The sequence below is a fragment of the Chenopodium album genome, chromosome 12 (assembly GCF_948465745.1).
Source record: "Chenopodium album chromosome 12, dcCheAlbu1.1, whole genome shotgun sequence".
Taxonomy (NCBI): Eukaryota; Viridiplantae; Streptophyta; class Magnoliopsida; order Caryophyllales; family Amaranthaceae; genus Chenopodium; species Chenopodium album.
Genome location: NC_137845.1, coordinates 43,641,243 through 43,713,331, shown reverse-complemented (window position 1 = coordinate 43,713,331; position 72,089 = coordinate 43,641,243). Strand labels below are relative to the sequence as shown.

The 72,089-nt window shown below is 37.3% G+C and overlaps 2 protein-coding genes across 2 annotated transcripts; both read left to right on the top strand.

Moving 5' to 3' along the window:
* Positions 1 to 35,848: 35,848 nt before the first annotated feature.
* LOC145572432 (uncharacterized) lies at positions 35,849 to 43,010 on the top strand. Its single transcript, XM_081631402.1, has 7 exons — positions 35,849 to 36,019; positions 36,109 to 36,278; positions 41,371 to 41,447; positions 41,546 to 41,611; positions 41,695 to 41,769; positions 41,874 to 41,948; positions 42,436 to 43,010. Exons 1-7 carry the CDS (start codon positions 35,868 to 35,870, stop codon positions 42,838 to 42,840), a joined length of 1,020 nt encoding a protein of 339 aa, XP_081487528.1. The 5' UTR covers positions 35,849 to 35,867; the 3' UTR covers positions 42,841 to 43,010.
* Positions 43,011 to 46,413: 3,403 nt separating this feature from the next.
* Positions 46,414 to 52,675, top strand: LOC145570543 (ras-related protein RABC2a-like). The gene is made up of 6 exons (XM_081629666.1): positions 46,414 to 46,845; positions 47,752 to 47,820; positions 48,443 to 48,508; positions 49,246 to 49,367; positions 49,960 to 50,088; positions 52,251 to 52,675. The coding sequence occupies exons 1-6, from the start codon at positions 46,701 to 46,703 to the stop codon at positions 52,362 to 52,364; spliced, it is 645 nt and encodes a 214-aa protein (XP_081485792.1). The 5' UTR covers positions 46,414 to 46,700; the 3' UTR covers positions 52,365 to 52,675.
* Positions 52,676 to 72,089: the final 19,414 nt, after the last annotated feature.

Sequence of the window (72,089 nt, the reverse complement as noted above, 5' to 3'; positions counted from 1 at the left end):
AGAGACGTGTGCTCGACGGTGCAAGATACGCGTTTCTTAAACTCTTTTATCTGTTTAGCTAATGATTAGTTTGCAGGTATCGGCGTTTTAAGAATGATTTGGAATTGCAGAACATTTTGAATCATTCTCCGTCCCTATCGATACTTTGACTCTCGTTTTTCGAAACATAAGTTTCTTCAAACTCAGTCAAAGTGGGGGCTTCTGTAGACACCCATTTGTGTCTCCCCAAAACCAAACCCAGTGATGAATGCCTTGTGCGTCGTGTCATAATCGAATTAGGTGAAAGTGATTCGAAAGTCAAATGTTGCGGTTTAGTTTTAATTAATTTCTTTTCTCTCTGTTTTCGAAAATGACCTTATTTGTTTGAAAATGTCCATTTCAGTTTATTTTGGTCCATGATAAGGGTCCAATAATAGTGTAGTTGGATGGGGCTTGAAAAGACCTTTCCGACGATATATTATAAGCCCAATTCCGATGAATATTGAGGAAGTTATGGCCAAAATACTGAACTGGGCCCGGAGTTCTATTTTAGTACGGCCCAATGATCTAGAGGAGGGCCCAATGTTAATTATCATTCCTAAAGTTATTAGGATTAATTATAGTTTTCTAGAAGTTTCTAGAAAGTTCTTGTTGATTCTAATGTTGATAGGATTAATAATTAATTATCTTTAAAGGTTTTTATTTGGAATAAAATATTGTTTTATTATCTTAAATACGTATTTTATCTTCTGTACGGATTCCGTAGATCAAGTTGATTAAAGATCGGATTCCGTGTAAAGATAAAAACGCGCTTATACAGGCTGTCGCCAGACGACAAGTCTGTCGCCGCGCGACAGACCCTGTCGCCTCGCGACAGACCCTGTCGCCTCGCGACAGACATTGTCGCGTCGCGACATAGTCCATTCCTGGCGACAGCGTGGAGTTTTATTCCTTATCAAATTCCGTGTTTTTCCGGATTATTTTCATTATAAATAGCGTCCGGATTCCTGGTTTTCAGAATCATCAATTATCAATCATCAACAATTAATTCTCTCTTTTCTCTCTTGAGCACTTTATGCTTTCTTTCTCTTTTTTCTAGTTTTTACAATATTCCGCATTCACAAGACTTAGAGTCTCTTAGCCAAGTTCGAAGTTGCCTTCGCCCTAGACGTGCAAGGTTTGATATTTTCTGAGGGTTTGGTCCAAAACTAGTCTAAACTTTACTTAACTTTATTTCAATTTAATTCTTTAATTCTTTAATTATTGTTTATTATTTTCATTGAAGTTTACTAACTTGTGTATTTTGTTATTAGAAAGAGGTACGAGGCTTCAAAGTATGTAATCTTATTACTCTCTTTCAACGTAGAAAGCATGCTTATTTCCTAGTATCATGTTAGGATGTTATTTAATGCTTTCTAGTATCATGTTTAGGGTGCCTCTTATCCTTTCTAATATCATGTTAGTACCATGTTAGGTTAAAGCTTTGATCTTTATTGCTTAGTGACATGCTAGGAGTTGTTATCAATCTTGTTAGTATCATGCCTAGGATCTTGCTATTTTATTCAAGCTTTATTATGCCTTATCATGTTATTATGATCGTTATTATTATTATTGCTTATTATTTATGTTGCTTGATATATTTTATCGTTATTGCTTGATCACGCCTTTTATGCAGGTTTAAAGGGAATTTGTACTTGAAATCACGCTTAATAAGATAATTTATAATTTGGTTTAGGCTAATGTGATTTTAATTCAAGTGATCGCCAATAATAGTTTTGTTTGTGCATTAATTTCAACCAACATAGATAAACAGGTTAGGTTTAATATAATGTTTGTATGTTATTCGAAAAGTGCACATGAATACGAGCAGAACAAAGTAGAGGCCTATTTTATAGGGCGGGTCCTTTCTTTTGTAGATTGGATTCGTACCCTCATCCCCGGACCCTGTTTGGTTCAAGACCTTATGGAGTAGTTGATGGTCCTTTTGGATTGTCTTTTGGGTTTACAAGTTCCTAAAACTTGTTGGCGACTCTTTTTGCTCTTTGTCTTTCCCTTTGGAACGCCACCGTACTTTAGTGTATGATCACAGTGGGGTTCAAGTTTGGGGTTATCGTAATGCTTGAAATATTCCCTACAGTATATTTCTTAGTTTTTATTTCACATACTATCTAACTAATGCATCTCACATGTTCCTTCTAGCTTGATATTGTTGATCCCATCCATTAACAATAGCCTCGTGGTGCTCAGTCCACCAACCAGCGATTGGCGGGAGAGGTGAATCAGGTGCAAGGTCAAGACGGATGAAATGTGATCCACCAACTGTAGCAATCACGAACTCCCGACTCGGTGACAGGACCCCGTTTCGTGCCCTCAGCAGTAACACTGTGATGCATGGGTAGTAGCAAGTTGGTACTAGGCCTACCCCGAGACAAATCACCCTTGCGTTGAACCACGTAGCAATAGGAAATAAATCTTGAATAGTTACCATCCAATGCCGCTCCCCAACAGCCCCACCATCCTATCGAATACGCTCTATGTTCATCCATAGTTGTCCAAGCCCGTAAATCCGTTTGTACAAATCAGGATGACCGGCGATCTCATTCGCTATTGTTTCCCCAAGCGTCAAACCATAGTGCCTGATCACCAAAGAAGAAGTCGGTGACACAACGAAAGCCACAGTTCCCATCACCAAGGACATCCTTCCAAGACGTAATGTACGGCAACATCGGGCCCGGAAGCTGGTTCAAATACTTGCACTGACTAATGTCACACGGATCTGCTGCACATAATTACAAAGATTAATTATTAGTAAAGCTACAAGATGAAATACATATAATTTTTAAAATCACTAGACTTTTAATATTACCTGTTTCTTGGTCACCACCACGTTGACTGTATTGACAGTTTACATGCTCGAAATAACTTCGATCACGCCTGGTGTCATTGTTCCTCCGTCGACCACGAACGTTGAGGTTCACATGTGGTTCTTCAAGTTGTGTATGATCCGGGTGCAGCTCCTCTTCAATGATGCGTGATAAATTTCGACGTACAGCAGGATCACTTTCCATGACTTCATCAACCAGGGAACGAAAATGTGCAGCCTCCTCAGTCGAATCGTTAACCAATTCTGGAATGTTAACACCATCATCAATAACCAAAGTCTTCCAGAAAGAATGAATTTGGCTGCTATACAAGCCTGTCTGTGTAACTAGCGAATCATGTATCTGGCAGGCACACGGTGCACTATGAGTTACACGGATAGCACATCCACAGCGTTCATAAACCTGGTAACTCAAATCCTGCATCCTTTTGGTCTTCGCATGAAGTACTTTCAAGCAATGTTGAGACACTTTGCCATTTATACGTGACAGTGGCAATTGTTTGTACATCTCCCCAATTTTAGACCTTGATGCCTCCAAACTATTACGAATTTCAATAATTCGATTAGCGATATGACAATGGACTCGGGCCCATACGGTATCCAAAGAACTTGCCATTGATTCCAATCAGTAAAAACATTTTGCTATTATTTATTATAATTACAGTTACGAAATAAATACAACAACTAATATAGTAAAACAACTAACCTGTGGATGATTCAAACCACGTTTTCACTGCTGAATGTTGGCTCTCAACTCTACAGTTGGTGGTGTTACCAAAGTGAAGAATTTGGTTCGTCCAATACGTCACAAATTTGGTTTTATGACACAGCCATGTTCCCTCAACGTACTCAATCACTGCCGGAAAACTTGCCCACCTTGCTTTCATGGTAGCCAGAGCATGATCATACTCCGCCTCAGTTGATGTATCCATAATACGTTTCCATTTGCCATTTTTAAAATTGGCACCAATCTTCTTGTTTTTGAACATCTTCGTCACCCTAACCTCCACATCTTTGTTAATGTGCCATCGACAGAGTAAATGCTACGTCCCTAGAAACACTTCTCTCAAAGCCGCACATAGCCCAAGTTCACGGTCTGACAAAAATACCGATGGCTCTTTATCAAACCCAATCAATTCCCTTAATCTCTGCAACACCCACCGACAGCTAGCCGTGCACTCGTTGCGCATGAAAACATAACCAACTAGAAAATTCTGGTTTGTCGGTGTCACGCCTACTATCTCAAAGAACGGCATGCTATATCGATTGGTCTTGTAAGTAGAATCCATCCCTATGACGTGTGGGTATGTGCGGAGTATGTTGACCGTGATCGGGTGCACCATAAATGCATGTTGCAAGACGTCGAGATCATCGAACATGACCCAGTAGTTGTACTTACTCTCTCTCGCCAAATGAAGAAATTGCTGAACAACTCCTCTTCCTTCGGACATCTCCATCCTGAAGTCATTCTGGCAGTTGTAAATGTGCCTGATGTTTGGATGATCATTAGGAAATTGCTCTCCAATAGTTGCCATGATGTTACGGGGCGCAACCTTGGACTTTGTCATGTCACGCACAACCTGTTTTGCACCCGGGCTCTATCCGCTCACTTTACAATGACCCTCTTCATACACAATCATTGGGTGGTTATGTGTCCAGGTGTGATCATTTTTCGCACGGATCTTCCAACTATCAGTGATGACTTCATAATATATCTTGATGTAGAAAGGACAACCATTAGCTTTGGTTTTTGTGTCCTTCCGTATCACGTTCTCCAAATCTCTCGGCTTGCTCCTCCGTGACCGATCACATCTCAAATATCGATACGGCTGACCATCTCTGGTTTTTTATAAGACGATTTCACCAAAATAAATCTCAAATTTATGGAAACAACATCCGCCCATGTAATTGCATCCTCAAACGTTGGAAATAACGTATCCGTGACGAAATTCCCACTATAATTCACACCGTCACCGCCATCTTCAAATTCCATATCCTATACAAATTAAACAAAACAACGGTTTATGTCATTATGTTCTTTTTTATAATATTAATAATAATATTTATAAAACAATATTACAACTAATAATATTATTAACATTAATAAATAATACTAATAACAACAATCATAATAGCAACAACAATAATCATAAACACCACCAACAACAATAACAATATTAATAATATAAATAACAAAACAATTAATACCCTAACATAATTACTAATTAATATAATAATAATAATAATAATAATAATAATAAGGTTTCAAAAAATAAAATTACTACAAATAATAATAATATTATTATTACTAATAACAACAACAATTATAAAGCAATAATAACATTATTACTAATTACTCAAATTATCAAAAACTAAATGACAACAACAATTTAAAAAAAAAATTAATTAACTTAAACAATATTACAACTAATAATATTTATAAAATAATATTACAACTAATAATATTATTAACATTAATAACTAATACTAATAACAACAATCATAATAGCAACAACAATAACAATATTAATAATATAAATAACAAAACAGTAATACCCTAACATAATTACTAATTAATATAATAATAATAATAATAATAATAATAATAATAATAATAATAATAATAATAATAAAATTACTACTACTAATAATAATAATAAAAATATTACTACTAATAACAACAAAAATTACAAAACAATAATAACATTATTACTAATTACTCAAATTATCAAAAACTAAATCACAACAACAATTAAAAAAAAAAATTAATTAACTTAAACAAGAAAAAAAAAAACTGAATAATGGGACATCCACCCAAAATTTCCGGATGTCCCATGGTGGATCCGCCTAAAATTTTCGGATCCACCATGGAACATCCGGAAATTTTGGGCGGATCTATACTTCCGCCTAAAATTTCCGGATGTTCCATGGTGGATCCGGAAATTTCAGGCGGATCCACCATGGGACATCCGGAAATTTTGGGCGGATGTCTCATTTTCAGAAAATAAAAAAAAATTACAGAATGTTTCGACGTATTCTCCGGCGTACGAATGTTCCAGTCGTCCATCATCCAAGACCCGTCGGAAAAAACTTGATGATTAATTTTTTTTAAAAAAAAACGATTTAAGGTGGTCGTGGGGACCGATTTGGTTTGAAGGTCGTGAGGACCGATGTGGTGGGCTCGGGATTCACGGTGTACTACTTTGAGGGGACCGTTAATATGTAAAATGTGCATGAAGGGAACAAAATCCTTTTTAAATATTACAACTTGCATAAAGGGCATATTTGTCCATTGAAGTCAAAATGAGAGCGTTACTATGTAAAATGGGAGCGACGAATAACAATTCACTTTATTAATTATCATGCTCAATTATATTGACTCTTTTATTAATTATCATGCTCAATTATATTGGCTAGCCAGTGGGGATTTTCTCATTTCACATTAACCCCCAACTTCAAACTAATGCAAAAAAATTCAATCTTTTTCTCATACCAAGCTCTATACGTTGAAATCAATTTGTCACTTTTCAGGTTTCATTCTATCTGTTATTTTAAGATTCTATGAATTTCACTTTTAATTTGTTGAATTAGGTAGTGTAAATTACAATTGGTTGTTGAAATTTTTTCTTGAGTTTTGTTGTTTTGAAACTGAATATAGTGGGATTTTTTTGTTGTTGTTTAGATGTGTCTTTATCTATATGGGGTTTTCTTAATTGGTCTTAATTTGGTCTTTTTGGGTCATTCTTGATTGATGGAAAAAAATTAAGGTTTGTATCGAATTTTGGTTTTCACCTGAATTGGTAGGAGATTTGACATGCTATATTGTTGAAATTAATTGAGATTTTTGACTGAATTTTGGGTACCAATAGGGAGTTAGAGTAGGTTTTATATTTTTCCTTAATTAGTGTTTATTTTAGAAGTGATGGCTGATCGAGTGAAAGATTTGATGAATTTGGACTTAATTTAGGGCCTGGGTCTCCCTCGTCACCCGTGGGCGGGCCTACCATTAGGCGAATCGGAAACGTTATTGGGTAGGAATCACCTTCTTATGTTAGGAAGGCTCATAGGCAGTGAAGTAGGCATCGATGGCGTTGAATCAATAATTCAGGGTGACTCATAGGCTCGGAAATCCTGAATCCGCCACTGCCTTGTACAATTTGTTCTTCTTTTCCCACATCTATGTTTTTTATGTTTTGTTTTTATTTTCATTTTCATTAATTGTTCATTCGATTGACATGAGTTTTCATGCTTTTAATCAAAGAATTTTTGTGTTTTTCGTTTATTTTAGAAATGATGTTGGAGATCTAAAGTTTTGTGTTCCTTTGTTTCGTTTTGTTATAGGAAGATGATTTTTTGATTCGTTTTTTTTAGATATTAAGATTAAATTCATTGTATTTTGATGAAAATGCCTTATACTTCGTATGAGTTATATATGAACAGTTTGTTGGCTCTCACTTAAAAAACAAAAGGGTTATTGTTTCATTGTTTGCTTAATTTTTAGTTGTATAATCAAACATATGATTGAATATACTGTTAAAGATTTTTATTTATTTTTATCAGTACATTTTTTTAGGATGCCCACCCGATTCACCGAAACTTACCTCCGACTACATCCGGATCCGAATCGGGTAGCACCTGGCTTATGGTGGATAAGTCTCCCAACAAGAGTTTCTGTATACGGTGAGGCTCAAACCCAAGACCTCAGTACATTGATCTTATACATTTGTAATTTTTTTGTTTGTTTCTTATTTTTTTTTAAATGTTGGTAAGTTGAAGGGCCCTACCGAACTAGAACCTCTAACAGGTCCTCTCGGCCTGGGTTAGTGGGCTAGGCACTTTGGGAGTGGGGGGGGGGGGTGGGGAAGGGTAAGGGAATCCCCACCCCAAAGTGCCTCTAGTGGGGATTGAACCCTCAACCTCAAGGTTGGAGGGTACAACCCTTTCCACTAGACCAAGCTTAACTTGGTTTTTTGTTTGTTTCTTTGAACGGGGTAAATAGAAATAGAGGAGAAAAAATTCATAAAGATCTTCATTGAATCCATGCATTTTTAGAGAAAATCATGTTCTTTATTTTATTTTTATTTATTCTTGCATTTGAATTGTATGTGCTATGTGCTTGAGTTGTAAATTAATTGAATACAGAGGAGAAATAAATTTGTTTTGGTATATGACTTCCACTCCTTTACAATGTCAATTCCATTTTTTTACAGTTGCTGTGAATTGATGTTATGTAAAGCTTTCAATGGCAACAACTAGTTTTTGGATATTTATTTTAATCTGTAAAGTTGGGAGATAAGTTTGCAGGATTTATTTTTTTTCATGGCAAATTGACAATTTATGAAGGGATTTAGTTTTTTGTTAAAAAATTAATGAAGAGACTGAGTTTTTTTGTCAAATAATTAATGAAGGGACTGGGTTTTATTCCGGTGAGTTAAACATAGGTTAAGTTACCGAATTGTTAACTACATGTCCCAAAAGGTGAAAAAAAAAACTAGGAAGTCTCAAAAAGTGAAAAAATCAAAAAGATGAACCCTAACTTTATACTTAACTCATTTTAGGAAAAAAGTTTGGACTACCTGGTAGTTCTTGAAGGTGATGTAAGTAGCTTGGTCATAGTACGTAATTAGAAGAAATTAGTTTGGAGCTGCACCTATTTTTATATTAATGGATGAAATTTCTAGGATAAGTTGTGATTTTAATGTTTTTAAATGTAGCCAAGATGGGAGATCGATATGAATTCAGAATACTTGTGTATGATGATTTCCTTCAAAGTCTTCAGACTTTGGTGCGGATCTTGATTTAATTTTATAACATTCGTAATTTAAAGTTTGAAATATTTGTTAAGTCGCTTATTAAAATATATTATAAATGAATTTATTTTGAAGCAACTAATATCATGATTGTTTTATTTTTTATTTTGAATAAAGTTATATGTACGTAGTAATTTAATTTGTATTGTGGCGAATCCATGAATTTAATATAATGATGGAGTGAAATTTTTTCCCTAGAGGCGGATGCACGATGCTCCATGCATCCAGTTTTTTTTTTTTAGAAAAGGCGGAATGAACATATATTATTTAGTAAAGAACATATAGTTGTTATGTAAAGAACATCACTAGTAGAAAAAAGAAGATTGCCACCGGTTCAAAACCCCTCAATGCCATCGGTTTTGAACTGTCGAGCATTTGAGGGGTGGCAATTCTTCATCGAAAAGCCACCGGTTCAAAACCGGTGGCAAAAACACATATTGCCATCGGTTAACCGGTGGGAATAAAATAATATGCCACCGGTTAACCGGTGGCAAAACTCTTCCCGTTCATTTTTTTTTTTGGTACTAAATGTAATTAGCACCGGTTAACCGGTGGCAAATCATGTTTTTTTTTTTTTTTTTTTTTTTGCTGCAATAATAATAATAATAATAATAATAATAATAATAATAATAATATAAAAACCCTTTAAATCCTGTAATTTTTCTGAATATTGATATTAATTCTGCAATATTATATAATTATTACTAATAATTATAATTTACTATAATTAATAATAATTATAATAATATCTAAATTGAAATAAGAACAATGATACATATATATATCGATATTAATAATCCCAAATGCATTACAATAAATAAAAAGTGTCATATAAATATATACAAACAATACTAATTATTTAATAATATAGTTAAAAAGTTAACAAAATATAAATTCAAATAGAAGTGACATTTACAAATTAAAGGTGATGAAAGACGCCAACATGTCTCGAACTTCATTAAGTTCCTTGCTTGTCAACGGACCTTCCTTTTGTACCTTGCAAAACTTGGAATACATAAAAATTATGTTAGAATTAATTACTTAGGTTAAACATTATGTATGAACTATTTGTTTCTCATAACATGTCATTATTACTTAGTCTTAGGTGTCTAAGGCTTGAAATCACATCTAAAGTGCATTTTATTAAGTTTTAAGACGCATTTTATTAAAAAATGGCCCAAATATGGCCTATATGACTTCTACTTTGCCCATTTCCTACATTTCTTATCAAATGAACTATTTATTTGTCATAACATGTAAATATTACCTACTTTTAGGTGTCTAAGGATTGAAATCACATCAAAAGTGCATTTTATTAAGTTTTAAGACGCATTTTACTCAAAATTCTCCGGGAAAATGCTCCAAATCTGCAATTTCCTACAAAACACTATCAAAACTACAAAACACTAGAAAACACATATTAGTAATAAAAGTGGATTAAATGAGCCAAAAATACTCCTAATTATAACCAAAGTACGGGGGTAAATCACTATATAAAATAGACATATCACTACTCCATTTACTCAATTCTTAGCCATAATTTGTTTTTTCAATTTCCTTTTACGTACTGTATTCTAATTTTGATTTTATAATTTAAGTTTTAAATTGTTTAATATTTCTCTTGTGTTGGTATATCTTCTACTTTCTTTATAATTATTCTTAGATTGTTTGCTATCATTTTAGAATAATAACATGTAACAATGGTTTTTGATTATTTGGGTTTTGTGTGTGAAATTTGTTGGTTTTTTCCCCCTTTAGTCAAATGTGTGTTACAATTTGATTTGAATTTATTTCTCCCTTTTTTTCATTTTTATTAGTTTCGACTTTTTTTTGTTGTTGTTGAAAGATGGTTTCCTCTCCTAGTTTTTTTTTCTTCTTGTACTATTTGAAAAATTTTACACAAATTTTTTTTATTTCATTGTGCGATCGTCGATCGAATATGGAATGGTGATTTGATTGTGTTTTTATGTATTTTTTTAGAAAAATGTTTTTTATTTAATTTGATTGTTTGTTGATTGCTTAATATTGTGAGAATTTATTTGATTTTTCCCCTTTTCTAACAGGATTTTTAATTGAATTTTAAATTTGGTTTCTATGCAAATTATGATTTTTGCGAGTAGTTGTTAAAAATAGCTAATAATATATTTTGATTGATTTTTCCTAATTAAATATGAAAATGATGAATTTTGGGAATTTTATTTTCATGTTTAATTATGTTAAATGGCTTATATGACTCCTACTTTGCCCATTTTCTACATTTCTTATCAAATGACCTATTTTTTTTCTCATAACATGTCATTATTACCTAGTCTTAGGTGTGTAAGGCTTTAAATCACATCAAAAGAGCATTTTATTAAGTTTTAGGACGCTTTTATCCATAATGGCCCAACTAAGGCCTATATGACTTCTAAGTTGCCCATTTTCTACATTTTTAACCAAATGAACTATTTGTTTCTCATAACATGTCATTATTACCTATTATTAGGTTTCTAAGGCTTGAAATCACATCATAAAATATTTTAAAAAAATTTAAGGGCGTACCTCATCAAGCTGTAGACTGTCCGTACAATGAGTCATTATGTCAAGCATGAATCTCATCACATACAGGCCACAATGAACTCCATTATCTTGTTGTGCGCACTACCATAGGAAAAAATCACATGAGTCAAACATGCATAGCGAATTAGCAATAATTTACGTAATGTTTATTAAGATAATCACAATATCGTGTGGCATTACCATCGGTGATTTCCATGTAGGACCATGAGGAGCACGACAATGTAGCTTCTTCATAACACTATAGGAAAGTAAATTCAGATTTGATTAGTCGTCTGACTGCTAAATGAGTTGGGTAATGATAATCATAATAGCTATATTTACTTTTGCAGTATAGCCTTCACGAGCAACTTCTTTGTTGATCGAGCTAAATCAAGGTGAAAGATTGTGTTATTGGCAAAACAAATCACTATGAGGGTCCAATGCAACCTACATAAATTCACAATACACAAACAAATCAATAATTAGGAGTCAACATATATTAAGGGGAAACGATTGAATTTGACATGGTTACACGTACTCATCATAACATGGGGCGAATATAAACTTGTCTCCCACACGCACCGATTCCTTGATACTCTGTTCAACATAATACATCACGTCAAGGTGGTTGCCTAAGATTTTAGTAGTGGATATCTGCTCGGGGCATAACCACCCAACTTTACAAGGAGAATCAGTTCACTTAAGTGCTCCAGTATTGCTCTACGTGCATGAACATTGAAAAATTAATGGAAATATGAAGGATAATCTCCACTAATCTGAATAACATAATTTAAGTGGCATTGAAGTACCTCATGAATGTTTGAATGAGGGACATGTTAAGCATTGAACCACGTAGAAATTCCTTCACATCTTCTTTGTTAATCCATGCTATTGTAACCTCATCATAGTGGAACATTGCCTTAGGAAGTGCAACTTCAATGGGATCGACCAAATGACTAACACGATTGTGTAGAAACGTTAAATCCTTAGAGAGCGATTGAAGTACAATGGCTTCAACAAGTGGAGTAGGTTGCATGGGTGAACCTCTCGAAGAGTTCTTCTTCTACGCTTGTTCACTCTTGGACCATTGTTCACTCATCTTCTTTGTAGGTTGATCAATGCTTTTAGGCTTCTCCACCTGCCTTCTCTTTGAAGTTTGGCTTTGATTCGAAGTATGTCAAACAATCACGAGTGAGTAATATAAAAAAAAAATCAGGGCAGCAGCTGCCTAGGCCGCAGCAGCCCTGGCCGCAGCCGAGGCCAGCTGCTGCCGAGGCAGCCGCAGCCTTGGCAGCGGAGATGGGGCCGGGGAGTCGTGAGTGAGTGTTGTTTTGCGTTTTTTTTAAGAGAACAAGTTAGTGAGTGCAGATTGGTTATTTAACACAATAAAAAAAAAAATAAATTACCTCGTTGACCAACCTTACCCAAGCACGCGGCCATTCCACAAAGCTACCTTGTGCTTGCCAAAGTTTAGTTATCCTAACCTCCTCTACGGGCACCGGTAGTGGAATGTCTTCGAACCTCGCAATCACAGAATTGATCCCAACAGAGTAATGTTGTGGCCTAAGCAATCGGAAATGGACCGTATCACCGGTCGTCGCTTGTGCACTACCATACGCTACCAAATGCAATTCTCCACTATTTGATAGCCCCGGGCCTAGAAGTGCACACCGGGTGTCTTCCTACACCAATAACGAAATTCACTTGTAAAAACAGAACTTATCAAAAGAGGTCTTTTCCTACACAATTGATAATATAACAAAATTCAATACGCTAGAACCAAACAAATCACCTGTAAATCGGGAAATTCATGCGGTGTTGGATTTTCAAGCTCCCTCGAGTTTGCATGTGTAGGAGTAGCAACCTGCAATAGTTAATCAATAATGCCACCTTAGATCTCACGTAACTCAATATTTCAAAACTAATAGATTTGAAACTACCTCATGTATCACATCTTCTCCATGTATCTCATCTTCTCCTTGTCCTTGTGGGTGACTAAATGAGTCGACCGGTGTAGTCGAGGGGAACGACAAGCTCGGTAAGTTCATCTGCTTCGCCCAAGCATTGAATTCACCTACTATCTCGTTGTGTACTTGTTCCTTAATTGATGCCACCTTGGCATCCAAGTCATCCGGTGAGTTAACACTTGCTCGAGATCTTCCCGATTTTGTGTATTTCGGACCTATCACCTTTTGCCATCCTAGAAATGTCCCTCCTGAACCTACTTCCCGTCCTGGATGGTAAGGCTTTCCCAAAGCCAAGGTGAAAGGGTCTTTCTCTACATTTGGGACCAGCTTGCCTTCAACAAGTTCTGCAGTGTACTCAAGCTATAGCAAAAAGAAAAAGGTAACATGAATACAGTTAATGTTTTTGTATAGTGATAATTATGCAAAAGCTTCATAAAGTTCACAAGCTCATAGTTAGCTTACAAGTTTATTTGCCATTTTTTTGGTTTCCAGACCCTTGATCACCCATTTTTCGGTTTCCTTATCAAACGCATGGAGAGAACAAATGAAATCGCCAGCACGACTCACCAACGTAGTGATCGTGGAGTCAGAGGGTTCTTTGGATGACTCTAGAAGCGAAGTGGGGTATACTACCTCCTTGACCCAAGTTCCCCTCCATTCACCAAATGTCTTGGCCCCCATATGATGGGTGTAATCCTTCTGCAATGCATTTTTTTTATTTTGCTCTCGAAGTTCTTACATAAATAGAAATGTTAGTATCATTACTTCAAAAAGAGTCAATATATTATACAATTGTCAATAAATTTACCCAAACTTACAATTGCTTCTGGCTGACTTTTTGGAACAACGAAAGCTTTCCACTGATCCTCCGTCACGCTTGGCCATTTTTGCCACGGGAGTTGGTCTTCCTCAACAGCTTCGTCATTTCCACCTTCATTATCCTTTCCCTTGCAAGCTTTCTTCTTCTTTGGTTTCTTCTTCTTATGGATCAATCTATTAGCTAATAAGGTCTTGAAGCCTCTGAATCTTTCCACTACTAAAGATTCAAACACCCTTCTCTTGGCGTCATCAGTAGGAATATTAAACAGCTTTTGTGAGCACAAATAAAAGCGATTATTAGTTTCTCCTTACAAATTACACAAACCCTAAGAGGAAGGTATTTATAATTAGATAAATGTGCCAATAAAACATTTACCCTTGTATCATCCCAAAATGTTTGAATCAAGCCTGGAGGTACTTGGAGCCATTTAAGTGTAATGCGGATTTTGCGCGCACACATGCCAACTTGGTTTCCATATTGTCGACGCCATTTGCCCCTAGGTTGGCCTCTGTTGTCATACTCCAAAACCATGGGATCGGTAGGTTTCTTAAAACTTGTCGTCGGACCCCTACCCTTTCTCTTAGTTGGTGCCTTTACCCCCCCTCCACCACCACCCGTGTTCATTTGATCCTGTCCTTGGCTTTGAGTTTGAAGAGTAGGGTTCTCTCCAACAATCTCACAAATTGAATTTTCAATAGGAGGCGCACGTTCAGCAGAAATTTCAAATTCTTCAAGCCTACACTCAAACTCATCTTGAGCCTGATCTTCTAGCTCACTCAAATCATTCTCCTTGTTGACATCATAAAGCTCGTCCTTGTCCTCATCCTCATCATCATCCACCTCCAAATCCTCTACACAATTAAGGTCATAATCGTCCTCCATGAGATATAAACACCTGCCATTACAAACATAACACGTTATTATTTGTATTAGAAATAAATTAGTTAGGTAACTTAAAAATCAAATATAAATTTATGAATTATAATACAAGTTAACATAGAAAATGGGCAAGTAAGTTAACATACAGGTCATTTTTATTCCATTTTCACCAAATTGACTCCATAAATTACTAACTTATGATTTTCTAATACTGTTAACACTTAAAATATTATATGTTATCATATTTAACATGTTTTGAGATTTACTTCATTCATTTAAAAGAAATTGTGATTAATCGGCAACTAAGTTAACACTTTCATTTATTTTCACCAAAATTAATCATAAAATCACCTAACTTGTGATTAAATAATACTTTTAATGCTTACAGTCTCAAATTCACAATAATAGTACCTCATTCTAATATTCCTTCGTTGTGGTCTGATCGCATATAATTTGCTTGGTCATCTATGTCATTTTCTACAACAGGTCTAGGAACAGTGAAAGGTGCTAAATCGTCAAACGCATCATATTCATCCTCACCCTCAACATCTCCAATGCCTAGGATTCTTCTTTTGCCGGCTAGCATAATAGACCATTTTGAATCGACTGGGTCAGTTAAATAGAACACTTGCTTAGCTTGAGATGCTAGGATGAATGGTTCTGCACTATCATTCAAGTGGCCAAGATCTATAAGAGTAAAGTCATCATATTTAACGTTACGCCTGATATTATCAACCCACTTACATTTGAAAAGATCAACCGTGAAGTTACAATAATCAAGCTCCCATATTTCTTGAATTCGACCGTAGTATGACCACTTTGCATCGACAGGTTATTTATCCTTAGCACTTGCAAACTCCCTTGACGATGCCACAAGCGTTACACCACTGTTTTGGGAGGAAGATTTCAAATCCCGACCCTCTGTCCAAAAAGTGTACCCATTGATGTCATATCTCTCAAATGAGCGAACATCATCCTTAGGACCATAAGCAAGCCACCTTACTGTATCGGTGACACTATCATCCAATCAACCCATCACTCGATCATGAAACCAACTGACAAACCTCTTATTATGCAACTGTATCAGTGCCCTTTCACCTTTCAATGGAAATTCATCACGCAAACTAGCCATGTGCTCGTCTAAATATGGGTGAACATCTGCAACATGGTGCAACACATAAAGGTTTGCTTGTAAGAACTGATTTCGGTCGGGTGACATTCGTTTCAACCCAATTGTGCCATGACCATCAAGTCTCCCTTCATGTCGAGAAGTAGGAAGACCAATAGGTTCAGCAATGGCTATATAGTCGGCCACAAAATTACCAATCTCCTTACTCACGGTCCCTTGAATCGTACTTCCTTCCGGGTGAACCGGATTCCTTACTTTATCTTGCAAGCTGTCCATGTGTCTTTCAAAAGGATAGCAGCACCTCATGAACACTGGACCGCACAACTTAATCTCATGCACCAAATGAAGAATCAGATGCACCATTATGTCAAAAAATGAGGGCGGGAAATACATCTCAAATTTGCACAAAGTCACAACCACATCCATTTGTAATGCATCAAGTGTACAACGATCAAGCACTTTGCTGCATATTATATTGAAAAACGAACAAAGACTTGTAATAGCTTCACTCACGTGCTTCGGTAAAATACCATGTATTGCAATCGGTAGGAATACTTGCATCATAATGTGACAATCATGGGATTTCATACTTGTCAGCTTCAATTCTTCATTTAAGGATACAAATCTTTTCATGTTAGATGCGTACCCTGATGGAACCTTAATGTCGTACATACATGCACAAAACATCCATTTTTCTACCCTTGACAATGTGTAGCAAGCCGGTGGTAAATAAGTCTTTTCATCCTTGCCTTTACCCTCAACTTTCTTCTTTGATGCATGCGTGGCCTTTCTCTTTCCCTTGCTTTTCCCCTTTTCTGTTTTTGAAACATTTACATTTTCCTTTTCCAGTTCCTTTCCCTTTCTAACTTTTCCCTTTCTAACCTTATCCTGAGGCCACAATTCTGGACGAACTCCCATCTCTTGCAAATCTAACCGTGCACCCTTCCATCCTTTGTTTTGCCTTGAATATTCATCAGCGTACCCACAAGTGAATCACACACATTCTTCTTTATATGCATCACATCAAGACAATGCCTAACATCATGTTATTTCCAGTATGGAAGCTTCCAAAAGATTGATTCTTTTTTAAAGAGAGCAGCTGAGACCGCAACTTTTTCTGATTTTCCAAACACCGTTTGTATACCCTTAACCCGAGCATAAACCTCCTCAAAGGTCAATGGCCTAAGCGCAGTCTCCTCTTCCACTGTCCCATCGAAAGCCTTTTTCTGCCTACGGTACGGGTGATCATGCCTAAGAAACCTTCGAGTCCGCACGTAGACATCTTTGCGAGAATTCTTAAGGTATATGCTTGATGTGTCATTAATACATATGGGGCATGCTTTTTTTCCTTTTACCTTGTACCCACACAAGTTGCCATATGCAGGGAAGTCGTTCATGGTCCACATAAGGGCTGCACGCAATGTGAACATCTCGTTCTTATGAGCATAGAAAACGGAAACCCTTTCGTCCCACATCTTTCTCAAATTGTTAATAAGTGGCGCAAGGTAAACATCTATGTCGTTTCCAGGTTGCCTAGGCCCCGTTATTAGCAGTGAAAGCATTACATACTTACGTTTTATGCACAACCAAGGAGGCAAACTGTAGATCACTAAAAGTACCTGCCATGTGCTGTGTTGGGTACTAAGAGTGCCAAATGGATTCATCCCATCCATGCACAACCCAAGCCTTAAATTTCTGACTTCATCACCAAATTTCCCAAACTTCAAATCAATGTTCTTCCATTGCGGGGAGACAGTTGGATGCTTTAGCATTCTGTTTTTCTTTCTTCCCTCTGCATGCCACCTCAAGTATTTAACGTCTTTTGGTGTTGAGAATAGACGCTTAAACCTTGGAATAATAGGAAGATACCACAACACCTTAGCAGGAGGTCCCTCCATACCAGGATTGCAACTCATGCCCTTATAGCGCAACCACTTGCATCGTGGACACTCCTTCAATTCTTCATACTCATTTCGATAAAGAATACAATCATTAGGACATGCATGTATCTTCTTATACTCCAAACCAAATGGACACATGAGCTTCTTAGCATAATAGTAAGACTTAGGAATTTCATTCCCATCAGGAAACATTTCACTTAATGAGGTCAACAAAGAAGTAAAACTAATGTCCATCCACCCATGCTTCGACTTAATGTTAAAAAGTGTTAGCACGGCTGATAGTTTGGAGTACCTTCAACACTATGGCAATATCTCATCCACGTCTTCATCCTCGACCTCATCTACCTGATCATCCTCAGCTCCATCCTCACCATTATCAATAATATATTCATCATTCTCGTATTCCTCGTCCACATAAATCTTGTTGCTTTTATCATGCACATCATTCCCATCAAGATCCCCACTGTACTCTCCATCTTCACCGTGCCAAATCCACAACATGGTATTTAAGCCTAAACCCACAACAAAATACATGATCTCTAATGATTGCAACACTGTTGACCACCTTCACATTATTACAATCAACACAAGGACAATAAATGTAACACTCCAGAAATTCTTTTCCTTTAAAATACTTGTTTTGCTCTGTTTAAAACTTTAAATAGGAATATCTAAGATATTACCGCCACTGTGAAAACGGCTAAGGCAACTATCAAAAACACACAGCGGAAGACTAATTTCAAAATCATTCAAAACAAGTCAACTTGAAAAGTCAATCAACGAAAGTAAAGTCAAACCAAAGTCAAATGAAGTAAAATAAGATCAACCTACAACTTAGAACCATTACAGGCCCTTATTAAAACCAAAACTGAACTCAAAACTCTTTTCGTTAGTCACGCATAATAATCAAGTCATAAATAAAGCAATAAACACATCATATACTTATAGAAACTAGCATGATTCGCTCTTCACTCATGCCCATTCATGAAAATGCTTCATCACCTGAAAAGCTTATCTCTACCTATTTCCACTACTCTCCATTAAAAATGGGTCATCATAGGGCCAAGATAAAGACAAGGCCAACAAACACACAATCAGCAAAGCTGAGTACATAAGCGTAACTAACACACTAGCATACAATTCCCTATCAATACACAACTTACCTCGTTGCACCTGTTTTTCAAACTTACAACAATCAATAAAAGTTCTCACTAGACACTAAATAATTTATTTAGCGTTGATTACGCATCGAATGGGTTTCCCACTAACCTCCCCCAATAAATTGAGGTACTGACACGAGAGCTAACCGTGCCAGCATCAAAACCACTCGTAAGTGGAGGAATTCCTGCGCATAATAATAATAAAAGGAATGTACAACATCCTATACTCCAGTAGAAGTGATGGTTAAATATTAAACCCCATAACTCCCCCCATAAGTTCATACTCAAGGTATATACGTTCCTAGAGTTTTGGTGCATAATCGCTTTCATTTTACGTTATTTACAGATTTTTAAACTCGGTGATGACTCTCAAACCATAATCATTCAATCAACAATAATTAATCAAACAATTCAATATACCAATTTAATTCTTGAATAACTAGTGACCACATAATATTTAATGTTAAACCCTTTTTAATTCTACCTCGGTGCCAATGACACCTTAAACGCATAAAGCGCCACAAATCCTATCCCTCGGTGTTAAAAACACCTTAGGTGCACCAAGCCACCAACATACAATTTATTCCTCGTGTACAAAGACACATAAATAGCTCATTTCTCATGCTTATAGCATCAATAAAAATTATATGAACCATAATAAAATTCCTTTTTAATATTCCAAACCAAATTAAACATTTAGTTTAATTAAACATGCTCTCTCACATGCCACAAATAAATATGAGGTTCATAAATAATACTCCAAACTATTATTTTCCAATCAATAATCCATCACAAATAAATCATGCCTCATAATCCATTCACCAATAACATCCAAATCATAAATTCAATTCCAAACCTAGCATGATACTACTTATAATCAATCAAACACATTTAGCATGCTACTACATCAATATAATTATGTTAAGTACGCGAACGTACCTTGTATACGATCTTAATATCGCCACAATTAATAAAAATCGCTCACTTCAAAGTCTCCTATAATTTAAAATCATAAAGAGTATTAAAATCCACTCTACACAAATTTCCAATAATATATACTATTATAAAAACCCTCATAATTTATTTAAAATAAGCTAAAATTATATTTAAAACATCATACTTTAATCCCAATTAATGGGTAATTAAAATTCTTTAAAGAAACTTGATTTTTCATACACAACCAAAAATTCCAGCACTATATTTTAATGAAAACTTGCTGTAATTTAGCCTTAAAACACTTTAATCAAAGGTTTACACCTTTATATATCATAATCCTTCAATAATTTACAAATCAAGAACCTAGGGTTTCAAAAATTGGGGCTTTAATTAAAAACATAATCTGAAAATTAATTAACATAATACTCATAATCAAACATCAAAAATTAAATCACAAAACCCATAATTAATATTTAGATCTAGGATTAAATAGGTTTTTTTAAAAAAATAAAGTTAAATTTTTTTTTTCGGGAAAAGGTGGCTGGCCGGCCACCACTGTCGGCTGCCGCCAGCCGCCGACTGGTGCTGCTGGTGGCTTGCGTTGGCGGCCCACCAGTGTTGGTGGTGGCCGGCGGTAAGGGGGAGCCGAAAAAGGGGAAGGGGAAAAGGAGAAAGAAAAAAGAAAAGAAAAATAAAGAGAAAAGGGAGAGAAGTTTACCTTGAGTTTTTTCCTCTCTAGGCAAAGTTGATTTGCCTCATATGTGGGATATTTATACCCCTTCTCTAGAAACCCTTCTCCCAAACTTTCCTTTTTTAATTTTCCTAATCCCTTCCCTAATAAAACTTTACTTAAAATAAAACTTTCCTAAATTAAACCCTAACTTAATTAAAATAATTAATTAAATAAACTTTCCTTTTATAAAATATTTCCAAACTTATTAAAATAAATAATTAAAATACTTTAAAAAAAACATTTCAATTCAATTAAATACTTCTCAAAATAATTATTTTAAATAAAATACGTATAAAAATATGAGGTATTATAATAAAGGCCTTCGTCACCCAATTTGCGTTGATAAGATAAAGCTCTCTCGCAAAACTCTTGAACCCCATTCCAAAATTCCAATGTATCACGTCTACTATACATCCAACCACGATCCTTCCCCATTTATTAAATTGTCTCTAAACATATATAGCAACATATTATGAACAATGTATAATTGCTACATATTTTATGTAAATCAACTTCAAGTACACACCGTGAATTTACCATTCATATAGTGAAAAAATACATGTTTCCAAAGTGTCCTTATCATTCCAACCTAACCCATCCTTGAATGTCTACTCTCACTAGTGAATGTATGTCAACTTTCCAATTTTAAGCAAAATCCAGCAGTATTTCCCCCTAGTTCTCCAAGTACAAGATGTAGATAATTAGTTACCCACATATGTACCCAGAGAACATGGTGAGGAAATGGTAAGCCAAGATGTTCCTTAAAATCGAAAAGAAGTCATGCATTCACCACCTAAGTGAGAGTAAACATTCAAGAACAGTCCCAACCGGGGACTATTCAAGACTTTCTCCTAATGAGAAAGCCTTGAACGGGTATCTAGCCATTTTCTACATTTCTTATTAAATGACCTATTTCTTTCTCATAACATGTCATTATTACCTAGTCTTAGGTGTGTAAGGCTTGAAATCACATCAAAAAAGCATTTTACTAAGTTTTAGGATGCATTTTATCCAAAATGGCCCAAATATGGCCTATATGACTTCTACTTTGTCCATTTCCTACATTTCTTAATAAATGAACTATTTTTTTCTCATAACATGCCAATATTACCTAGTCTTAGGTGTCTAAGGTTTGAAATGACATCAAAAGAGCATTTTACTAAGTTTTAGGATGCATTTTATCCAAAATGGCCCAAATATGACCTATATGAATTCTACTTTGCCCATTTCCTATATTTCTTATCAAATGAACTATTTCTTTCTCATAACATGTCAATATTACCTAATCTTAGGTGTCTAGGGCTTAAAATGACATCAAAAGAGCATTTTACTAAGTTTTAAGACACATTTTATCAAAAATGTCCCAAATATGGCCTATATGACTTCTACTTTGCCCATTTCCTATATTTCTTATCAAATGACCTATTTCTTTCTCATAACATGTCAATGTTACCTAGTTGTAGGTGTCTAAGTCTTGAAATCACATCAAAAGCGCATTTTATTAAGTTTTAAGACGCATTTTATCCAAAATGCCCCAAATATGGCCTATATGACTTCTACTTTACCCATGTTCTACATTTCATATCAAATGATTTATTTCTTTCTCATACCAATATAGCAAGTACAATGGATGTACACTTTTGAGCTTTCCACTTGAGCTAAATATGTAGTCTTCAAGCTAAACTCGTGCTTCACATATGAATCTATAAAAAAAAACAATTACACACAAAAGTTAGTAATTAATTAGTAGCTACATACATTGCTAAGCTAAAACACATCATTCATCAAACTAACAATTGCCAAACTATTTATTAATTAATTTGTTCAAAATTACTCATTAAAACATACCAAAATTCAACTAATTAAGTAACAAGGTTACTAATCTCTAATTAATTCAAAATTACACATTAAAACAACCTAAAATTACCCATTAAAACATACCAAAATTCAACTAATTAAGTAACAAGTTTACTAATCTCTAATTAATTCAAAATTACACATTAAAACAACCTAAAATTACCCATTAAAACATACCAAAATTCAACTAAGTAACAAGGTTACTAGCTAATCTCTAATTTATTCAAAATTCAACTAAGTAACAAGGTTACTAGCTAATCTCTAATTTATTCAAAATTTCCCATTAAAACATAACAAAATTCAACTAAGTAACAATGTTGCTAGCTAATCTCTAATTTATTCAAAATTTCCCATTAAAACATACCAAAATTCAACTAAGTAACAATGTTACTAGCTAATCTCTAATTTATTCAAAATTTCCCAATAAAACAACCTAAAATTCAAAAAAATTAGGGTAAAATTATATTCAAACCTTAACTTTAATTTGCCTAACAATTGTTCAAAATGCAAAAGAAAATAAAATAAGTAGATATTTGAAAATAATTGTACAAAAATTGCCAAAAAAATTAATACTAACCTTAGGTGGAGGTGGAAGGGGAGGAGAGATGGAGGGCAGAGGACGGTGGTCGGTGGTGGAGGAACCTCGGGCGGCGGCGGCTTGGCTGGAGGGCTACTCGTGCTCGCTGCTGTTGAGAGGATGGCCGGCGTTCGTTGTAGTAATGGTGGAGGGTGGCCGGCGTTGCAGTGGGGTCAAGTGGTGGAGGGTTTAGCAGGGAGAATTGGCGGAATGAAGCTCGAAAAATTCAAATGGGAACGAATGAAAATGAAAATGACGAAGGAAAGGGAAAGAAAAGAGAAGGGAAAAAAAAAGGCGGTTGCCACCGGTTTGAACCGGTGGCCTTATATTAAATTGCCACCGGTTTACATGGAACCGGTGGCAATTTGCTTATCCCTAATCCCGCCCATTTTTTAAAAACCGGTGGACATTACTCGGTGCCCTTTTCATATTTTCTACTAGTGCATATATCTATTTTATAAAGAACATCACATGTAGTTTTTTTGTAATGAACATCTAGTTGTTTTATAAAGAACATATAGTTGTTTTATAAAGAACATATAGTTATTTTGTAAAAAAGAAACATCCAACTTTATGTTCTTTATATATATCTAAAGAATATCCGTAATATTAATAAAGAACATGATAATATAATGTAATGAATATTATTTGTATTCAACCAGCATAATCTAAAGACAAAATTTAAAGAACACTTCAAAATAAACAATTAATATTATGTCACAAATAAAAGTACATTATACTGACAATCAAAGAACATGAACATAAAGAACATTATTATTAAATAACACGCATGTTCTTTTCACTCTAGGTATATGTTCATTATATTTTAATAGTATGTTCTTTTCACTCTAGGTATATGTTCATTGTATTTTAATAGTATGTTCTTTTCACTCTTGGTATACGTTCTTTTTATTGTAACTATATAGATATGTTCATTATGTTTCTATAATATGTTCATCCGCTTTATAGAATATGAAAAGAACATTTTACTGTATTTTAATGTACATTGTATTATTTAGATCTACAACTTCTTCTGAATTTGTTAATTTGCTTGCTTTTTTTTTTCAAAAGTAATAATTGGTTGGTCTTCTTCGAGAACTTCTTATAGTTTCTCATTGTAACACCAAAACCACATAAATCACAAATTTACACCAAAAACTTGCAAAAACTAACAATCGAACTAAAATTGTACAACTATGCATGTCAAAATTATACTTACCTTTTGTTTTCGTCAGCCATCTTAAACAATTTTGCACCAAGAAGTTCGAAATTTACGATTTTTTTCTTAAGGTTTGATGAACTTGAAGTGGTTTTCAGTTTTTTCTTTTTTGGGAGAGAAATCTTCTAAAAAGAGAAAACTTCTAGAGAGAGAGTATAGTTTGAAATGATTTGAAATTACTTTATGGTAAAAAAATAATTACTATTTATCTTTTTTCTTTTTTACAAAAAAAAACAAAAAAAAAAAAAAAAAAAAAACCCTCAAAATAACTCATATACATTAGAATTGAACAATATGTTCTTTTCTACAGCCATGTACATTATGATACAACATGATGTACATTCCGCAGCGGATACACCATGCGGATCGTGCATCTGCCTGTAGGAACCACAAATTGATGATGGAGGTACGAAATTAGGCTAGTTAAAAAAAATAACTATAAAAATTGTTCTTAAATTGCAAGTATGACATGCATCCTGCTTAAATTAATCCAAATAAATTGAATAAACCAATATTAAATTTTTCACTTTTATAAAACATATAGTTTGTCAAATTTAGTATACTTAATCACACTCACTTAAGTCACTTTAATACATTGTCATAATATGATATTATATATATGCAAGAATATATGAATTAAGACCTACTACGGATGAGAGTATTGAATATAAAGTTTTTGGGTTAAAGTGGAGAAAATTAAAAATTTACGGATTAGATTACTAAATTTAGGACTAATGATTTGAAAGCTCTTATTTTTATTATTAGGGTCTGTTTTGATTTACTGAACTAAGCTGAACTGAACATAACTTAACTTAACTTATTGAAGCTGAACTGAACTGAATATTTTATGAGAGAAGGAAATTAAGAACTAAGGGCCTGTTTGATATACCCAATTTATATAGTGTTTTACCCCCGTCCCACGGTCATAATTAGTGTGTTTTTGGCTCTTTAGAGCCACTTTTATTACTAATTTGTGTTTTCTAGTGTTTGCGTAGTTTTAGTTGTATTTTACAGGAAATTGCACTTTAGGAGCATTTTCCCGGGTTTTTATGGATCAACTACGGAAGCTAGAAGGACACGGCCACTCTTGAAGCCCAGGATCGGTGAGAGCCGATGATTAAGGGCTCGGTATGAGATACCGGGGCTATTGGATCGATTAATCAAGACCCGATGAGGAAACTTAGATTGGGCCGAGGAATTTAGCCCAATCGAAATCCAAGCCTCGAAGAAGAAGACTGGGCCCGATCGGGCAAGCATACGCCCGATCGGGCGGCTGCGAGCATAAAGACCCTCAAGGAAGAGGTGCGCCCGATCGGGTGAGCATAAGCTTGATCGGGCGCGGCACACCAGCAGCGGGCAAGGCAAAAAAAGGCGGGCCCGATCGGGCGCGTGTTTTTTCTCAGAGCTGATTAGATTAGTTTTAATTTTTGTTTTGAGGAATGTTTAAGTATGAATTATGTACGTAATTTTGGATTACCTTTTTTTTAGATTTTCTCTCTCTACTTAGGATATTTCTCTCTCTTAAATTCTCTCTCAACTTTTGTTCTTAATTACTTTCATTAATCCAGATTTCTTTTGGTAACAATTTCTTCTCTTTTAATTTCAGCTATTTTATTTACTTCTTTGATTATGCTTTGCTTTATTTATTTGATTAGTTTGGTTATGATGATGCTTGAGTGGTTTTATTTCTAGGGTTTATGGGGATCTAATAAATGATATGAAGGGGTAATTTTGTGATTGTTAGTTATCAATGCTTGGTTAATTTCCTATTGATTGATTTAATGCTATACAATTAGGTTTGGCCAGATTTAATTGTATGAGTTTAGCAATATTGATTCGAGATTCGACAGATGAGAATTGATGTTTAGGCTTAGTTTCAATAGGCGGACTAATTTATAAATGGTTAAGTCGAGATTCGACAGATGAGATTTAATACCGGTAAATTAACTCTGTGATTATAATACGTAGCGAAAGCCCTTTATAATCTGATTGATCAATGCTTGATGATTGCTTATTATGATTTGCCCTGGAACCTATGCCCTAGGTATTTTAATATTTGATTTTTCCCCTACTTTATTTCTTTCGACCTTATCCTTCGTAGAATAGAATTTATTCCCAAAAATATTGGTTACTTAGATAATTTAGATTATAATAATTAATTAGGAGTAGAAAGACTTGTTTCCCTGTGGAGTTCGACCCTACTTCCCTATCTACTTTAGTTAGAGGACTTAGGTATTTACTTTTGATTAGGGGATACGACTTTACCCTGTCAAAATTTGGCGCCGTTGCCGGGGAGACGGTTTTGTTTTTATTTCTTATTGTTTTTATAGTCTAGATTATTTTCTTTCGTCCCAAAGAACGTAAGTTCTTTGGGACCGTTCTCATATTTGTCGTCTAGTTCTTTGTTTATGCCCAGGTGTTCCAGATGAGGTTACATTTATTTCAATCCTGAGATCGAGCGCTCTCTTCATAGACAAAAGAATTTATACAGGCAAATACTGGCAAGTTCTGGTGGTAATATTCCTAGCGGCCCTCCATCTGATTCAAGTGATTCAAAAGTACCTTCAGATTCAGAATCAGATATGACGGCACCTAAGAAGCTCAGTGATTATTCGCAGCTGACACTTACAGATTTTCCACATCTTACTCCCACTCCGGCTCTTGATGGGGTGCAATTCGAGATTAAACCCCAATTTATCACGATGATAAAAAGGAAGCAATTCAGTGGAGCTAAGGGTGAAGACCCAAATCTTCATATTGTAGACTACTGTCAATATTGCAATACCATCAGGCAAGCTGGAGTTACACATGACCAAATCAGGGAGATTCTTTTTCCTTTTTCTTTATGTGGAAAAGCCAAATTATGGTATAATGGATTAAATAGAACTGCACTTGGTATAACTAACTGGGAGACTCTTGTTTTAAATTTCTATAATAAATATTATCCTGCAGAGAGGACAGCTTTGCTAAGAAGCGCAATTCAAAACTTTGCCCAAGAGCCAGATGAGACTTTGTATGAGGCTTGGGAAAGATTCAAGGATCTGCAGAGGGAGTGTCCCCACCATAATTTAGCACAATGGCAGTTAATCCAAGCCTTTTATAATGGGATTGGAAATTTATCTAGAACAATATTGGATTCTGCAGCTTGTGGGAGGTTTATGAACCTTAATGTTGATGATGCAGGTCAAGTTATCGAAGATATGGCAATCCACAATTCCCAATATGGGAATCCTAGAGGGTTTGCTAACAAAGGGAAACATAGTGTCGACTCTGTGTCCTTTTTACAAGCTCAATTAACCTCTATTTGTCAAAAATTAGATAATCTTAGTACTGCAAATATAGCTAATATTTTTGCAATTAATAATAATTCTAATGAGGCTTTCTGTGAAAATTGTGGAATTGTAGGTCATAGGGAGCAAGATTGCAGGAGTTCCGTGGAGCAAGTCAATGCCTTTCAAGCTTATAGGCAGAATGACCCATACTCCAACACCTACAATCCCGAGTTCCGGAATCATCCATATCTTTCCTACCGGAGCACCAATGTTCAAAATCCGCCACCTCCACAACAATCACAGGCGCCACAACAACCACAGCAAAAATACTACCATCCCAATGTTGGCCAGAAGAACCAACCACAACAACCCTCCTCATCTTCCGACCCCGCTTTGGTAGAAATTAGAGCGATGCTGGCTAGTATGCAAAAGCACATGGAGAGTAGAGATGCCCAAACTGACTCGATCATAGCACATAATAAAATTGTAGATAATTAAATTGCGCAGATTTCTTCTACTCTACAAGCCCGTCAACAGGGAGCCCTGCCAGCACAGCCAACCAGGCCTACAGATCAAGCCTTCGCAATTACTCTAAGGAGTGGTTTACACTATGATGGGCCCCCTATGCCCAGAAATGATGAACCTGTTTTAATGAACAATGCTAATCTTGATTCCATTAAACCTAACAATGTTGCTAATAGCCCTACAGGGCTAAAGAGTAGTACTAATATTTCTGATAATACATTGCAGGGTACAACTCCAGGGAAAGTAGCAGCTCCAGATAAGAGCAGTAATACTCCAAAGCTGGTTATCAAACTTCCATTCCCCAATCGTTACTTAAAAACAAATTTGGATAAGCAGTTTGGTAAGTTTCCGAAGATGGTTAAAGATTTGCAGGTAACAGTCCCCTTCATAGAACTATTTACACAAATTCCTGCATATGCAAAATTCATGAAGGAAATATTGACTAGAAAGAGATATATTAGTGAGGTAAAGACAGTCGCTTTTACTGCAGAATGTAGTGCCGTAGTACAAAATAAATCTCCACCTAAATTGAAAGATCCGGGTAGTTTTTCTATCCCTTGTCATATTGGCAATCTAATGATTGATAATGCATTATGTGATTTGGGTGCTAGCGTTAGTGTCATGCCATTGTCGGTGTGTTTCAAGCTAAATATGGGTAAATTAAAAGCTACTAATATTACTCTACAAATGGCCGACCGTTCTTTTAAATACCCCTTAGGTGTTTTAGAGGATGTTCCTGTTAGAGTAGGTAAATTTTATATACCTGTTGATTTTGTTGTTCTTGATATGGCTGAGGATATGCAAACCCCAATTATTTTGGGCAGACCATTCCTTAACACTGCAGGAGCAATTATAGATGTGAAATGTGGCAAGTTGACACTATTAGTAGGGGATGTTAAAATTACTTTCAATTTGAATAATACCCCTAAAAGCCCCATGACAGAGAAGAAGTGTTTTAGTGTTAATGTGGTTCATAATTGTTCTAATAAGCCCCAAGCTCTTGTAAAAGATCCCTTGGAGGCGGTATCTTGTGTTGCATCTTCTACAGATGAAATAGACAAATGGCAAAAGGAAGTTGATGTAATAGAAAGAGCCCTCTACACTGTCGGCCTTGGCTTTGAAGATGAGAAGGTAGAAATAAACAAGCAAGTTGTGGAAACTGAGCCTATAGTAAGTGTTCCACCAGATCGAGTTGCAATTGATCAATCCAGTGATAATTTGAAGCAACCATCGGTCAAGAAGAGGTCTCTTGTGAGTAGTAGTAAAGAACCCCCAGTTCACGACAAGGAGGATCCACCAGATAAGGTGAATTGGCGACCCACAGGGCATGTCAGGAAGCCGCGTCGTGGTCTAAATACCGCTCGACCGGGTGAGAAACCACCCGATCAAGCGGTAGGCCAAGGGTCCTAACTTTTAGTCTTGTGGTAAGAGGGTCGTGCGGGACCTAGATAAACCAGCGCTTTGCGGGAGGCAACCCGTATTTCTTGCTTTCTAGACTAATTTTTTATTTTTACTTTTTCTTTGAGAGGTGAGGAGAGTGAATTTTACCTTTCATGAGTGTTTTTGTACAGGTTTTAGATCACAAAGTACGGAGGTTTCAAGAGAAAAAAAAAGAGAAAAATTAGGCGAAGAAAGAGAAGCTCCAGGCCTGGGTATGGGCCCGATCGGGCGCGCAATATTGATTTTATCGGAGCTTAATTTCGCCCGATCGGGCAAGGAGTCCTGATCAGGCGAGGCTCGCCCGATCGGGCGCGCCTGTTTAATCCGGGGTTTTAAACCCCTTTCTCTTTTCTTTTTCTTCCTTACTTCTTTCTCTCTCTAAAACCTCCATTTTCAAACCTTCAACTACACCTTCAACCCAAGATCTCCTCAAATTCACCCATCCAAACCTCAAATTTCTTACATATTCTTAATCCTCACACCTTCCTCTACATTTTCCACCTATTTTCTCCCACTTTCTCTCGTACTTCCTTCAAACCCTTAGAGAGAGAAAGCTCCAAATACCTAATTTTCCACATACAATGGCTTCAAAGCGTTCAAGGACACAAAGGGGTGAAAGTTCGAGGGTACCACAACCAACGGTCAACCCGGACCTTCAAATACCGGGATGGGAGGAGGTTGTCATCACCTCGGAGGAGCAACGGGCTAGGATACTAAACCTCATTGATCGACAAGTAATCTCAACCCGTTTTGTTCATCATCCCACACTAGCTAGATTAGGTCTAGATAAATATGTGGAAAAATTGTTCAAAGGTATAAGCATGAGTGGTTTCTTTCAAATGTGCCATGATACGTATGACTATTTAACAATAGAATTTATTTCAAGTTTTAATGTTATTAAAATGAATGCATTAATCACTCATGTACAATTCCGATTATTAAACAACGATGTGAGCCTACCTCTTAAAGAATTTGGAAAGTTGTTTGATTTAAAATCGGATAAACCAATTGAACCCTCTCAAGACCACACTGCCGTGGTCTACAAGAGGCTAACCGGGGAGGATTTGGTTAACCTCCAACATGCCAAAGGGACGTGGATTCAACATCCCGTCCCAAAATTTTGGCAAAGATTTGCCGCCCTCACTATTTTTGGGAGGCATGAACCGGCAAATGTGAGGAGAGATGAATTGGAACTATTGGCATCCTATGTAATTCCTAACGCTGAAAAATTGAACATACCCCATAGGATAGCCAATCACTTCCAAAGGGCGGCCAATGCGGCCGAAGCAAGTAGGTCTAAGGCACCTATTTATTTTGGGGGGTTAGTGACCCACATTGCCAAACAACACCTAGGTTGGAACCCGGATGGGCATAGGAAAGTTGTAGGCTCAAACCTCATGGACCTAGCCTATTTAGGGAGTCTAAATTGGGTGCAACCCGTGGGGGTGACACTTGGTGGATAGTCCACCGACAATCGGGTAGGAGGGACCAAGCCTTCACCTTACTCAACCCCGCCTTGACCAAATTTGAGAAGGGGAAGCCTTCTTATACTTTTGAGATTAACGGTCAAGGTGAGGTTCAACCACCTCACCCTTCACCAAAACCCCACCAATCTCCCCAAGACCATTCCCCCCATCACCATTCACCACACTACCCACCACTTCCACCCTTCACCTATGGCGTACCCACTTCCTCGGTCGACTATAACGTCGACCCCAATGCCCTTTATGACTTTTCGGCTTTTAGAAGCCAATTGGACCGTATCGAGATGGGGCAAGGGAAAGTTGAGGGTATGATGCAAAACCTAGATTCAAGGTTAAGCACCTTGGATGGTCGGGTAGAACACATAGAGAGGAACCTCGGGAGGGGTCTATACCCCATGTACGATGATTATGCACGCCGAGGGGCTATTCCCCCCGAGGCATTAGTCCCCGATTGGTTCCAATACCCCCAAGGAGGGTATTCTCACCCCGGTGTGTATGGTACTTATGTGGACTACTCTTCAGTCCATGGATATGGGGGTGACGCTCCTTTTGGGGTATGGGGGGGAATGTGAACCCTAACTACTTTGCAGGTGGTTCGGGTTATGGTTGTGCCGGCTCAAGCTATGGAGGAGGATATGAGAGGATGGACGACGATGTGGAGTAGCTTCTCCTAGCTACCCTCCCAAGTCAATGAGGGCATTTCTTGATTTGGCTTGGGGGGAGATTTCTTGTATATATGGTAACTTTTTTTCTCTCTTCTCTATTTATTGCTTTCCTAGTGTAGTTTTTATTGCTTTCCCTTATGAAAAAAATACAAAAAAATTTGAAAAATAAAAAAAAATCCAAAAATACGTTCCAATGAATTGTAATTCATGCTTCCATGTGTCCCATACTTAGAAAATATTGTTTTGATTCTTGGTATATGATAATGAGCTTTGTGAATTTGTTGATCATAATTTGAAGTTTAATTGTTTGGATTCCTAAACATGTGTTAATTTTGCCAACTATTTGTGAATATAGTGCTTGACTAGTTGATTTGGTTAGGAATGTGTGATAGTTCCTGGTATGTCAATGAATTTGAGTATTGGTTTGCAACTATTAGTAATGTCTATATAGCTCAATATTATGCACATTGAGGAAGACGAAGGCATTTGTTCTCTTAGGAAGCCTTCAGACGATATTAGATACATTTGTTCCCTTCTTGTTACCCATGTTGTTGCTTGTGCCCTTTTATTGTTTATTTAGCCACATTACAAGCTTATATGAGCCCCATTGGTTACTAGTCCCAAGCTTGGCTTGGGGGAGCTATTAGTTGGAGAGGTGAGGGGGTAGTGGTGTGCACATTATTTGCACAATGTGGGAATAAAAGAAGAGTGATTGTTCTTTGATTTTATGATTGGAAAATATTGATATGTTGTGTTACAAAGTTGAAATTTCCAATATGAGTTAAAAAAAAAAAAAAGAGCAAAAGAAAATTTTTTTAATGTTCAAATGTTCTATTTGAAGGTTGTTCAAGAAGAAAAAAAAAAGAAAAAAATTCAAGTTTGAAAAGAAAGGAAAAAAAAAAAAAAAGAATGAGTCCAAAGTTTGTATTTCACTTAAGTTCTACATTATCATATTTTTATGAGTGAAATTGTAAGTGTTGGGATTGTTTATATTGTTTGGAGTTGTATTTGGTGGATTCTTGTTGGAGTTAGTTATGTTGTTGGAGATGTATGATCATCATTTATTTTGATCATGGTTTTATTAGGATTTGGCTCCCTTAATGCATAGCTTTTCTCTCACATATTCCCAAATTTATCTTACCCTTTACCCTAGCCTTTACAAGCTTTAAAGACCTTCCGACTTTTGTGCATAGAGTTGTGTGAATGTGAAAGTGTTGTTTATCAATGCAAGTTATGATTTGACATATTTCGAGTCGACTAGTAGGTTGAGCGTTCATTGTTTAAACACACGAGAGTGTGAGATGGGTGGGCATTGTTCACAAATAAATGGGTTGGTTGGAGAGCGATCGAGTACATCTTTTACTCGCCACATAAATGAGAGTTGGGTGCGTGAGCACTAGTCTTGAATTCTATATGCTCATGTGGTTTGCTTTACTCGACAATTGTTGGGGATGAATGATAATTAGATGTATGAGATTGATTGACATTGAAGCATGTTCATTAGATTTATCTTGAATCGTTTGTGCTTGATTTTGTTTATTGGGATGAGGCATGTTTTATATGTTCATTGATGAGCTCTTTGCTTAGGGACAAGCAAAGGTTTGGCTTGGGGGAGTTTGATATACCCAATTTATATAGTGTTTTACCCCCGTCCCATGGTCATAATTAGTGGTGTTTTTGGCTCTTTAGAGCCACTTTTATTACTAATTTGTGTTTTCTAGTGTTTGCGTAGTTTTAGTTGTATTTTACAGGAAATTGCACTTTAGGAGCATTTTCCCGGGTTTTTATGGATCAACTACGGAAGCTAGAAGGACACGGCCACTCTTGAAGCCCAGGATCGGTGAGAGCCGATGATTAAGGGCTCGGTATGAGATACCGGGGCTATTGGATCGATTAATCAAGACCCGATGAGGAAACTTAGCTTGGGCCGAGGAATTTAGCCCAATCGAAATCCAAGCCTCGAAGAAGAAGACTGGGCCCGATCGGGCGGCTACGAGCATAAAGACCCTCAAGGAAGAGGTGCGCCCGATCGAGTGAGCGTAAGCTCGATCGGGCGCGGCACACCAGCAGCGGGCAAGGCATAAAAAGGCGGGCCCGATCGGGCGCGTGTTTTTTCTCAGAGCTGATTAGATTAGTTTTAATTTTTGTTTTGAGGAATGTTTAAGTATGAATTATGTACGTAATTTTGGATTACCTTTTTTTTAGATTTTCTCTCTCTACTTAGGATATTTCTCTCTCTTAAATTCTCTCTCAACTTTTGTTCTTAATTACTTTCATTAATCCAGATTTCTTTTGGTAACAATTTCTTCTCTTTTAATTTCAGCTATTTTATTTACTTCTTTGATTATGCTTTGCTTTATTTATTTGATTAGTTTGGTTATGATGATGCTTGAGTAGTTTTATTTCTAGGGTTTATGGGGATCTAATAAATGATATGAAGGGGTAATTTTGTGATTGTTAATTATCAATGCTTGGTTAATTTCCTATTGATTGATTTAATGCTATGCAATTAGGTTTGGTCAGATTTAATTGTATGAGTTTAGCAATATTAATTCGAGATTCGACAGATGAGAATTGATGTTTAGGCTTAGTTTCAATAGGCGGACTAATTTATAAATGGTTAAGTCGAGATTCGACAGATGAGATTTAATACCGGTAAATTAACTCTGTGATTATAAAACGTAGCGAAAGCCCTTTATAATCTGATTGATCAATGCTTGATGATTGCTTATTATGATTTGCCCTGGAACCTATGCCCTAGGTATTTTAATATTTGATTTTTCCCCTACTTTATTTCTTTCGACCTTATCCTTCGTAGTATAGAATTTATTCCCAAAAATATTGGTTACTTAGATAATTTAGATTATAATAATTAATTAGGAGTAGAAAGACTTGTTTCCCTGTGGAGTTCGACCCTACTTCCCTATCTACTTTAGTTAGAGGACTTAGGTATTTACTTTTGATTAGGGGATACGACTTTACCCTGTCACTGTTCCCTTCAGCTTAATTTCAGTTCAATTCAGTCCAGCTCTAATCAGTTCAGTTCAACTCCTAATTTTTTCTTTCACAAAATATTTATTTCAGCTCTATTCAGTTAAGTTCCAATCAGTTCAGTTCAGCTCCTATCAGTTCAGTTAAGCTCATTTCAGTAAATGTGAAGTGAGCCTAAACTGAACTGAACTTATTGTACCTGAATTGAACTGAATATAAACTGAATATACCCTTAACTGATACTTTTATTTGATAGTAGTGCTTTATGTTAAGTGCATTTTAACACTAATGGGTGGGAGAATAATCAAAACTTTTTTTCTTTAGAAAAAAAAAAAAAAGCATACAGTGAGAAATTATCACCGTAAGTAGGGGTGTGCAAAAAAACCGTAACCGTTTACCGTAACCGTTAACCGGTGTAACCGGCTCATTTAAACGGTTAATTTACCGAACCGTTTAAATTAAACGGTTACGGTTAACCGTACCGCTAAATATAGCGGTTAACGGTTACGGTTACAAGTTTTAGTAAACGGTTAACCATCGGTTAACCGTTAAAATAATAAATATATTTTTTTTAAAAAAAATTATAGGGAAAATATATAATGGTAACCCAGTCTTAGAGTTGTGATCTTCAAGCTTGCTGTCAGTCTACTGCCATGGTCTTATTTTGAAGAGGATCACTTAATATTTGAGTTACTACTTATTATGCTTTTAAAAAAAACTTAGTACTAATTAAAACTTTGTAATGTATTTGGTTTGTGGATTTGTAATCTTAATTAGAACATGAATTTTATTGTTTATTACTTTATTTTTAAGTTTATATTAGAGTTGGACGTTTGGAACTATTGAAAGTAATGCAGGGTTTAAAATTTATTAAACGGTTAATGGTTAACCTGTAACCGTACCGTTAAGGAACGATTAACCGCTATAACCGCTAGCGGTTAACCGTTCCTTAACGGTACGGTTACGATTCGAAATTTTAAGTAACCGACATAATGGTTAACTGTACCGTTAGGTGCACAGCTAACCGTAAGACCGACTAAAAAAGAGAATATAAGTTTGGACAATTAGGACTACTCGTAGAAGAAGTGAAGGAAGAGAAGAAAGATGGACAGAGAGTGGGGATCGAAGCCAGGAAGCGGTGGCGCCGCCACTTCTCAGAATGAAGCCATCGACCGTCGCGAACGTCTCCGTCGTCTCGCCCTCGAGACCATCGATCTCGCCAAAGACCCTTATTTCATGCGCAATCATCTCGGCAGGTTTCTTCTCTTATCCCTTCTTCTTCAATACCTACTTCAAAAGCTTCAAATTTCCTACTTTAATGGCGGATTCTTTGATTTTTCAACAGTTACGAGTGTAAGCTGTGTCTGACATTGCACAACAATGAGGGTAACTACTTGGCTCATACCCAAGGAAAGCGGCATCAGACTAATTTGGCTAAGAGAGCTGCGCGTGAGGCTAAGGAGGCTCCTGCTCAACCTCAGCCTAATAAACGCAAAGTTAATCTTCGTAAAACTGGTTCGTTTCTTTCTTTCTTTCTCTCTTTTCTTTTTTCTAATTTCTGTCATTTTTCCTAATTGTGGTTGTTTTTTGTGGACCTGTTTGTGTGATTAAATTAAGCAGATTGTTGGATTTGTTTTTTTGTAATGGTTTAGTTGTTGTTTAAGATGATTAATGGAAGATTGATGATATTTGGTGAATTGGGCAATTGTTAATTTTATTTAATTTTTCGGGTTGTGAAGCGAGGTTTGAAGTTTAGCTTGGAGAGTTGAATGTAATTACTTTGTAAGGGAATTTCTTTGAGGAATTTTGTTGGAGAGAAAGGATTTATATGTTGGAGGATGTTTTCGGTTTAGAGAAGTTTTTTAGGGTTTTCGAGCTCTATTTTGTTGATACTGATTTATAAGTGAAAACTTTGCTTGAACCTCGGAAGGGAAAGGGTTTATGTTTGGGAGGTGAGGGGAGAGTTTTGGAGGGTTTTGCTTCTGTTTGATTCTCAAAGTGATTGGGTTCACTCTTTGGTTGATGCATTTTCACAAATTTCAGGCAGCATAGGGGATTGGAATTTCTTGAGTTTAATTATGGTAACAGCATTACTAGCGACGGAGTGTTATTTATGTGTGTTACTCTAACTTGCCAATGTTGGTGTCATAGACATGTCTTACAATTGGACAAGGAGAAGGGTATGGATTCCATACCCAACACTAACCTTAGTCACCTTACAATTGGACATTTTGAGTTCATGATATACTGTAAGGCCCAATACGAGATTGATGGCAAATAAGTAGCATAGAAGAGTGTAATCAGTTTATATGAAATCGATCTGCTATTTAGGGAATGATGGAGGTCCAGGGTTATTCTGGAATATTTTTTTTTATGTATCTAAAAAGATTTAGTAAAAAAAAAAAATAAGTCAGTGGTCATATTAAGTTAATTACTGGGTTTTGGGTCCCAAACTGATAATATTATCAGCTCCATGTTTCAATATTTTTTAAGAAATTGAATTGCTTTTAATATCCTTTTATATATTATCCCACTGCAGTAGTACTTGCTTTCTTGCTGAGAAGAACATCTGTCCTGTGTCCCAAACAATATCTAGAGGAAGTTTAATCTACTTGACTGCTCACTTGGACATTCATATTAATGTCTTATGCAACAGATTTATTTTTATGATGTATGGGCGGTCCTTTTCAACCCTGACTGTTCATTTTATTTTCAGTAATTAGTACCCTAACTTATGTGTGTAGTCTCTCAACACTTTATCACCTATAATCCTTTACCCTCACTTGAAATTCTAGAAAAAGTAATCCCTGGCTATTCTCTTCATGGTGGTGGTCTAATGAGTGAAACACATGGAAATGCACGGGGGAATAAAACTACCCTATGAGAATATTAATTGGGGAAATTAATTTGGCCAAAGGAGCAAAGATTCATAAAAGGTATACCTTTTTTGAAAAGTTTATTAAGGAAACGGAGAACAATAAGTCAACAATATGAGAGTAGTTTTCTTAGCTTCTAGTTTTGTTGTGGTTGGATAATCCTCCTCCTTATCTATTGCCTCTGATGTAGTTCTTAATATTTATTATTTGTACACAAATTTAAGCAGTTGGAGACAAATTTAAGCAGAGAGAGAGAGAGAGAGAGAGAGAGAGAGAGAGGGGGGGGGGGGAGGGAGGGAGGGTTAATTAAATTTTAAAGGTCAAAGACTTGATATGTGAGAAAAGAGGAAGGTGCCGTAGGGGCAGAAAGTACCAAGTGGAGAAAAGTAGACCAATTAGACTAAAAATTTAGTAGCGGATCGGATTTGGATCGAACCAAGACTGGCTGTGTAAGTGTGTAGGGTCTGGGTTCGAACCGACTATTTTTCATGGACTTAGATAGGAATTCCTTTTATTGGATTCAAATTGAGCCTGTTTCTTCGAATTTAATTGCTGTCCCTAGGGGTAAGGGTAGTACAAGGGGTTTGACAGAAATGGGATAAAGTGAAAGTGCAAAGAACTTTGAAATGGAAAGTGTTAAGAGCTTTCAGAAACGGAAGTATAATATATGTTGGATCTTGGTAACGGAACATATGTCGTCTAAAGCGATGTCTGTGACATTGTGTGTGTAATGGACTGGGTTTGATTAAACTAAATTCACTCAAATTAATAGAAGAAAGGCGGTTTGTTCATATAATTGATCGAAGGATTACAAGGGATAGTGGTAGTAGCTTGAGGCTACAAATCTCCAAGCAACTTGAGGTTGCAACTCTCTAATGTTTGCCTTACAAATTTCTGGATAATCTTCTCTAAGTTCTTCCTATAATTCTTATACTATTGGTCAAGTTGACCTTAGGGAGAATACATGTGATACTTTACTAAATAAGAAAAACCATAACTAAGTATTACTAAAGTTGATTGCCCTTCTTCCCTTCATTCTTCTTAATTGTATTTGTCTATATGTAAAGAAATGCTTCTTACCTATGCTTGCTGCTGCCGCCTTTTCCCACGCCTCGAATAAACCAACAATGGTTGACTTGGATCCATCACAGTGTGTGTGTATGCGTGTGTTTTCTCCTTTCTGTAATTAGATTACTGTTTGATATTGTTATTGCATCAACTATATGTTTCCTGCTTTATATGTGTTAACAATAGAGTAGTATCATGAGCTAGAGTTAACTTTATGTCTATGTTCTGTTACTTGTAGCAACTTCTGATACTTTTGCTAAAATTTTGTTGAGACGTTATCAATTTCTGATACTTTTTACTTACGGTTTGTCTATGTTCTGTTACTTGAAGCAATTTCTGATACTTGCTAAAAATGGGTCATGGGCGGAGAATCTCGTTTTCAATAATTAAAGCATAATGTTGGCATCTTTTTTCTAGTCTGCAATTACATTATGATACACTCTTATTATATCAATAACCAATTATGGGGAAGAACATGTAGCCTATGTAGGATCAATAAACTGGTGGCCTATGGAAATTTTGAGTGGAAAGTAGTCTAGTATTCTTGTAAATGTTACAACTTACGAGTCTTTTGTGATTTTACTCTGGATTCCAGAGCATTGTTAGTGACATTAATTTATTTTTCAATTTTATCAACAATGGGTGAATCAAATATTGTCTTACGATCGTATCCAATTTTTGGGTATAGATAGATAATTTTATCGGCATCAAGTAGCATTTAGCCGCATGAAAGAGGATTTATAAATCAGGATACGAGGTTATTCATCAAAGTCAGCCAACTGGCTTTCCTTGATATCCTTCGTTCTAGGATGGACTTGGACCTTACTTCTATAGTCTTAGCTATATTTTGTTGCAAAATGATCGTCACTGTTAGAAAAAATTTGCAGATATAAATGGAAAGTAGTGATAGAGATTGATTGGGTAAAATGAGCGTATCCTGTTATATCTTGTAACGACATAACACTCACAAGTGTCTGATTTAAAAAGCATGCTTTTATAATAAACTCTTGACACTGATGAAATCAGTGACTCTTTTTACCCTTATTTCTTTGGAGTTAACTGAAGAAGAATTTTAGAACTGAGAGATGGGGATATAAGAGATAGGGTATCAAAAGGTTGGGGATAGAGAGATATTGAGATTTACTTATATTGTATGTTATGTTGTTTGGTTTTAGTGTTTTATAGTCTATGGCTATTTGTTGATGTCTGTATCGTCTTATGTGAGGCTTCATGATGCCTGGGAAATGGTGATTCAGCATATTACATGAGCTAATTATTGGCACAGGTCTAAGACAGTTACATTATGTAAACTTATTACTTTGATTTGCATAATTGTTTATGTTGTTATCTTGAGGTCTGTCATAATTCATGTGGCTGTTTGAGTTGGTATAATGGCTATTCAAGTTCTTGTGAATCTACATGGTTTTTCAAGGAGAGTGGAGCCTTTCCCCTGTAGCTTTATGCTGTTAGCTGTACTGTGATGTGTGATCTTCAAATTATAGTGTCCAACTAGCTATATTATTGAAAACTTTTAACCACAACTGTGAAGCTCAGTTCTTCCTCCGTTGGTCCATCATGTTCTCTATTTGGTGATAACGCGCCCTTTCAAATTTAAAATTATGGTTTTTCTGGAAAGATGCTTATGTAGAAAGGATTTTGCTAATTTTTTCATCTCTATTTTGAGTAGCTATATCTGAGGTTGAATGATGCTTGTAACATTGTCTATTTGTTTCACTTTTATGGGCATTATTATGTTTAGAGTCAGATATGCATGTGCTTGGCATTCATGCTTATATATTTGTATGTGGTTCCTTTTGAAAAGATGCTTGTATTTTGTTGTCCTTACATATTAATTGTTTGCACTATTATTTTTTAAACAGTATATTATTTGAAATCCAAAGCAGAAAAGCATCACATATGTTTTTATACTTAATGTTGAAATCTGTTGCCTTAATTTGCCATGTGTCTTTGCTTATTGGAAAGACCATATTACACTTCTGCCCTTGGAAAATGTTAGCATCCTATTCTCGAAACTAAGGATTCATTTGATACAAACAAAATACCTTTTGTAGTAGTATTTGTGTGGTTGGGCCCTTCTCTCCCTTTATCCATCACCCTGTTCAAGTCATGTACTTCGTATGTTGAAAGTCTTATTATGCTGTGACAACTTTTCAGGCATCCAAAATAGTACACGCGACTATTATATCTGGATGGAGGGAATATAGCTATTTTACATTTTAATTTAAACTGCTATTTAGTGCAAAGGGACTACGGAAGTTTAATACTGATTTAAGCTTTAGCATATTGGAGTTATTTCCATGCCTACTAAAAACTTGGGCAACTAATTTGAGGCGTTTGTTTCTTCAGCTGTATTGGTTGAAGTGACTATGTTGAATATACATAAGCTTGTTGGTACTCATATTTATCCTAAAGCTTGTGGGTTGTTAGGATTGTTGATTTCGGTCTTTCTTTTCTTGTAGGTGAAACCTAATGCGGCCTCCTGCGTAACTTTTTTTGCTAGTGTTTTATGTGGAACTGGTAGTGCTTAGTAGCATTCCCTTCGGTTGATTAATGGTTTTGTACCATATGTGATTGTCTAATTTTTTTTTTTTTTTTTTTTTTTTTTTTTTTTTTTTTTTTTTTTCTCTCTCTCATTCTTGTAGTCAAGATCGGCCGACCTGGGTACCGAGTAACTAAGCAATTTGATCCCGAGACAAAGCAGAGATCTCTTCTTTTCCAGGTACTTGCTAAATTCATGCTTGCTATTAGCAGAATTTGCTTATGGACCTAGTACTCTGCTATAAATTTAGATACTGATATCTTTCTATGTGATTGCAGATAGAGTATCCTGAGATTGAGGACAACTCAAAGCCAAGGCACCGGTTTATGTCTTCCTTTGAGCAGGTAAGTTTCAATATGTTGGAAATTTTGAACTCTACAGATTTTTCAATTGTTGTTTATCTTAATGTTGTTTACTTCTTGAATAGAGGGTTGAAGCTTTTGACAAACGATTCCAATATCTCATGTTTGCTGCAGAGCCTTATGAAATTATAGCTTTCAAGGTAAATTTTATATGACGTGTAATCTTTGTCAAACCATACAAATTACAAAGTAAAACTCGTAGTAATCTTGATGTCTTATTTATATTAATTGCTTGTGCATTCAGGTTCCTAGCACAGAGATTGACAAGTCTACCTCCAAATTCTTTTCACATTGGGATCCCGACTCCAAGATGTTCACGGTATGTCCTAAATTCTTGCATCATACTTGCTTTGTTTCATATTCGTTGACACATTTCTTTTAGGGGCTTTGGGCGCGTTTGTCAATGCATAATTTCAAATGTAAATATGTTTGATTAGATATAACAAAAATAATAAAAATTTGGTATTCCGTATTTGGAAAATAGATGTTGAGACGATTATGAAAAGATCTCGCATAATGTGTTATCTTAAATATAAATCACAAAAGGGGGTCAAAGTAAATTATATGAATAGTGACCTAAGTAAAACCGTATCAACTAAAAAGAAACGGAAGAAGTACGCAGTATTAATTTTTAAATTCTTTTCACTTTGATATTCTTCTTCGAAGATGTTCACGAGATCACAAGATGCCATTTCTTGCATTATAGCAAGTATAATTGGGAAACAGTACGTCCAAACCAACATTTCGGTTATCTCAATTCTCAAATTTGTTCTGAATTTTGAGCTTATTCTTGTGCAATTTTGCAGTTGCAGTTATATTTCAAGGCCAAGCCACCAGAGGTGAGCAAACCACAACCTCCTCCAGCACCAAATGGCACTTCTGCTCCAGGGGTCCCACCGAGGCCTCTAGCCCCTCCTCCGCATGCTCCTCCACCTCCACCCCCGCAGGGACCTCCACCCCCACAAGGACCTCCAGCCAGTGCTCCATCTGGAAATCCTCCAAGAATGCCGCCACCTCCTCCACCGCCATCAATGGGCAATGGTCTGAGGCCCTTGCCTCCTGGTGCTCCTCCAGCTCCACCACCTCCCCCAGCTGGGAGTGCAGGAATGTCAAACTTCTCGATGGGGAACCAACCGCCTCCTCCACCCCAAGGTTTCCCTGGTCAACAGATGCAAGCTCTACCACCCCCACCTCCCAACATGGGCCAGTAATTGAATCTACAGTAGTTTTGGTCTGAAATTTTGTACTAAATTCGAAGTTATTTTCATGATAGCCTTGTATAAGATTGTACTATTATAGGTTCGTTTTCTATTGGGATAAATATCAGTATTAACAATCTTTTGAGAAGGATGGACGATTTTTATTTTTTTTCTTTCCGTAATTACACTGCCAATTATCCTTTGTTATTGTTTGCAATTTTTCCTCTTATTTGTTATGTGTGTGCTGCTATGCGCTTAACTTCCTACATCATCATGGGGTGGAATGGCGAACCCACCAGAACAGTGTCTTGGCCCTTTGTTGCCATGAAAAACGTTGCAAATTCACTTATTCACGAAAGGCCAGAGAGTTTGGAAGGGGTTGACTTGGAAAATATATTTAGTCCTACACTCCCTACTGCCAGGAAAGGGGAAAAAAATGATTTTAAATCTAACTACGAAAGTACGAAGTATTTGAAATAATGACATACCCACATTTAAAATACTTCTACTTCTATTTTTGAAAGTAATTTACCCTTGCTATATGCGCAAACTCTAACAATCTTTAGCAATTAAAATCTTTAATACGTTAATTTCGTATTACAAAAATTATACTCCGTGAATGTTATTGGAAAATCAAAGTAAATTTTGAGACAAATAAAATACAATTCATATAACTATGTTTTAAAATACGTACCAATCATAATTAATTCAAAGCTTTCTAAGGGCATGTTCTCTTCAGCTTATTTTCAATTCAGTTCAGTTCGGCTCTAAAAAATTCAGTTCAGTTCAGTTCAGCAAATCAGAATAGGGCCTTACTTTGAACACGTAATTCAAAGAGTGAAGATCTTTTAGGAACATATTAAATATTAATTAGCTGCTTTAAAAGGAAATAAATTTATAAATACTTCGTAAGAAATAAGGCGAAATGTTATCTGTATTTTATAGTCTGTTTTTATATTCTTCTTTTCCTATACGAATTATTTTTCTAATATCCAAAATAAGTTTTCAAAATAAGGTTAGGACAAAAAGAATTCAAAATTTAAAATTTATTTCCATAAATTTCTAACCACAAAGGAGGGAAAAATGAAGAAAATATCTGAAAATGTAACATCCTAAATGGGCCAATGAAGATGAAATTGACCCCATAAACAGCTTGTACTTAACTCATTATAAATTAAGAAGTCTACTTATGATGACAGCATTGCCTAACTCATTCAAACACCTGGATTATCCAAAGTGCATGCTTCACCTGCTCCTTTTTAGTCTTTCGTATGATTACTTAGCTCATTCCTCAAACCTGTCGATTGCAAAATCTTCATTATCAATTTTTGGTTTAATTTTGCTTTTCTTTTCATAATCTGTATTTATTCATGTAATATAATGATGTCTGGCTATCTGGTACATTGTTGTGACGGAGTACATAGTACAAGTATTTTTATCACATTAACTTTGTGGCGAATTTGGTTTGATCGGGTCAATTTCGAATGTAATCTCTTATTTCTACAGTAGTTAGTATAAAAAAGTTCTATTGGATTTTCCCCTTTCGATTTATGAAATATTTTCACCATCCGTTAATTTATGTGTAACCACAAAAAGACCAAAAAAGAACACATGATATTCAATTGAATCAACTCCTAAGTGAATAACGAAAAATAAGACAATTTAGTGGGATGATGTAGTAATTCGGGTTTAGTTCAACTAACTACGGAGCACCTTTTAAGATTGATTGTTGCCCTATATCAATATGGTTTCACTTTAAAACAATTAGTTCAGTTCAGCTCCAATCAGTTATGTTCAGCTCTAATTAGTTCAGTTCAATTCTGTTCCTAATTTCCTTCTCTCATAAACAATTCATTTCAGCTTTATTCAGTTCAGTTCAGTTCAACTCCAAATCAGTCCAGTTCACTTGTTTTCAATAAATCAGAATAGACTCAACTCGAAATGATAAATTTTTTGATGTATCAATACTTTCAGAATTCTTGTAATTCTACAATACAACTAATTATACCCCAATACACACCCAAAAAATGAATTTTTCGTGAATACAATTTAATGAAAATTCTAGGTGATTTTGATCACCATAAGCCATTCTACAATTTTAATCATCATAAGCCATCCTACATAGTAAATCAACCCTTTCATCTAACGGCTATTTCACCAAATGCCACTGAGCAATTTAAAAATTCACCAAATGCCATCGGACTTTTCAGAATTCACCAAATGCCATCCAGTTTTTAAAAAATTCACCCAGTGCCATTAATGACCAACGACCGTTAACTCCGTTAGTAATTAGGGGTTAATCTGACACGTGTCATGATATAATTGGACCATTTATCTTAATACATAAAAATTAAAAAAAAAACAAAAAAAGTTAAAAAAAAAAAACAAAAAATTAAAAAAAAAAACCCCAAATTGTCCCAGCCACCCCGACCACCGCCAAACCCTAACCCCTCCCCTCATCTCGCCGGAAAACGGCCGGTCACCACCGGAACCACCAACAATCGGCCGGCCGACCCTATAGCTCCCCACCTGACCCATCGCTCACTAGAGGAATTTGGTGGTTGTTGCTTGATGTGGGAGTTGCGGTGCTGCTGCCGGAGGTGTTTAAATTGGCGGTGTAATTTGTTGCGGCAGAGCAGGGGAGCTGGGAGGTAGTGCGAATGGAGGTAAGTGCGTGGTGGCGGATTTGGTGTTGGGAGGCAGGGAATAGGGGAGCTGCAATTGGTGGCGGTTGCGGGATAAAGGAAGTGCGTGGCTTTAATTGTGGTGAAGAGGAGTTGGTTGGGGGTTGCGAGTGTACGGAGCTGCTGCTGTTGGTGAATTGGAGAACAGGGGGTGCGTGAATGGTGGCTTGGTTGGCGTTTGCTGGCAGAAATGGAGGAGCAGGGGAGATGTGAGCTTGGTACGTGGCTGTTGGGTAGTGCGAAGGGTGGCTGCAGGAGCAACAGCGTGGGTGGTTTTGGGGGTCGGCGATGGGTCAGGTGGGAAGCTATAGGGTCGGCCGGTCGATTGTTGGTGGTTCCGGTGGTGACCGGCCGTTTTTCGGCGAGATGAGGGGTTAGGGTTTGGCGGTGGTCGGGGTGGCTGGGACAATTTGGGGTTTTTTTTTTTAAATTTTTTGTTTTTTTTTTAACTTTTTTTGTTTTTTTTTTTAATTTTTATGTATTAAGATAAATGGTCCAATTATATCATGACACGTGTCAGATTAACCCCTAATTACTAACGGAGTTAACGTCCGTTGGTCATTAATGGCACTGGGTGAATTTTTTAAAAACTGGATGACATTTGGTGAATTCTGAAAAGTCCGATGGCATTTGGTGAATTTTTAAATTGCTCAGTGGCATTTGGTGAAATAACCGTTCATCTAATGGCGTAAAAGGAATATAAATTCTAAAAAACTCAAATAAGGAAACCTATAAGACTAGAGTATTCCTAAACACTCCCCCCAATCCCCATTTTAAGCTTGGAAGTTGAAACCTAAGTAGTCCAAACGTCAAAGTCAAATAAGCAGTAAATAAAAAAAACTCCAAACGACCAAACAAAAAAGACCCCGCCTCGAAAATAACGGGTTTTGAATTTTGCACCGTAACAATTAACACCTTCCCTCCTTCCTTCATCTTCCTCTGTCTCTTCCTTCTTCAGATACCAGCTGCTTTTCTTCCAAACACGCCACGTCACCACACTTTCTCTCTCCTCTTCTCAACTTAACAGAACTACAAAGCAACGAATTTCCCGTTTTAATTTATTAAATAAAATAACATTCTTCTTCTTCTTTTTTTTTTTTTAAGTTGATCTTTTTGTTGCAATAAAAGCAGAAGTCTGCATTTCTCAGCAACAAAGAAGAAGAACGGAGAGAGAAAAATAAAATAAAAATGGGTTCAAGTTCGAATAATAGTGGAAGTAGTAATTATGATTTATCATTCAAAGTCTTGTTAATCGGTGATTCTGGAGTTGGCAAAAGTAGTCTGCTTGTTTCTTTCATTTCGAATTCTACTCATGATCAATCTCCTACTATTGGTAATTTCCCTTTTTTTTTTTTTTAAAATTTGAATTTTGATTTAAATCAAACTCACCGACAATTGGAGTTTTTGGATTTAATGATTTTTATATATTTTTTTGGATCTGGATTTTGTGTTTGAAGGCTTGAATTATTGAGATGATTGCTTGTTTTTTGGTATAATTTTTCCAGATAATTTACTCAATAAAATAGTACAATTTTCGTTAATTGTTCGTTTTCATCACAGTTTTTATATGTAATATTATTTAATTTAATTTGAGTAGATAGTTTTACCTACTTAGGCAAATCGAAATAGAAAGCGCAACTAACTTAAGGAGGGTGGAAGTAGTTTATTAAATTTTGTTTGATTGATGAATATAAAATATCTATGGTTGTATGATAGATACTGTATATAGTTTTTTCTTAATAAGACCAATTTTCATGAAATTATGGAAATTTTATTTTATTTTATTTTTTTGAAACAATGGGAATTTAATTGAAGACCAATAATCTAATAATTTACGACTACTTCAGATTTTTATATATTTTTTCTTCCAATTTCGAGTTTTGTGTGATCAACTACGGATGTAAGCTTGCTTTCTTGGTGTAAACCGTTGCTAATTCGTAGGTGTAATGTGCACCCGCGTATACCTCTACCTGCACGAGTATGTTTTACTTCATTTTTTCGAACTCAAATTAAGCTACCTTTGGATACACTCGTGATTTATAACAATGATAAGTGATTATGGAAATGGGTATCTTTTATTAAGTCAATTGAACTGCAATCGCGACCAATATCATAATTTTGGTTGAGGGAAAACCAAGTGGGATAGATTTTAATGAGCAATGTGTCTTTCTTTTTATTCAATTTGACATTGCTATTATGATTTGCTCGCTAAGTTTGGTTGTTGATTCACTTTTTGTAGGGGTTGATTTTAAGATCAAGACGCTCACTGTTGGTGGGAAGAAGTTGAAACTTACAATATGGGATACTGGTAAGTGGTTACTAGTTGCACAATGCACTACTTTGTTACTCCATATCTTAAGGTTTATCTGTTTTTTGTATCTCGATTATATGGACATAAGAATGTAGTAACTAGAGAGAGAGATATCACTTAATTTAGACTTTAAAACTGCATGAATGGGTGGTGACTGGTTGTTGAAGCTTTGTAAAACTATATCCCCAAACAACACCTGTAAATAATGTAATTGTCCTACATTGATACAATAAGAGAGAGTTTATTACTTTATAAGGCTAATGGACTACTCTGATTATAGCCCTATAATTTTAAGGTGGAACCTATTTGGACTTGTTTAGTGGTTTGTATGTAATGATGGGTGCAGTCCAAGCCCATATTTGTGAAGTGGACTCAATTCTGAGCCATCTTACATCGTGAAAAGCTGTTGATCGTAAAATGAGATGAGTTTTAGTTTTAGGATTGTGAATTTTATTCTTTATCTGCTTATAGTCTCTAGCCATCCCTTATCTTAATGTACATGCATTTTGGCATTTGCTCCGTGATTACTCTTTGTTGAAAATTTATCGCAAACTCCAACGTTGAACTAATCTTCAATTTGGAAGAGCAGTACTAATAATATGTATTATTGCCTTTGCAGCTGGTCAGGAGAGGTTCAGAACACTGACAAGTTCCTACTATAGAGGTGCCCAAGGGATTATTCTTGGTATGTTCTATTTCGGAATGTATGATCATTTGACCAACTAGTTTATTGAGATTATAGTCATTGTTATAAGTAGTTACAAGAAGCCAATATAGGTCATGATTCTATTTCCCATTAGATGAGTTTTTTTTTTTTTTTTTTTTTTTTGGGTGCCGGGGGGGGGGGGGGGTGTTGGGTTAGATTAATCCATTTCGAATTGTTGTTAGGCACAACTTTTGCCAAATATTTCTTGTTAGTACTAGTTATCTTGGTTATTATCTTTTATCTTCGTCGTCTTCTTTTTTTTTTTTTTTTTTTATTGTTAAGTGCTCGTTGGCTGGTGTTATATTGTATTAGAATTTTAGGGAATCGATTATAGGAATTATACTTACTTCTCTCCAGGCCTCTCTTCTCATCACTCACATTTGAGCTTTTCATGAATCCAAATTTATGCAAGTGTTCAAACTGTATTCAGAACATGCAATTGGGTTTATATCTACTCTTATGTCTACTTATTCATATGCTGCTATAGTGAGCATGAATAAGGTACATAGCTGAATAGTATATACTTCAGCAGTGTGTTTGCACTTTGTTGTCAGTGCAAAAAATTAGCTAACCATTAATTCTAGCATCATCCAAATAAGTACTGCTTGACAAAACCATTTCTTATCACCGCTGGCTGATTTTTCATGTAGAACAGTTTCATATCCTCCTTTAGACTTTTTCCCCTTTTTTATGTCTTTACCATTTTGTCATTTTAGTGTATGATGTCACAAGAAGAGAAACTTTTACCAACTTGTCTGATGTTTGGGCTAAAGAAGTTGAGCTTTACTCCACCAATCAAGATTGTGTCAAGATGCTCGTGGGAAATAAAGTTGACAAGGTATATCCTGTTTATCCATACTTCTATGCAATTTTGATTTTTTTTTTTTTTGTTCATTTTTGTAATATTAGGGCTTGTACTGCAGCATTTACAAACCGTACATTAGATTTTACTAAGTGTTTAAGTGACTATATTGATCTCTCCTAGCCAAGACTCTATTTTCTGATGAATCTTATTTAAGTAAAAGCTTATTCTTTTTATGCTAACACAGCTGTTTCCTATTCTACATTGGAGGCTAGTGCAGTTGTTGATATTGTTGATGATTTGGTATTTCATTAGCATCATAAGTTGTGTGGCATTGAGGGTGATCTTTAGGACTTTTTTGAATTAACAATTCAAAGAAAGACTTCTGAATTTGATATTATCGGTCCTCTTTAGAAGCAGACGAAATTGTTTTACAAATTAAATCCATTCATTTACTAGAAGTAGAGTTTTTCCTGCCCCAAAATGGTTAGTTTTCTAATGCTGTTGTCAAAAAAAGAGGGGGGGGGGGGGGGGAAGGGGTTAATTTTCTGATTTGTTATATTTCCTTTGAAAGGTTGATGCTTATTAGATATTAGGAACTCACTGTTCTTGCTGATTTTTACTTTAGGATTCGGAAAGAGCTGTGACTAGGGAAGAAGGGATTGCTCTTGCACAACAGTTAGGTAGTTTATTTCTTGAATGCAGCGCCAAAACTCGAGAAAATGTGGAACAGTGCTTTGAAGAGCTTGCTTTGAAGGTAATATATTTTCTAACCTTAAAAGTGTTTCTGTTTTTAAGTACCGTAGTGTAGGTCTTTTGGACTTGATAGTGTGTCTCAAAACATTGAAATTGATAGTTTATGCTTAAAATTCATATGTATATATCATGAATATAAGATGGCCTACTGTCTTTCTATTAGTAATTGTACAATTGCTGGTGGTTCCACTTACATTTGATATTCCATGGTTACAGATCAAGCTTGGAAATTTTGGTGCTCTAAAGTCAGGAATTGATCATGTTTAGTGTTTCTTTGGTTGGATACATGCACTTATATATATCCTATTAAGTTTCTCTTAGGAAGTTTAGTGCTTTAGGTTAGGAATTGATCATGTTTACTGTTTTTTAGTTAGATACATGTACACCCCTGAAAGTCCCACTATCCATTGGAGGTGATTAATAGCTGGATGGTCTGCTTAATTGGGCACGTGGGAGGAGGGAGGGAGGGTGGGGGTAGGGGACTTGCGAAGCAACTTCACACATATTCAGAGTAACTATTTGCGAAGTTCAAATCCCCGCATTCCAGCTTAGCTTATTTCTCTGTTATTTATTATAACAAGTCTCATATAGAAGGGTATGTAGAGAAATTAAATTTTTTTGAGTGGATAGAGACTTGTAAAAATAGAAAATAACTCAAGATCTAGCTTGTATAAACCATTTTAACTTTCCCACTCTTTCTTCTAGCATAAATCAACCCTAAGCCTTGCCCATAATGGCACAGGACTTGGAACAATTGTGCCTCCACTTACTCTTCCAATCCTTTGCATAAACCGTATAAATGCACATAAAACCTTGACTTAACCTTATTGTCAATAGTTTGTCACTTCAAAATGCCCCAAATAACCTCATGTGATTGTGTATTAATGCAAGTATTCAAGTCACAGCTCCACCAGAATGGTCACTTGAAATCTGTCTGTCAATTGTAAGGTAGAGGAATTTAGCTTTGTTTTAAAATTATGATGTATAGAAACTGAATAAGGGTTGGCATTTGAAGTTGTAATTATATTTAACATTAATCATGGTGTGTCAACATGGAAAAAGCAATACAAAACTGGTATTAGGGGCTTATTTGTGAAGTTCATAATATATAAGATGGCTGCTAAAATATTTCTATAATTTTGGCTACTTAACTCTGTTATCTCTCCTTTATTTGTCCTTGAAAAAAGGGGTGATGCTCAAGGTCTATACTCTTTCATAACATAATAATTCTAACATAGTAATTAGAAGATACGCTAGAAGTTCTTCTGGTTTAGAATCGTACAATTTAGTTTGAGGGGATCTTTTAAATTATTACTAATACATAATAATATATATAAAAAAAACAGTCACACAGAGTTGACTGTTTTAAGAATATCAATTTATTATAAGTTTTACTATTAATATGTAATTATAAGATTTTAATGTTCAAAGACTTACATTGGCAAACGTGCATAGTTAACATAAGAACTTTTTGAGGCGGAGTGTTACACAGAAGAAAAACAATTAATAGGGGCATGAGTCAACGTGTCAAGAAAGAGGGTATGAAGTGATTTATTTTTTCTAATTCTCTTTCCGTATTTGCTAAGTTTAGATACTTTGGCTGAAGCTGTAACTAAGCATTTTACAAAACTTACCATAGTATAAAACTTGAGGTTGAACTTTAGGTTGATACTATTGTATGTATGATTGTTTTCATGGTGCGTACATGATTATTTCTGATTTTGGTTCATTTATGTTGTAAATACAATGTCAGTTTTCCATTTAAACTTAACATGAAAAGTTGATTGGAGGCTTAGCCCTCATAGCAGTAATGTTGGCAACATGCTCTAGTCAAATGATTTGGGTATTAACAGTGTTACTTCTACCAAATAATTCAAGACCTTGTGGAGGGTGAATGGGTGGGGAGAGTAGCAAAGGAAGGAGAAGGCAAGTGATTGGGCTTAGGACAGCATTTTCCTCCTAGAATGTGTCAGCATTCGCAAAGTTTGATTTGTTAAATGGATCTCTTCATTTATCCTCTTCCCGTATCCCACTCTATAGGGAAACTTTTAAGGAACAAGTTCTAACCAGTATGAAGTACTCCGTATATATTTACAAATTTACATGTAACTTGTATGGAACTAGAGGAATCTGGATAAATTTGACTTTGCTGACTATTTACAGATTATGGAAGTTCCAAGTCTCTTGGAAGAAGGGTCAAATGTGGGAAAAAGGAATGTCTTAAAACAGAAGCAAGATCAAAGAGCGTCTCCTCCAGGTGGTGGTTGTTGCGCTTGAATAGCCACTGCGACTCCATGTACTTCAAAGGAGTTCTGAGCCGCAGTTGCAACTTCATTATTGGTAGAAGTTATAACATGTTGCGGTCAAATTATGTACATGATAATTCTTTTTTTTCACTTTTCTGCTGTTCTGTGTGTTTTATTCTGGGTTTAGCTGTGTATCCGTCATTCATAGGAATTAGAGCTGTTACAAGTTTGTGTATAATAATAGTAGACTTTCTTAGGCATGACTTCTCTTATCTACTTGGATTTGTCACTTTGCTTGCTTCGTGAGCTTGTATGTATACACATCAGCGAAAAGTTTATGTATCGTTGATAAGTTAAGAGTTAAATCATGCTATAATATCCATGAAGGGGTAGATTGAAGTCTATTAAGATTGATCCTTAAACAAGAGCAACTGCTTTCACACAAACTCTTAAGATTTGAACGCAGTCCTTCCTCAAGGGCACAACCTTTGCCTACCGACTTTCTGTCAAATCGATTCTTTATAGGAATATGGTTTTTCTCTTCTCTTGTTCAGTGCTATTGACTTAAAATGATATTATTTTCAGCAATATGTTTCAATATTTTATTATTGGTGATTTCGTATCTTTGATTATTAATAAATTTAATCAATAACTATATACTCTCTCTGTCCCTTATTTACATTTCTGCTTTCCTTTGGGTGTTTCAAAATTGCATTCCTAGTTTCCCTTTTTATTAAGTGAATTTTTACCAAATATCCCCAAATTATCCCTAAATAGTTGTGATGTGGCATTACTTTTATTGTTTTTCTGTTTTGCAATTAATAGTTGCACAGAAATCATAATTTTCTCACTCATATTCAGGTCCCTTGAAATATAAATGGCGGGATTCTAAAATTTTCATTCACCCTTTTGAACATTCTGAATCCATGTGCAGCACTATAATTAAATAAATATTATTGGTCTTTTTATTTTCACCAAAAATGTGATTGGTCCTTTTTCTTTTCAAAGGATTGAGGACATGTGTTTCATTTAATATCATTATATCTTTTTTTATTCAAAGACAACAATAAATGTCTTGTAATTCCCATTGTACTTTCTAATCATGGGTTTTAAGGTTACTCAAAGTTTCTTATTTCCCGTGTAATTTTAGAAATAAGAATGTAAATAAGAGACGGAGGGAGTACTAAAAGACACACCAGCAATGGCGTGTCATTTTTTGGTGTGTCCTTTAGGGTTTTTTTTTTTTTTTTTTAAATTTTTTTATATTTATATAGGAAATAAATCTTATACATAGATAAAAGATTATAAAAGATTTTCCTTAAAAAAAAATTAGAAAAGATTTAATGTACCCTTTCAAATATATAATGACTGTGTTTGGTAACAGCTTATTTGAGCAAAATTAACTTATTTGACCAATATTAGCTTATTGACTATTAAATAAGCTAATTCAAGATGTTTGGTGGGAAGCTTATTTGAAGAACTTATTCCACTAAATAAGCTCTTTTTGAAAAAGCTCCTTTAAGAAGCTTTTTCAATTAGCTTATTCATTAATTATTGTGAAATGACACTTATACCATCTGTTTTGGGTAATTTTACCCATGCCACGTGGGCCAATCATGTCCTGACACGTGTCATACTCTGGTTGGTCCGAATTGGACCAGTATCCACTTGACACGTGTCCCTCCTAGAACTTGGGAGAAAAAGGCGGCCTTCAAGGGCCCAAATCCCGAGAAAGCCGTAATGCGATGCAGCCCAGCATGCTAGGTCAGAGTGACCTAACCAGGAGCACGTTTCCCAATGACCCTATAAATAAGGAGATTCCCCCATTTTCGGGACAAGAATATTTTATTACAGCATACCCTACATTCTCTCACATCAGAGAAACACCTGATCTCGAAATCCGAGAAGATCTCATTTCCTTTTTCGCACCTTCTCCCACCCATATTCAAATACTAACTTGATCATCGGAGGCGGAGCTCTAAACACCCAGAGTCTCTGTTGTTTTGCAGGTACAGGCGCGGTCGGATCAGTCCTCGAGCTGTAACTCTCCCGAGGGACAAAAACACCCAAAACATTTGGCGCCGTCTGTAGGAAGAGTACCTCAAGGATGGTTCAAGAGTCTGTACCGCCTCCTGATCCCAAGGCTAACGAGCCGGAGATCTTTACAGACAATGAGGATGATGATCCTCAGGTCAAAACATACATTGCCAAGGATGGCTCTCTCATCACTAAGCGTATCCGTCCCAGAGACACTCTAGAACGAGGTGAAAGCCAGGCGGGTACCAGTAGGCCCCCTGGTCAGCCGGAAGGGAAAATCCAGTCGGCAAGAGGTCAGGCTCCAGTCACCAGAGACGAGCTCATGAAATTCATGACGAGTTTCAAGGGTGAGATCAAGGACCTGATCGAAAAGAAAACGGCTGGCTCTAGCAAGAGTCAGCCGTCCAAGAAGTCTCCTCGAACTGCGAGGAAGAAGCCAGTCAGGGACAGGTAGCCAACTCCACATCCAAAGGACAAGTTAGCCGCAACCCTTGACTGGTCTAAGATCCTTCTGTCCCAGAAGGGTCCAAGAAGTCCCCGCCGGGATAACCAACCGGTGGGTAACAAAAAATCTATCCCTGACGCTTGGCAAATCATCGAGCGCAGGAGAAGTCAGTAGCTGTCTAAGTCAGCCTCTACTTCGAGCTTTCTAGACAACTTCAAAAACACATCTGCGGGGAATATTCAATACTTGCATGAGAGCCATACAGGCGATAATACCGTCCATTCTGGCCCTCAGATGATTGGGAATGCACCGTACGTACCCCCCATGGTGTACGGTCCGTATTCTCCTCACTTCATGCAGCCGGCTCTCTTTGGGGGTCAGGCGGCATATAATGTCCAACCTTTGGACTGGCAGCTCCGTCTGCTCAAACTTGGTGAATAGACTTCTGCGTTCACCAAGGAGATAACCGAGGTGGTACAGCCTGCCAAGGTCAAGAATGTGTTGGTGGGTGCTTATAATGGTACCACCAACCCGGAGGACCATCTCATGGCCTACTCTAACCTCATGCACATGCAGGGGTTGGAGGATGCTATGTGGTGTCGGTGCTTCCCGGCTACATTGAAGGGCATTGCCCAACAATGGTTTGGCAACCTTCCAGCCGGATGTATTGAAAGCTTCAGGAAGTTTGCCTTCTTGTTTGCCTCCAACTTCTCGATGAACATCCCTGCCAAGAAAACAAGTCTCGACTTGAGCACCATCCGGCAGGGAGATAGAGAAGGACTCCGCTCCTACGTCAGGCGATTCAACCTGGTGAGGATTCAAATCCAGGGGCTGTCTGACGAGGTAGCCTATACAGACTTCTTCAAGGGTCTGAAGGACGGGTCAACCTTTAAGTTTGACCTTGTCCGAAAGAGGGTTTTCACCCTCCAAGAGGCATTGATAGAGGCGGAGATCTTTATTCAAGCCACCGACCTCTGCTCATCCAGCCATCAGTCGGACTCCAAGAAGTCCGACAAGCAAAAAGAGGGTTGGTTTGCTCAGCCGGCTTAGAAAGCTGAAGAGAGCAAAAAGAGAAAAGAAGTTTGGGCGGTTGAGGAACCTGACTAGCCGTCCAAGAAGAAGAAGAAAGAATTCAAACTGTATGTCTCACGGTATGAATTCAATAAAGACTGTTACACCATCTTTACAGAGGTGAAGGACCGGCTGACCATTAAGAAGCCAAATCCTATGAAGAGTTCCGTTCAGTCGCGGAATAGGAAAAAATTCTGCCACTTTCATCCGGAAGTGGGCCATGACACCAACGACTGCTATAGCCTCAAGCGGACGTTGGACCGTCTGGCTGACAAGGGCATGACGACCCAGTCGTCATTGAATGCAAGGTCGCCAACCAGATGGTTGGCCGGATCCTAATAGACACGGGTAGCTCCTCTGATCTCATCAGCTACAAGTGTCTGTTCCGGCTGAATTACAAACGGGATAGCCTGTGCGACGTCTCCCATCCATTAGTAGGCTTTGGCGGAGGGGTCGTGCACCTAGTCGGACAAATCAATATACCCTTCCGTTTGGGGGAGAAGGGAAAAGGGCGACACATGGTCGTCCGGTTCCCGGTGGTTAAAGAGCTGACCGCCTACAACATCATTCTTAGCCGACCCACTCTGAACGGGTGCAAGGCCGTCATCATCCCAGCTCTCATGCTTCTTAAGAATGAAAATGATGATGGCTCTATTGGCTCCCTCAACGGGGATCAGAAAATGGCCAGGGAGTGTTATATCTTGGACGTCAAGCCGACTGCTGCTGCAGCCGGATAGCCGTAAAGAAAAGAAAAACCGAACAATTGGTGGAGGTGAAGAAGGAGAAGAAATAGCAATCACTGACCGGGAAACGGTAAGATGATCTCCGTCCCCAGCCGACTGGTGAGCACATTGATATTCCTCTGGACGACAGCCGTCCAGAGCGAACTGTTAAGGTGGGGACGACTGCCTTTGAAAGGTTAGGTGCAGGCTTGCATCTCCTGTTGAAAGAATTCAAAGACATCTTTGCCTTTGAAGTGGAAGAGATGCCAGGCATCAGCCCGGATCTTGCTGTCCACAAACTCGCTGTTGATCCAAAAAAGAAGCCCATCCGGCAAAAGAAGAGAAATCACGGCGAGGAAAGAAGTCAGGCGGCAGCTGCTGAGGTCAAAAAGCTGTTAGACGCCGGGTTCATTCGGCCATGTAACTTCCCTGAATGGGTGGCAAACGTGGTGCTTGTAAAGAAGTCGAATGGTACTTGGCGCATGTGTGTTGATTACATTGACTTGAACAAGGCATGTCCAAAGGACAGTTACCCGCTTCCAAAGATCGACAGCCTTGTCGACTCTTCAGCCGGGCATGCCTTGATGAGTTTTATGGATGCCTACTTCGTCTTCCACCAGATACCCCTGTGAAAAAAAGATCAAGAGAAGACGGCCTTCGTCACTGATCAGGGTTATTCTGCTATACGGTGATGCCGTTTGGCTTGAAGAATGTGCCGGCTACTTTTCAACGGATGATTAATACAGTCTTCATTAATCAGATTGGGAGGAATGTAGAGGCGTACATTGATGATATGATAGTAAAATCCAAGCTACAGGCGGATCACCTTGCTGATCTCCGAGAAACCTTCACCACACTCAGGCGGCATAATGTCATGTTAAATCCCAAAAAGTGTGTTTTTGGTGTTGACTCTGGGAAGTTTCTCGGATTCCTGATTGATCAAAGGGGGATAGAGGCTAACCCCGAGAAGATACAGGCGGTAATTGACATGAAGTCACCCCGCTCTGTCAGGGAAGCTCAGAGGCTTACCGGTTGTCTGGCTACGCTTGGGAGATTCCTCAGCCGGTCAGGTGACAAGTGCCTTTACTTCTTCCAAGCAATCAGGAAGAAGACTAGATTTGAATGGGGAGATGATGCTGAGGCGGCCTTTCAAAAATTGAAAGAACATCTACACTCTTTGCCAAGGCTTGTTATCCCTCTGCCAAGGGAGACGCTTTACATGTACCTAGCCGTCTCAGATCATGCCCTCAGTGTCGTTCTCCTGGCTGAGAGAGACGGTATTCAGCTCCTAATCTATTTCATTAGCCATGTAATCAAAAATGCTGAACTCCGGTACCCCATGGTTGAAAATTTTGGTCTTGCCCTTTACATGGCTGTCAAGAAGTTGAAACCATACTTCTTGGCACATCCAGTGGTAATCTATACAGATCAACCCCTCAAGCTACCAATGACAACCCTGGACTTATCCGATAGAATTAGAGGTGTCCACCGTGCGAGTCGTGCGAGCTGGGTTAGAATTAGGTGGGTCGCGGGTTGGGGTTTCATGACACACGATACGACACACATTAGGTAGGGTGGGCCGGGTCATGGGTTGGGTCGGAGAAGTTGGACACACCAGGATTAGGTTCGTGGGTTAGACGGGTTGTGGGTGGGTCGAGCTAGGTTCGTGGGTTAGACGGGTCGTGGGTGGGTCGAGCTGGGTTCATGGGTTAGGGTGGGTTAGGGTGGGTCGAGGTGGGTTAGGGTGGGTCAAAGGGTGGGTTTGGGTTGAGTTAGGTTAGTGTGTTAGGGTCGGGTGGGCCAAATGGCTAAATGGGTTGTGTGGTGTTTTAATTTTTACAAAATTAACAATTTGATGGCTTGCTCTTAATTAAGATGCCTACGTATCCTTATATCACAAAATAAGGAATTAAAGCCAACGTAGTTCTTATATTGTACTTATTTTGGAATTTGGGGGGGGGGGGGCTTGGACCTATCTTTAGAAAATTAAAATTTAATTTTGCAATTAAATTCTAATTTTCGAAAAATAAGTTGCCTACGTATCCCGAAAGAATCAAAGCCCACGTAGTTCTTAGCGTACCTGATTAAGACTTTTCTAGCCATCCATGTTTGTTGCATCATCATCCCCGGAAGCTGCATCATCCGTTGACGACTCCAATATCATCACAGGATCATCTTCATCGTCTTCGTCTTGCTTTAAACCTTGAGTTCTTCTTTCAGCTTGATCCCAATCTTTCTTACAAACACAAATTTGAATACTTTCCGGAGTTAAACGAGATCTTTTTTCATCTAACACTCTTCTACCTGCACTAAAAGCAGACTCGGAAGCAACAGATGAAGCAGGAACTGCAAGTATATCTTTTGCAATTCTCGCTAATATAGGAAAACTTTTTTGATGTTCTTGCCACCATTTTATAATTTGAAAGCTGTTGTTGGTCTCATGTTGATATGACAAATAATCATTAATAGCAAGTGTTGAAGAAGATGATGATGAGAATGATGTAGATGCTTTGTGTTTTTTTTTTTTTCATAACTTTATCAAGAAAACCAAATCTAGAATCGGAAGTACTAGTATTAGTTGGTGTTGCTAAATCAAAACCATAAATAGATGCATAATGATCATAAAGGTCTCCCAAAACAGATTTGCATTTGTTAATATATTCACTAACATCATAATCGATACCTAGACTTGTATAATAAAATTCTAAAAGATTTTCCAAACCTTCAGCTTTGACACCGGGGTCAAGAATAGCAGCAATTCCGTAAATAATTGGAAATTCACTAAAAATAAGTATGCCACTTACGTTTCATGCTATCAAGAACGGGACGAAGTTCATCAATCTTCGTATGCTCTTCGATGGTGTGAACAACTTTAACACACTCAATTACGACTAAATGAATGTTAGGCTCATAGATATAAGAGAAAATATGAGTTACACTATCAAAAGCATTTAAAACATCACGAACAAAAGAAGCATTAGTCCATTGAATTTCGGTTAATAACTCAGTAGGATCAACACGAGTCTCATTGTAAAGTTGGGTCAAAATATCACGATACTTTATAGCATCATTCAACAAATTGAAAGTAGAATTCCAACGGGTAGGGGTATCAATAGACCATTGTCTTTTCTTAAGACCTCTTTCTTTACACATAGCTATGTACTTTCTTCTAACTAACTGAGTTATCCTAATCCATTTTATAACTGTTCTAATTGGTTTAGCAATGGTTGCAACTCAGCGAGACCCTCTTGAACAGACAAATTCAAAATATGAGCACAACATCTAACATGCAAGAGACTACCACCCAACAACAAATGCAACTCGGAGTCATTTTTCAAATAGTCAATACACTTTGTGTTTGCAGTTGCATTATCAAGAGACAAAGAAAAAACTTTATTATTCAAGTGAAATTCTTTTAAACAATCCAAAACACGAACTTTGATGTTAAAACCGGTATGCCTTTCTTCCATAGCTTGAAAACATAGTATACGTTTTAGAATAAACCAATCATCATCCACCCAATGAGCAGTAATGCAAAGAAAAGGTTCGCCCATACTAGAAGTCCATGGATCACTTGTAAAACTAACACGACCATCAAAAGTACGAAATAATTCAATCAAACCACTCCTATACTTATAATAAGAAGTTTGTGTATAACGTCTTAGGGTATTTCGGGGGACACGAGTAAATGCAGGCTGTAATGCAACTTTATTAAAATGCTCAACATTTGGATTTTCACCATAACTAACAGGGTATTCATTAGCAATAACTAAAGTACTCATTTCATCAATCATTCTATCTTTATTATAAATAAAAGGTGTACCTTCGACTGGTAGATGGTTCATGTACCCACCCAATTGTGTTTGGATGGGCATCCCACCCCCCGAAGTACGGGGGCCATTTTCGAACAAGTCGTGTTTATTTTGCAAATGTCGAGTCAAGGTTTCGGTTCCATCTCCCGTTTTCTAATTATATGACTTGACATTTGCACCTAGCGCCTTGCAAACTAGGCATGTACACGTGAACCTCTTTGGTTGACCGGGTTGCCATCCCGGGGTGTAACTTCAACTCTTTCAAAATGTTTCCACACCCAAGAAGTTTGTGCTCGACCTTTACTTTCACCGCCACCACCTTTCATAAATCAAATTATTGAAATTAATTTTTAACGCTATTATGAAAATACACTTTTAAATTCAAAATATTTTTATTATAATAATTTAAACGCATTTTTCATGGTGATTATAAATCATAGAAAATTGGAAACTATACTAACTTTATAACCATTAATACTAGTTTTTTTTTTTTTTTTTTTTTTTTTTTTTTTTTTTTTTTTTTTTTAAAAAAAAAAATATTCATAACAATAAAAATTAAATTAGAAATTACCTTGAGATGAAGGTTGAGATGTTGGTTGCGATGGAGGTGGCATAGTTGAACTTGATGATTGGTGGGAGAAATGTTATGGTGGAGACGTTTGAATATTTTGCCCATCTCCTAAACCATAATCTCCATATTCATTGACAAATTGGTTTAAATTTTCCGTATTAATTTCATACGAAAAATTTGCACCACCACTCCTTTGGCCACCACTTCGACCACCACTTTGATTCCTTCCCATTCCTCCTCTTCAACCCTTTTTTTTTTTTTTTTAATATTACTAACTATAATATGGAGAAGATTTTTTATTTTTTATTTTATTTTTTTTGAGAAATTATTTTTAAGAATACTAATAATAATATTAAGGAGATTTTTTTTAACAAAAATAAACTCTATATAACACTAAATAACACTTGAGATTTTGAGAACAATTAAGAATTTTTTAATAAGAGAGAAAGAAAGCTTGAGTTGTGTGGAAAATTGAGTGAAAAGGAATTGGTATTTATAGGAAAAATAGGGATGGTCTTACAATTAAAAAAATACTAGCCTTCTTTTAAAAAAAAAATAAAAAAAAATAAAAAATAAAAAATAAAAACTAGCCTGTACATATATAAAAGTTACCGTTAGTTTTCATAAAAGTTGTCATCTTTGAATTTTTACACAAAGACACCAAGTAGCCATTAGAACAAAGTAGTCGTTGGATACTTGGATTAGGTGGGTTGGGCAGGTTGGGTTGGCGGGTTGGTGGGTCGGGTGGGCTGGTGGGTTATGCGGGTTGGTGGGTTGGGTGGGCTCGTGGGTTGTGCGGGTTGGTGGGTTGGGTGGGCTCGTGGGTTGTGCGGGTTGGTGGGTTGGGTGGGCTCGTGGGTTGTGCGGGTTGGTGGGTTGGGTGGGTCGTGCGTGATGGGTCGAATTGGGTGGGTTCGTGGGTTGGGTGGGTCGAATCATGTGGGTCGAAATGGGTTGAACGAGTTGGGCCGAATCACGTGGGTCAAATTGGGCTGGGTCAAAATGGGTTGGGCTACAATTTTTAGACCCACGACACAACCACCTTTGCAGACGGGTTGTGCCGGGTTGGGCCAATTTGACCCACAATCCGTGTGGGTCAGAGTGGGCTGGGTCCAACTCGGCCCACTGGCCACCTCTAGGTAGAATGCCCAAATGGGCTATTGAAATGCAGTCTCTTAAAATCACCTAAGAACTGAGAAAGGCAGTGAAGGGTCAGGCGTTTGCCGACTTCATTGTCGAAATGACAAGGCCGGTTGCTCCGGACAACCTTGATCAGGTTTGGAAGGTGCATGTAGACGGGAGCTCCACTTTGAACGGCTGTGATGCAGGTATAATCTGTCAATCTCCGGAAGGAGATAAATATGAATATGCACTGCGATTCAAGTTCTAAGCCTCAAACAATGAGGCGGAATATGAAGCCCTGATAGCTGGTATCCGCATGTGTAAGGAGGCAGGGGCAACAAAAATTGACGCCTGCTCTGATTCTCAGTTGGTCGTTAGCCAATACCATGGTGAGTATGAGGCCACCCATCCGGCTATGATCAAATATCTTCAGGCGGTCAAGGCTGAAGCTGGGACACTTGAACAATTTCATCTAAGTCAAGTGCCCCGGTCCGAAAACAACCAGGCGGATGCTCTGTCCAAATTGGCATCCTCCGCCTCCTACGATACGCCTCGGTCAGTCTTTTGGGAAGTTATGGAAAAACGGAGCATATTTGATGATGAACCCATTGGAGTGCTGGACCGAAGTTCTACTTGGATGGATGGCATCCGGGCGTATCTGACAGACGGCACGCTCCCTGATTCACCCCAAGAGGCGGCCGTACTAAAGAAACATGCTACAAACTTCGAGATGAGAGAAGGAGAGCTCTTCAAGGCGGGGTTTCTGAAGCCTCTATTGAAGTGTGTTACCCCAGAAAAGGGGAGAGAAGTTCTCGAAGAATTGCATGCGAGATACTACGCCTCTCATGCAAGCGGCAAGTCCTTAGCCGTCAGAGCCAGGCGGCATTATTTCTGGCCCACTCTTGAGTCAGATGCCATGGAGTTTGTTAAAAAATGTGATAAGTGTCAGAGATTTGGCAAGCTGATCCATCGCCCGGCTATTGACCTGACGGCAATCCACAACCCAGTCCCGTTTGCTAAATGGGGCTTGGACATTCTAGGTCCTTATACGCCTGCACCAGGCGAAAAACGCTACATTCTTATGGCTGTGGATTATTTCACCAAGTGGGTGGAAGCAGAGGCGGTCAAAGACATCAAGACAAAGGATGTTATCTCCTTCATATGGAAGAACATTATCACCCGATTTGGGGTACCTATGTCCATGGTATTTGATAATGGACCTCAATTTGAGACGCCTCAGCTTAAAACTTGGTTGAGAGATCAAGGGATCTCACATTGTTTTGCATCAGTCGCCGACCCCAAGCAAACGACCAAGTTGAAGTCTTTAACAAACTCATCTCAGACGGTATCAAAAAGAAAATTGAAAGAGCCGGTGGTTTATGGGCTGAAGAGTTGATTCATGTCCTATGGGCCATCCGGACAATTGAAAAGGGGGCAACCGGTGAAACCCCATTTCTCATGGTTTACGGTGCTGAAGCCGTCTTGCCCATCGAGCATTATGAGCCGACTCTACGAGTCATGCTATACGATGAAGAGGCAAATAGGGAGGCCATGCGGCTAGCATTGGACTCACTCCCGGAGCGCAGAGGCAATGTCGCCTTGCGTCATGAGATTTACCGTCTAAGAATGACTCGTGCCTACAACAAGAGAGTGCACAAACGACCCTTAAAAGTTGGGGACTTTGTGCTATGAAAGATGGAGGCAACCGGTAGGGCCAATGAGCAAGGAAAGCTAACTCCTAATTGGGAAGGCCCCTACCGGATCTATGAAGAAGTAAGAAACGGCACCTACCGGCTGGAAACTCCAGACGGCAGGCGGCTGACTAGAACTTGGAATGTAGATAACTTGAAAAAGTACTACTTCTAAGACTTGTGAATTTTGTAAATAAAAAGCCTATCAATGCAAAAGTTGCCTTTTGTTTTCAATATTAATTACTTTGTATATATACATGCGCAACAATATGCTACCGCCTGTTGAAAACACAGACGGTCTATTGAATAAATAAGCTAGGTTAAAAACTTAACAGCTAACCTAATATTTAAAATTGGTGGACCATCATCAGTGCAATGCACAGACGGCCCCTATAATGAATAGAACTAAGCTAAGTTGAAAGACTTAGTGGCTAAAATGATATTCAAACCGAGGCCAATGGCCGGATGCAAACTTATTTTATAAATTCGTCTGCTCCTATTTGAGTATGGCGTCCGGCGACGCCCCTCCGGGTGTTATCGTCACAGAGGGCATTCTATCGTTTGCTCTACCAGCATATGCAGACGACAAAGGTTGAACGACCAAATTGGTCAACTCATAGCTGTCTGACCAAAACAATCTAAAAGAATGATTAAGCTTAACACCGGATGTCAAGTGACATCAGCTGGTTAATTATTGAAGTTCTCTGTAAGGCTGTTCAACGAAATTGTACCAGTCACCCCAATGGGGCAGACGAACCAGGTGCAATGGATTGCAGGTATCCCAGACGGTCTTTAAGTTGTTTGGGGTCCATCAGATAGGCGGATAATATGTTCCTTGTTCCATTAACTGTCAAGCGGCAATTTCCCGTTTGGCTCACAAAGAAGTTATATGTGAATACCCGATTGGGTAAAACGGCTGTCGTTGACGGCTGTGTACTTGGTTTGGGGCAATCACTACTGTGATTGATTGACTTAGGAATATTTCATACTCTTTAAAGTATCAAGCATTCCAAAATCAATCAATCAAAGAAGTACTGAAACCAACCACACAGCCGCCAGGGGCAAGAGTAGCCAGTATACTATCTGAATTGCCGCATGCTTTAAAAAGTTATACTAAAATTCAAAAATTGAAACAAAATAGCAAATTCATCAAACCGACTCAATCGGCAAATTTCAAAGCCAGTTAAAACCAGATAATATTGTTAACCGGATATTCATCCGGGATAAGAGAAAGTATAATTGTTACCCGACACCTCAATCGGTAAAGCTACAGAAATACTCGGCACACAGGCCGGAAAAGCAAAAATTTGGCATATTGCCGCTGAAATGCAAGGCTGGGCCGCCTGGTTCTCCTCTTTGGGATTCTCCCCATCAGATTGGAGCTCAATGGCTTCTCCTTCTTCGGGGAGCTCCTTGGCAGGTTCCTCAAGCTCTGCGTTTGCCCAAGCCTCGAAGGACTCGGGCTCCAGCTCCCCTTTCTCTCTTAAATACACTACATTTTCAGCATATTGAAAAGCCAGAGCCCACAAACCATAGTACTTGTTGGGTAGAGAGCATCTTAGGCGATCTTAATCCGGGCGTCGGAGTCCGCTTCATTTTCAACAATCAGGTGGTTTTGCTCCGCCTCGATTGTTGCCTTGATATTCATTTGGACTCGCTCCGCATCCTTCTTCAGCTTCTCAACCTCCACCTTGAGCTTTACATTCTCCCGGGAGGCACCCTGCAAGGCCTTGAGGTCTTCCTCTGCCTTCTTGAGGTTGGTTTCAGCCGTGTTGGCCTTCTCCTTAGCCTCATCCAGGGCTTTTTGAAGACCCCTGATCTGATCCGCCTGTTGCATCAATTCGGCTTTAGTTTCAAGTTCATTAATTGTACGTTGAGATTCAGCAACATCTTGAGAATCTGACAGGCTAAAGTCGTATCACCTAATCAAAAGTATTACCTAAATCCTCTAACTAAAGTAGATAGGGAAGTAGGGTCGAATCCACAGGGAAACTGGTCTTTCTACTCCTAATTAATTAATATAATCTAAATTATTAAAGTAACCGAATTGTTATTGTAAAAAGGAATTAAACTACGGAGATCAAGTTCAGGGAGAAAAACAATAATAAGAAGGCCCAGGGTCACAGGTTCACCAATAATTAATATTCCGGGATAAAACATAATAATCAATTAATCAACATTGCACAGATAACATGATTAACAGGCTCTCGCAATTTATTAACCAACATAGATCTAACAGGCTCTCGCAATTTACTAGATCTAAGTTCCTATTGAAAATAGCCTTTAATACTAAATTAACATCTGCTCGATTCATCAATTCAATATTGCTAAACATTCACAATCAAATTACATCTGCTCGATTCATAATCTAATTGCAAAGAATTAAAACAATTCAATAAGAAATTATCATGCAATATCAATAATCAACAATAACAAATTATCCCTTCATATTAATTATGGATCCCAATAAACCCTAGAATTAAACTACTCACACATAATTAAATCTAAACTAAACAAAGCAATTAAAGAAGTCATGATAGAAGAAAGAAATAAAATAAATAACTGAGATTAAAAGAGAAGAAATCGTTACCAAAGTTAAAAGGAACAAGAGTTGTAGAGAGAGAAAATAATACTAAGAGTTTAAGAGAAGAGAGAAAGAAAAAAGTTAGAGAGAGAAAAGAGAGAGTAAGGGAAGGGAGAAAAGAATTCCCCCCCTAAATTCGCTTAACAAAAGCGTATTTATACTAAGCTAGAAAATCCTAAGTTAAAACAAATTAAACGACGCTTAAAACGTCCTCCAGAAACACGCGCCCGATCGGGCGAGGCACCGCCCGATCGGGCGCGCCTTTTTGATCGGGAGAAGGGCTGCTGCGATATAAGTCTTCTTTGCCCGATCGGGCGCGCCTTTTTGATCGGGCGGACCATCGGGCGGATCATCAGGCGGACACCTTTGGGCCGCTTGGACTCCTCGTTTGGGCTCGTAACTTAGCCCAAACCAAATATCCTCTTTGGGGCTTAAATCATTCGGTCCAAATGCATCGTCTTCACACAAGTCGAGCCCTTATTCACCGGCTTGATTACTCTAACCGATCTTGGGCTACGAAAGATGGTCGTGCTCCTCCAATGCTCGTAGTTGCTCCATAAAATCCCGGGAAAATGCTCCAAAGGTACAATTCCCTACAAAACTCAACCAAAACTACGAAAACACTAGAAAACACATATTAGTAATAAAAGTGGCTCTAAAGAGCCAAAAACACTACTAATTATGACCAAGGGACGGGGGTAAAATACTATATAAAATAGACATATCAGAATCCCTAGTTGATCTAGTGGCTCTCTTTACCTCCTCCCTCTTCCGGGCATATGGCCGTTTGAGTCCATCAACCCTGAGCGTGGCCTGCAGACACAAACGGTGTCAATCATGCGGGATATATTATACTTAGTTCCAGAAAAAGGGAATTAGGTATACCTCAGACAGGAGGGCATTGATACGTTCAACATTAAACGTCTCAATGCCCGGGATGGCATCCTTCTCCTTCTTGGGAACGGCCGCCAGCATGGACCGGGCATGCGCCTAGACGTTTGGCCATCGGGGGGATTGATCTGCACCATATGTGAAAGGGGGTGAGTGAGCAATATAGGCGGCACCAGCTTGATGCCGGCTGTCGAACGAAGAAGTCTGTTGAGAGTGAGATTTCACTCGCAACGGCCATCACAGCTCAGGCGAAGATTCAAAGGGATTTTATTTACCTTTAGGAGCTTGTGGGATTGCACCACCCACAGGCGTAGAGAGGCCAGATGGGACCATATTAAAGCCCACTCCAAAGCCTCCAATGGTGACATTTCTCCCCCCGACGCGGAGGCAGTTCCTATCAGAAGAGCCTTCGGGGCCCGTCTTACCTGAAGCCGCTTTGGTGGATTTTACAGGCTTGGTTGGGGTGGAGGCGGTCTCATCCCGTCCCTATTTGACTAGGTTCTTAGTAAAGGACCTAGGTGCCTCTCCACCCTGCAATTAACGAATTATTAAATATACAACCGGCAATGCCTGTTGAAAAAACAGTTTAAGGAGCTAGACGGTTCTTTACCTCAGCCTTCAACTTGTGATGGGACGGAGAACGGTAGGTCGTTGGTCTACCACCCCACCCTATCAAACAAAATTTGTAGCTTAACTAACCCCTATTTAGCGTAGTGGCAAGTCAAGGTCGAACCCAAGGGAATGGATATCAAGTGCACGAAGTCTAGATCAAGCTATTTCGGAATCAAGAAGGGGTTTGAGGTAGAAGTATAGCTAACTAGGTATGCAAACTTGTATTAAATCAATCTAAGACACTAGGGCAATGGATCCACATGCAATCATAATGGAAACGGTAATTTGGGAGGTCAAACCGACTAAGTCAAGCGATATGAAGGAAAATCATCATGTATCCAAAAGAGCATACTAAGGTGGTTCACCTAGAGGTCTAACTAGCGTCAACTACGCTAAACACTAACTAGGGAACGTCACAAAGCACCTCAATCGTGAAATTGCAAGTTCACTAATCAATGGTTCGTATCATAGCAAGCTTACAATGCAATCTAGTGTATTAATCAAAGATGGCCAAACCTCAATTAATCACACACATGCACATGAAATATCAACCAAATTTAATCATATCATCAACTCCATCAATTATCCCCAAATTACACTATTCCATCATTCATACATGCTTCACCATCTCCCTAGCTAGAAAACTACTCACTAGCCATAGAAATGGAGATCAAAACTACAACATTCATCAAATTCATTATCAACATGCTTGAATTCAAAGATTAAACCAACAATCAATCAAAATCAATCAAAATTCAATCAATAACCAAATCAATCATCAACAATATGAAAAACTAATGAAATCAACTAAAATCAAACTTGTATTGAAATCAAGAAGAAAATCCTTACAAAACTTTGATCCAAAGATCAAACACAATGAGGAATCCTTGAGCAATCACCAAAAATCATGAGTTTCTCTCTCTAGTTCTTGAGTTTCTCTCTCTAAAATTCTCCCCAAAAACTAACTATCAAATTCAATCTAAACTAAAACTTTTTTTCCCCAAAAATAGGTAGAAATAACTATATATACAAAGGAGAGGTCGGCAATGACGCCCAAAAATAGACCCTCGTAAGTGCGGGCGCTCGAAGGAGTGTACCCAGGAATGTGCGCCCGCACAAACCTGATGTGCGGCCGCACACGACAGATGTGCGGCCGCACACTCCTTGAGTGCGCCCGCACATAGTTGCAGCTTCCTCCTTTCTTCCTTGCCCTTGCTCACGAGGTGCACGCATCCTAGATGATGATGATGGAGGACAAGGTAGGCAGCAACTTCCTTGAATTTCTTGAAGGAAATGAGCCATGAGGAAGGCATAAACAAGACTTTGAAGCATGCTCCTTGAACCTCTCATTGACTTGAAACTTCTTGCACAAGCTTTAGGCATGAAAATCAATGGAAAACTATAGAAAGGAAGCCCGGGAATTCTTGGACAATCAATTACCACCTACAAGCAAAAGATAAAAAGCAAGTAAAAGAGAAAAATAACAAGTAAACTAGAAAAAGACATGAAAAAGAGAAACTAACTACAAAAAGCATAAAATGAAGAAAACAAGAATAAAACTAAGGAAAACTAAAGAAAAGAGAGATAAAATGAAATAAAAATCATCCAAAAAGGAACCAAATGAGTGCCAAAAATGTCACACATCAAATTCCCCCAAGCTAAACTTTTGCTCGTCCTCGAGCAAAACAAAGCAAGAAAAAGAGAGGATGAAAATTTTATTAAAAACGAAAAAGAAAGACTCAAGATAAGAATATACACTAAAACTCATTGTCGTAGGAATCACGGTTGTTTTTAGCTACAACAAGCCCTTTAAACCCCAAAGTCGCCTATGAGGACGAGTGAGGTCTCGTAAGGGTATCCTAAGAGTTTGACCCATAACTCTCCACCAAACATCAATGAGGCAAATCATAGAATTAAAAGAAAGAAAATGAAATAGAAACGAATCTTTGCGAAATGAATCAACATAAAGACTATAAAGCATGTGAATGACAATCTTTCTCAAGTAGTTAAGGTATGCACGTTTCAAGATATCCAAGGTTGATTGAAACATAGGGTATGCTAGGCATAGGAACTAGTTATCACAATTCACTTTCATCCCAAACAATCTTACCGCGTTCTTCCCACTAGTCTCAAATCTCCCCTCGGTGAGTGTCCCAATGATTCCTCGAAGGAACCGGAAAAGAAATATTTTAAGGCTACTCGACAATCTTGACTATGCATCCCCTTTCCTTAGGCAATGACCCATGATGCCCTCCCCCGAATAGTGACTCAACTATCTAGGTCGAAAGGTCTTTCCCCAAGGTTGTAACGTAAGGCATAAAGGGTGAAGGTAGGCAAAAATTTTAAAATTTGGTGATTTTCCTAAAAGTGAAGCAAAAGGGTGATCAATCCTTAACACCACAATCAAGAAATTACCAAACAAAAACAACACCCCCAAGCTTACTTGAAGCTATACTCACAAAAATATATACAAAAAGCGTACACGCTTCTCCCCCAAGCTAAAATGGAGCATTGTCCTCAATGCTTAGAAAGAGAAAAGAATACATCAAAATATTTTTGAATTTTTACTTTTCACTTTTTTTTTGTGTTTTATATTGTAATTGCAAAGTCCTTGCCTTTTGCTAAATTCGGACGGCTTTTATAACTTTTGCACTTATTTGTCCATGCCTTTTATTATAAAGGACGGCTTTTACTCATACTCATTTGCCATTATTCACAAAGAAATCATAACACAATCTTGCTTTCATAAAAACCAAAATTCCAACTTAACCACCACAAACTTCATCTCAAATGATCATATTGCTTCACAAAAATCAAGAAAGGTAGAAAATGAAACAAAAGGTCAAATAACTAAAGATGTGGCTTGAAAAGAAAGGATAAGGCTCAAATGGTTGCAAGAAGGCAAATGTAAACCCAAAACAAAAGAAAATAACAAAATATAGTAAAAATGAAAGATACCACCCCGAAAAATGTGCCTTTGTCCTTCCTAGATAGTTCGGTCTCGTGTTTGAGAATCATACATCAAGCTTTATTAGATTAGGTTTGCATAGTCAAGGATCCACGCCGCTCATACAAGGAATGTTGAAGGCTAGAAAAACAAGTAACCTCACAAGGTTGTGGCAAAAACTCACCAATGGTGTCAAATCAACTATAAGAAGCAACTTCCAACATACCACAAACAAGTAGAATCCGGCTTCATGATCCTCCTAGTTCAAACCAACTACCCTAGCATACACTATCCTAGAGTCAACCGAACATAATCTCAAACCGTGCATACCTTTACAACCTAGGAAGAAAGTCATGCAAAAGACAAGTCCAATGTACAAGGTTCATCTCAAAAGAAAAGAAATGAAAAACAATGCCTCAAAATCACATCAAAAATAAGAAGAAAAATAAAAGAAAGTAAGATAAAAAAAAAAGTAAAATAAAAGAGAGTAAAAGAAAAGAAATGGAGACATAGGAAAGGAAAACATAGGAGAAAAGCATGCAAAGGACTAGAAAGCATGTTAAACACATAAAAATCCCAATCGACAAACAAGTGATCGATAGACAACAAAGTCACCGATCCCAAACACATTACGTGTTAACAAGCATCCATCCTCGAACCATTCAACTTCTCCTAAACTAATCCTATTCTATGAAACCAAGGAAAATAAAGAGAAAAATAAGAAAGGTCTCACCGGGATTCCAAGCATAGCAAAAATAAACGAAGCAATAAGAAACCACCTCGTAGCATTCCATATCCATAAGCTCTTCAAGGAACCAAGTGAGAAAAAGAAATAAAAGAAACTATGAACAAAGAAAATGGTTAGTAACTTCAAAATAAATAAAAGAAAACAACAAATAAAAGAAAATAAACAAAGCAAGAAGTATATACAACTAAAGGAAAGAAAAGCTAAACTACCAAAGAAAATAAAGAATAAAGGAAATAAAATCTAGACTAACTAAAGAACTACTCTAAACTACAAGAGTTGGATTTAAGGGATTTGGATTGAGGGGTTTGGATATAAGGGATCATCAACAACAACATGGCAAGCAAAACAACTCCACAAACAACAAACATCCAAGAAAATAGGGCAAACAAGCTAGCTACAAGAAAAGTAGCCTAGAGATCAAGAAAATGAGGAAACCAAAAAGAGGAATGAAAATAAACATGCAAGCAACTAAGATATGTACACAACAACAACAAGGTCACCGA

Coding starts and splice junctions, on each gene's coding strand:
- LOC145570543 (XM_081629666.1), top strand. CDS start 46,701: ATGGGTTCAAGTTCGAATAATAGTGGAAGTAGTAATTATGATTTATCA. Junction 46,846..47,751: donor TGATCAATCTCCTACTATTG/GTAATTTCCCTT, acceptor CACTTTTTGTAG/GGGTTGATTTTAAGATCAAG. Junction 50,089..52,250: donor TTGAAGAGCTTGCTTTGAAG/GTAATATATTTT, acceptor GACTATTTACAG/ATTATGGAAGTTCCAAGTCT.
- LOC145572432 (XM_081631402.1), top strand. CDS start 35,868: ATGGACAGAGAGTGGGGATCGAAGCCAGGAAGCGGTGGCGCCGCCACT. Junction 36,279..41,370: donor AGTTAATCTTCGTAAAACTG/GTTCGTTTCTTT, acceptor TCATTCTTGTAG/TCAAGATCGGCCGACCTGGG. Junction 41,949..42,435: donor CCGACTCCAAGATGTTCACG/GTATGTCCTAAA, acceptor GCAATTTTGCAG/TTGCAGTTATATTTCAAGGC.